The sequence below is a fragment of the Triticum urartu genome, chromosome 1A (genome assembly GCF_056163025.1).
Source record: "Triticum urartu cultivar PI428250 chromosome 1A, HENAU_Tu73, whole genome shotgun sequence".
Lineage (NCBI taxonomy): Eukaryota > Viridiplantae > Streptophyta > Magnoliopsida > Poales > Poaceae > Triticum > Triticum urartu.
This window is the reverse complement of record NC_141873.1, coordinates 112,209,879-112,281,967: the sequence shown is the minus strand read 5'-3', so window position 1 is coordinate 112,281,967 and position 72,089 is coordinate 112,209,879.

The window sequence follows — 72,089 nt, the reverse complement described above, 5'->3', positions numbered from 1 at the left end:
TGACCGCTAGTTTGAGGATGGAAAGCTGTGCTGAAGCGGATGTTGGTGCCCATGGCCTTCTGAAATGAATCCCAAAACTTGGAGGTAAAGATGCTGCCACGGTCTGAAGATATCACTTGTGGAATACCGTGCAGAGAGACAATTATTGAGGTATAGAGTTCCACCAATTGAGCAGCAGTGATTGACTCTTTGATAGGCAGAAAGTGAGCCACTTTGGTGAGTTTGTCGATGATAACGAATATAGCATCATTGCCACGCTTGGACTTTGGAAACCCAGTCACGAAGTCCATCTCAATGTGGTCAAACTTCCATTCTGGAATGGCAAGAGGTTGGAGGAGACCAGCTGGCCTTTGGTGTTCTGCCTTCACTCTTCTGCAGACATCACATACATTCACGAATTGAGCAATCTCGCGCTTCATTCGAGTCCACCAATAAGCCTACTTGAGGTCCTGATACATCTTCGTGCTCCAAGGGTGGATGGAGAGGAGATAATTGTGAGCCTTGTTCATGATTACTTTAAGGAGGTCACCTTTGGGCACAACAATACGATCCTCGAAGAAGATAGTATCCTTGTCATCAAGGCGGTAGCACTTGTACTTGGGTTGACTCTTGGCAATCCCAATCTTCACCTTTTTCACCATAGCATCAAGAAGCTGAGCTTGGCGAATCTGGTCTTCCAAGGTAGGAGAGACTTGAAGGTTGGCGAGGAAACCTTGAGGAACAACTTGCAGATTAAGTTTGCGGAAAGCTTCACAAATCGCGGGTTGATAAGGCTTGAGAATCAGACTGTTGCAATAAGCCTTCCTGCTCAATGCGTCAGCAATCACATTGGCCTTGCCTGGAGTATACTCAATACTCGGATTATACTCTTGAATCATTTCGACCCATCGAGTCTGCCTGAGGTTGAGATTAGGCTGAGTGAAGATGTACTTGAGACTCTTGTGGTCAGTGAAAATCTCCACTTTTCTTCCCAATAAGAGATGTCTCCAAGTCAAAAGAGCATGCACAACTGCCACCAACTCGAGATCATGAGTGGGGTAGTTCTTCTCATTGGGCTTCAATTGGCGAGAGGTATAAGCAACAACTTTCTTCTCTTGCATCAACACTGCGCCAAGACCTTGGAGAGAGGCATCACAAAAGACCTCGTACGGCTTGGATTCATCAGGCGGAGTCAGAACTGGAGCAGTGATCAATTTCTCTTTCAAAGTGTTGAAAGCAATATCACACTCCGGAGACCAATCGTACTTGACGTGCTTCTGAAGAAGATTTGAGAGAGGCTTCGCGATCTTAGAAAAGTTTTCAACGAATCTTCGACAGTAGCTTGCGAGACCGAGGAAGCTGCGGAGTTGCTTCACGTTCTGAGGAGGTTCCCAATTCACAATTGCAGACACCTTCTCAGGATTCACGGCAATGCCCTTGGCAGAGATGATATGACCAAGATAAAGAACCTCATCGAGCCAAAATTCGCACTTGGAGAACTTGGCGTAGAACTTGTGTTCCCCCAACATATCGAGTACCAAACGCAAGTGCTTGGCATGATCTTCCTTGTTCTTCGTGAAAACCAGAATGTCATCGAGATAGACCAAAATGAAGTCATTGGTGTAGGCGTTGAAGATGAAGTTCATCATGCGAGAGAACGTCAGAGGAGCATTGACGAGGCCAAAAGACATGACAGTGTACTCATATGAACCATAGCTTGTCCTGAAAGCCGTCTTGGGAATATCTTGCTCACGGATTCGAATCTGATGATAACCCATACGGAGATCAAGCTTGGAGAATACTTGGGCACCTTTGAGTTGTTCGAACAGCTCATTGATGTTGGGAAGTGGGTATTTGTTCTTGATGGTCTTCTTGTTCAATGGATGGTAATCAACACAAAGTCGGTCCGTTCCATCCTTTTTCTTCACAAAAAGAACACCACAACCCCACGGAGAAGAACTAGGCCGAATGAGACCCATTCTCTCTTGAATATCGAGTTGCTTCTTCAGCTCCTTCAACTCTTCAGGTCCGAGCTTGTAAGGACGCTTGCACACAGGTTCTGTACCAGGCTCAAGATCAATTATGAATTCAACTGGCCGGTGCGGAGGCATTCCTGGAAGCTCTTCTGGAAAGACGTCTTGATATTCGCAAACGACTGGAATTTGCGAGATAGCATCCAGTTCACCCTTCTCATTGAGAGAAAACAGACGGATGGTATCATCCCGAGCGGCAAAGACAATTACATCCTCAGACGAATGAGTCAATTGAATCTTCCTGGCTGCACAATCAAGCTGAGCCTTGTGCTTAGAAAGCCAATCCATTCCTAGAATAAGATCAATATCCGAGTCACCAAGAACATTTGGAGAGGACAAGAACTTATAATCACCCAAAGTGATTGTAACATCCTGAACACATACTCGAGATGTCATTTGGCGGGCCGGAGAGACAATAGCCAACGGTTTCGACAACACTTGAGTAACAAAATCATGCTTAGATGCAAAAGGTCTCGACATGAAACAATGCGATGCACCAGTGTTAAAAAGAACTCTTGTAGGAATATCGTTAACAGGAAGGTAACCCATGATGACATCTGATGAATCCTCTGCCTGAGCTGCATTCACCATATTGACCTTGGCGTACTTGGGGTTATGCTTGACCACAGCTGTACTTGCCGATCTCACAGGAGGAGGAGGAGGAGGAAGACGCCTCTGATTGAGACACTTGTTGGCATAGTGACCCTTCTGTTGGCACTTGTTGCACGTGACCACTGAAAGCGGACGGTGATAGGGAGCACTCGATCTTGGAGCTTGAGACGAAGTCTTGTTCTGAAAGGCAGGGTTGGGTGGGTGGGAAGATCCACTGCCACCTTTGCTCTTCTGCTGATACGGCTGACGGAACGGAGGAGGAGGAAGCCAATACTTCTGCTGCTTGGCCACTTGAGTAGAGGAAGAAGGAGTAGCATCTCTGACTCGCTTCTTGGAAGCATCACACCTCAGTTGAGCGGCCTCTTGCTTCAGTGCCATGTTGTAGAACTCATCGTACCTCACGGGCTCAAGGAGAACAAGAGCTAGCTGAATTTCTTCCCTGAGACCACCCCTGAACTGGTATATCATGCTCTTCTCATCAGGGACGTCCTGCTTGGCAAAGCGGGCGAGCTTCTGAAACAACTTGTTATAGTCATAGACAGACAAAGAGCCTTGCTTCCGGGTTGCGGAATTCCTCACGCTTGCTTTCAACCACGCTCTGAGGAATATGATGAGCTCTGAAATCTTGACGAAATTCATCCCAGGTAATAACACGTCCACCTCTGGAATCCTTGTACTGCTGGAACCATTCTGCAGCTTGATCTTTGAGTTGGAAGGAAGCGAACTTGACGAAGTCCTCAGGCCTGACGTTACTGCACTCGAAATGCTTGCACAGATCCACAAGCCAATCGTCAGCATCGGTTGCCTCAACACAATTGCTGAAAGTCTTTGGCCCATTAGCAAGGAACTGGTTGAGTGTAGCAAAGTGATTCTGATTGTTGCCTTGGTTCCCTTGGTTGCCTTGATTGCGCTCTTGAAGAATTTGCATGATCAACTATGTGTTTGCATTGGTTGCGGCCATCACAGCTTACCATGCCTCCGGAGGAGGTGGAGGTGGTGGCGGATCTTGATTCTGATTCTGATTGGTGCTCTTAGCGGGAGCCATCCTGAAGAGGTTGACCACCGTTAGCACATAGACAGATAAAATGAAGCTGAATCCAACGGAATGAAAATTGCAACATGTAGTCTTCACATCTGAACAAAATGAACGAATGCATTCCTCTTGAAATGGTCACATATCCATAAATTGAGAAGCCACGTAGAATTTAGGTAGAGAAATAAATCAACAAGGTACGGATCAAGAACAAATACTCGGTAAGAAATCCCAATCTCAAACCAAATATCCGTGGAAGAAGAACTAGAGCTACGAGAATTCCCACCTATGAAACTCCCGAACCTTTCCGGTTATGCAATCAGGTGTTGGGGATACAGGGGAAGCATAATATCTCACCCAAATCTAGCAAATCCTACATCCAGCTGTATCCATCCTTCAACACATAACTGAGAAAAACTTCGGAAACCATCTACCTCAACCTTCGAAAAGCATCTGTTATACAAGTTATGGTGATACTCCCAAACTCCCGCCCCAGTACTGGGTGGCGTAGAGGTTATCTCACCAACGAACTGCATAAAAGAGATTTTCGATGTCGGCGTACTAAACCCAGGTATTCTAGAACTGCAACGATAAAATTATGATGACAACATCTCAGAGCTCAACTCCTCGGGACACTTCCACAAAACCCCTGACAGGAGGCACCAAGACAATGTTCTCGTCATAAAACCATCGGAACGATTCCAAGATACCCGCGTGATCCTAAATTTTTTTTAGTGAAATTTGAGAAGAGAAGAGTCAAAACTCAACGTCAGGATGCCTTACCAGAGCGATGAGGATACTGGGAAGTAAAAAGAATTCGTAAACTCTTCGATATATAATTCCTAATTGACTCAAAACATTTTTCTAGACACAACTCGGCTGCAAAAAATGATCAAGCAATGGGGCTCCTAAGGTTGGGGAAGGCTCTGATTACCAACTTGTAACACCCTCGATGCGACTATATCTCCCACATGTCGAGGCACGACTTAGAGGCATAATCGCATTGAAGGCATATGTTGCAAGTAAGGCAATCTTCACAACATCCCATGTAATATAAATAATAAAGGGGAGATAACATAGTTGGCTTACACTCGCCACGTCAATCAAGTACATAAATAACATTACATCATCCAAACACTCATGGCCCGACTACGGCGCCAAAATAAAAGATAACCCAACATGCGACACGGTCCCGATCACCCCAACTGGGCACCACTACTGATCATCAGGAAAGGAAACATAGTAACATTGAGAGTCCTCGTCGAACTCCCACTTGAGCTCGAGCACGTCACCTGGAGCGAAATCATTAGGCCCCGCATCTGGTGTAATAGTAATCTCGCAATCTCGCACCCTCGCGATCAAGACTATTTAAGCTTAATAGGTATGGCAAGGTAAAATATGTGGAGCTGCAGCAAGCGACTAGCATATATGGTGGCTATCCTGTTCGCAAAAGAGAGCGAGAATAGAAGGCAAAGCGCGAACACATAACTAAAGAGGGAAAACTTGCGGCAAGCAATACTCCAACACCGTGTCCACTTCCTGGACTCCGCCGAGAAGAGGCCATCACGGTAACTCACACGGTTGATTCATTTTAATTAAGTTAAGGTTCAAGTTATCTACAACCGGACATTAATAAATTCCCATCTGCCCATAACCGCGGGCACGGCTTTCGAAAGTTCAAATCCCTGCAGGGGACTCCCAACTTAGCCCATGACAAGCTCTCACGGTCAAGGAAAGAATAGACCTCCTCCCGAGACGTTCCGATCAGACTCGGTATCTCGGTTCTTCAAGACACTTCGACAGGTTAAAACTAATCCAGCAACACCGCCTGAATGTGCCGACAAATCCCGATAGGAGCTGCACATATCTCGTTCTCAGGGCACAATCGGATAAGCAATCCGTACAACTAAAACCAGCCCTCGAGTTTCCCTGAGGTGGCGCTGCAAGGGGCTCTAGGTTGGACCAACACTCAGAGGAGCACTGGCCCGGGGGGGTTTAAATAAGATGACCCTCGGGCTCCGAAAACCCAAGGGAAAAAGAGGCTAGGTGGCAAATGGTAAAACCAAGGTTGGGCATTGCTGGAAAAGCTTTAATCAAGGCGAACTATCAAGGGGTTCCCATTATAACCCAACCGCGTAAGGAACGCAAAATCCGGGAACATAACACCGATATGACGGAAACTAGGGCAGCAAGAGTGGAACAAAACACTAGGCGAGAGGCCGAGCCTTCCACCCTTTACCAAGTATATAGATTCATTAAGATAACAAGGCAATACAATGATATCCCAACAAGTAAAATAATGTTCCAACAAGGAACGGTCTCCAATCTTCACCTGCAACTTGCAACGCTATAAGAGGGGCTGAGCAAAGCGGTAACATAGCCAATCAACGGTTTGCTAGTACATGGTGTGTTAGAGGTTTGACATGGCAATTTGGGAGGCTTGAAAGCAAGTGGTAGGCATCGTAGCATAGGCATAGCAAAAGAGCGAGCATCTAGCAAAGCAAAGATAGTAGTGATTTTGAGGGTATGATCATCTTGCCTGGAAAGTTGTCAGAGTTGACTGGATCCTCGAAAGCAAACTCAACGGGCTCCTCGTTAGCGAACTCATCTCTCGGCTCTACCCAAACAAGACAAACAAGCAACAAGGACACAATCGACCACGTGCAAGGATCAAACAATATGATGCAAACATGGTATGCTATGCGGGATGCGATGCGGGATGCATATGCAAGACGTGACTAGGAATGCATGACCCTGGCATCAACATGGAAATCCAAGTGTGCCACTGGAAAGAGATGAAATCGCTTGAAAACGATATAAAGATCACCGGAATCGGAGTTACGGTTTGGAAAATGGCAAGCGATTCAAATATGACACTGGTCTGCGATTTACAGCAAGTAGCTATCTAAATGCAACGAGATGAACATGCTACGGCACTCAAACATGGCATAAAAATACATGGCAGGGATGCATTCAAGATGCCTAACAAAAGTCTAGCAATGAGCTACGGTCAAATCATCCATTAACTGGTTCAAACAAGCATGGCAAAAATTCATATGACAAACAGATTTCAAACTTAGTGAAATTAACACTTGTCTGGAATTTCAGATCAGGTAGCACTCTTCGGAGCATCAAAACTATATGCTACAGGACCTGAACATGGCAAAGTAAAGCATGGCATGGAGCTACTCAAAGAGCTTAACAAAAGTCCCTTAGTGACCTTGAGCCAAAAGGGATCAGAAAATACATTTGCTAGCATGTGAACATGGCAAAAACATAATCAGTTCTCAGACTTAGTGAAAACTGGAACATGCTGAAAATAGATATCAAGTAGGCATGTTTACGAGCTCGATGCACTCACTACAGAGCAAGTCATGATAATCTAATCATACACCCATCAAGAATACACAAAATGCAAGCTAGACATGGCAAGAACAATAGCATAGCATGCACGGATCAACTACAACATCATCGGCAAAATTGCTAACAAGTAGACAATCTGCCCAGATTCATGAAGTAGCAAAAGTAGAGCTCGATTGAATCAAGCTAGGGTGCTCCATAATTGCAAACAAATACATGGATGGATAGAAGACTACAAGATTAACAAAACATCCTTACTGATCATCCTCAAAAGAGGCACGGATCACTAGGAAATAACATGAACATATGGCCATATGAGATAAACAGGTCAGGACTTAGTGGAAATGCTAAGTCCCTGAAATTAGCATTACCAAGTGCCTCACTTTGCAAGCTTGTGCTCGTCACCACACACATCACAAAAATACATGGGTTGCACCTCTGGAAAGATGGAAAAACCCTTAACAAAACATATGTAGAGCTCATGGGCATATCAAGCACACATCAATCATGGCAAAAATGACAAATATCTAAATGGACCAGCAGATCTGACAATTATCTCAAGTAGCCCTCTTCTAACAGCATTTCAGGAATCAATATGAACTCAAATGAAAATGATGCAATGAGATGAAATGATGTACTCTCTGAGACGAACATTTTGATATGCTATATGCCCAAAACGGAGCTACGGATGCAAAGTTACGATGCGATGAACATGGCAAAATAATTAGGGTTTCGGGGCAAAAGTCAACCCTCGAGATTTAGATCTCAGATCTGGCACGAATTTCAATGTCCACCGGAATCACTGTTCACCGCCGGAGATGAAGCTCGCGGAGGTCGTGGCTGCGGTGATCGGCCGGAGGAAGGACGGAGAGGAGGCGGCGGCGTGGAGGAAGCCGCGGGGCGACGCGGGCCGGCGATGGCCGCGGCGACTCGGCGCGGCGGCCAAGGTCGGCGAGGTCGCCGGACCCAGGCGGCGTGCGCTCCGGCGCGGCGGCGCAGCTCGGGAGAGGCGGCGGCTGGGAGGCGAGGCTGCTCGCGGGCGGCGCGGCTCGGCCGATGGGCTTGGAGGGCCCCGCCTGGGGTGCCGCGGGCCGGCGGCGGGCGAAGTGGGCGCGGTGGCGGCAGCGAATTAGGTGGTGCCATGTGGCGGCGGTGGGCAGATTCGGACACGTCCGGCGCCGGCGGACGTTGTCCGGCGCACGGAGGAAGACGAAGACTAGGGTTTGGACGGGGGAGATCCGGATTTTCGAGGAGGGCTCTATTTATAGGCATAGAGGGAGCTAGGAGAGTCCAAATGAGGTGCGGTTTTCGGCCACGCGATCGTGATCGAATGCTCTAGATGATGGAGAGGGTTTTGGTGGGTTTTGGGCCAACTTGGAGGGGTGTTGGGATGCAACACACACGAGGCCTTCTCAGTTCCTCGGATAACCGTTGGAGCATCAAACGAAGTCCAAATGGTACGAAACTTGACAGGCGGTCTACCGGTAGTGAACCAAGGCCGCTTGGCAAGTATCGGTCCAATCCGGAAATGTTTAATCCCCACACACGAAAGAAAGTTAGAAATGACCACCTGAGGAGAACGAAGCACCAGAATGCAAAACGGACAACGGGGAAAATGCTCGAATGCATGAGATGAACACGTATGCAAATGCAATGCACATGATGACATGATATGAGATGCATGACAACAATAACAACACACGGAGACAAAACCCGAACCCGAGAAAATAAAATAACTTAACGCCGGAAACAACAAGAGTTGGAGTACATATTGGGTAAATCATATCCGGGGTGTTACACAAACTTATGCCGAAACTTGAGTTTTTAAATGGTTGTGGGGTACATATTGGGGAAATAATCAGTACTATCTGTCTACTATCTGGTTAATCTCGGGTGTCTACTATGAGTTTCATGTTGGGTGCAAACAAACATTAAAGGAGCGATTATCTGTATTTTTTAACTAAAGCTATTATTTGCCTGCTATCATTTGTTTTGGGTCTATCCACAGTTTGCTACCATCACTCTGGATTTGTGCATGCACTCCTTACATAATGTCACTATGTTTTATTCCTATGCATGTCAGTTATTGTACACAATGGAACTGAACATGTAGATCAAAAGAGACGAGCCTTGCGTGGCAATAAAATTTCATGCAGATGTCGCTCCATGGTGGGTGCAAAGGCAGCCGCCCTCCACCCATTTTTCAGATCGTAATCAAGAGGAAGATAACTGTTCTAAGGGGGATTCAGAAGCAGAAGACCACTCCTATTTACCCCATGAGGTCTTCGCTCTAACTTGGCATGCTGATGTTGGTAATATCATGCATATGGTGCCTTGCATTGCTTACTGTATATATTAAGGATGTCATCTGCTTAGTTTAGACATGCTTTGTGTCAATGCCATATGTTTAGTTTCTTTATCGTATATGTGAATCATGCAATGCGATCTGTTTAGTTTCTTTATCATATATGTGAATCATGCAATGCCATCTTGTTTAGCCAGGCATCATATATGTGAATTTTGCAATGCCACCCTTGTTAGCCAGTCATCTTATATGTGAATTATATCATGAAATCATTTTTTAGTACGTGTTAAATTTGTCAACAATTCTAGTACATTCAATTACTCTTCCTGTGCATCAGCTATTCGGCACGGTCATGAAAAAATCTGGAGTGGAAACAAGGTCTTCAGAGTAGACAATGTTATCTGACGAAGCGCATGTCTTGTTGGTTACAGATAGCTCCTCAGAGGAGGATTCAGAGACAGATGACCAGTCCTATCCCCCCCCCGAGGTGCATGCTCTAACTTGGCAGGGTTATGTTGCTCATATCGTGTGTATGGTATCTTGCATTGCTATGTCATTTGCTTAGTTTAGACATGCTTTGTGTGAATGCCACCTGTTTAGTGTCTAATTACCATATATGTGAATTATGCAATGCCATCTTGTTGCAAGACATTATATATGTGAATTATGCAATGCTATCTTGTTGCAAGGCATTATATATGTGAATTATGCAATGCCATGCTGTTTAGCCAAGCGTCATATATGTGAATTATATCATGCCGTCCTTTTTTGTATTTATCATTGCTTTTGTCAACAATGTTCGTATATTCAACTGATCTTCCTGTGCATCAGCCATTTGAATTGGTGATGGAGAAATCTGGAGTGAAAACAAGGTCTTCAGAGCAGACAATGCTACCTAGTGAAGCAGATATCTTGCTGGTTACAGATAGTTCTTCAGAGGAGGATTTAGAGGCAGATGACCAGTCCTATTATCCCCCTGAGGTGTATGCTCAAACTTGGCAGGGTTATATTACTCATATCATGCATATGTTGTATTGCAATGCTTAGTTTTTACATCATATACATGATATTGAATGCCATCTCCTTAGTTGACACATCATATATGTGATTGCCCTCTGCTCACTTCCTTAGTATATATATATATATATATCATATATTTGAATTATATCATGACATGATGTTTACATAGACAACATGTATCTGAATTATGGCATGCCAACCCATTTTCTAAAGACATAATATAGTTATATCATCTCATCATGTTCACACTTCACATAGTCATCATATTTTGAATTATGCCATTCTATCTGTGAATTATATCATGCCATCATGTTTCCATCGACGGCATGTTTGTGATTTATGGCATGCCAACCACTTTAATAGACACATCGTATAGTTATATCATGTCATCCTGTTTACATAGTCATCATATTTTGAAATATGTCATTCTATCATGTTTAGTTAGCCATCATACATGTGAAATTGTGTCATGCTATCCTGTTTAATTAGCCATCATATATGTGAAATTATGTCCTGCTATTCTGTTTGGTTAGACAACATAAATGTGGATTATTTCATGCCCTATTTTCTTCCCTACTATCCATTGCACATGTCTATCTTACAATGTCTGTACATTCAATTACTTTTCTTATTTATCAGCCATTTCAATTGGAGGGGGTGATGGCAGTATCTGTGGGCATAAAAACACGGTCTTCAGAAAAGATCGTGCTACCTGTCGATGGAGATAGAACCACGATTGTACTTGCCCAAGAACCAGCCCCACCACACATAACCCAGACTCACGCAAATTGTACCCCTACCCAGTTGGACAGAGAACCAGCTACACCCCTTCTAACCCCAACCCCAGCAGATAGTAACCCAATTCCCGTTGACACAGCACCGTCTCCACAACAAAGCACCCAAACACGAGCAGTTAGTAAGGCAAATGTAGTGCCCAAAGCACGAGGACCACCACTCCGAACCCCAAGTCAACGCTTAAAGCAAAAGAAGAATTGTTCTCAGGTCAGGTTCTGTAGCTATGGTTCATACTACTTTGCTCTTGCATCACCGTATTTACTCATACCAACTAATTTCAAATTTGAAGGATGCAACTGAAACTCCAATGGCGCAACAGGTATGTTTTAAACCTGTTTCTTTAACGTGTTTGCTGTTGTAACTTGCTCTATGTTGATTTCAGTTTCAATTGAATAAATAGTTATATTCTCATGCCACGCACCTTACAAGTGTTGTTATTGCTATGTAGTTTCCCACACTTATATTCGGTCTAAGCTGCTTTGTCTTAAATAGATATGATTCGAACGGTATCTATCTTGATTTGCAACATAAACTAGAATGATATAGACCATACAGTGACCATACTACATAGATATATGTTTGTTTCATGTTGTTATCCTGTCCACCTTACTACTAAACTGGTTTACCAAAATGAGTTTCATATACTACATTGTAAACATGTGATGTGTTTGTTTGTTTCTCTTTTAGAATGCGGATAAAATATTGGAGAAGAGTACCCCGTTATGCAATGGTACAGGAAGTAATGCAGATAAGGTTCAAGATAGTGAGACATCCCTGTTGGTCTCCAAGAAAGCTGATAAAAAACTATATTGAAGACACTGAGACAGCCCCAAAGTCCTGTCTTGATGTAGTGTTCGAGTTCCTGGCTACTACTGTCGGCACCAGCTCGTCGAACTCGCTGCCTGAATCAGTTCGGCTTCTTGAGTCTCAACTTCAAGTTGAAAGACATCGATCAGATGTTATGCGACAGGAAGCCGAAGCACTGAGGAAGTCCCTGCAGAATTCAGATGCATACTTTCTGGTGCAACAGCAAGTGCTGGAGGATTTAAGCGCCAAACAAGAGAAAGTTAATAAGCTTGCTAAGCATCTTGCCAGCATTATGGGTACCCAGGATATTGTTTCTTGAGCTCTTCTGAAGTGGTTTCAGTTATGGACTTGTTTTGCTGCGGCATTTATATGCTACTTTGTTCCCTATATTTGCACTGGTGGCGAACTTTGATGCCCAGTGGATGTAATATGTGTAATAGCCGTGATAGCCTAGCGTAAGTTTCTTGCCTATTTATTTCCTTATTGTCTTGTTTATTTGTTTTCTTGTAGTCAGTGCAGTTCTTTTTCCGTGGTTTTCTAGTGGCCGCAATAACCTATTTTTTAAAACTAGGCAACATTAACCCTGGGCTACATATTTACTGTAGTTAACATGGCCCTCCTACGGGCCATAGAAACAATGGGCCTTCTAAGGGCCGTAGAAACAATGGGCCTTATACGGTCCGTTGACACAATGGGCCTTCTACGGGCCGTATCATCAATGGGCCTTCAATGGGCCGTATGATCGGTTGGCCAAACATGGGCCAATAACGGACCACATTATGGCTGTAAATGGGTTAGAGTTGAAATTGTCCGTTCATGGGCCGACCATAACGGGCCGTCGTTAATCGGTCGTATTTGATGACGCTATGAAAACGGCCCAACGTATTAACGAGCCACAAACGTGCCGACTGTAACCACTGGATGAATTTAGCCCATAAGCAGAAAATGACAGTAATAGGGCGAAAGTAAATGAATGCTGGAAATGAGCCCAAGAATAAATGGGCCCTGAGAAGGCCGAAAGATAAAATGGGCTGGAAACGGCCCAACGGAATAATGGGCCATTAATGGGTATAAAGTGATACACTGTTCATTACGGGCTAGTTTTACCATGGGACATTAATGGGCCGAGGGTTACTAAGGGCCTCATATGGGCTAAAAGACGTCATGGGACATACATGGGCCGGAAGTTAAAATGGGCTGGAATTATATTAGACGGCCCAGATGATGCTACTGTGCCTAATTCGGATAGGCCGTAAACGTGCCCTAGGTTAGCGGGCTATAAATGGGCTATATGCGAACAGGCCGTTAACAGACTTGCCGTGGGTCGGCCTGCCACCTTTTGACCAAGTCAAACGGGTCGGCCTTTTCACAGGAATGGGCCTCTGTTGGGCCGTGCCACGTGTTGACGTATCATAGGCGCTTTGGGTCCAATGAGTGGATGGCATCTGTCCCAACGGCGAGCCGACACGTGTTCCCTCCAGCCAATGATGATTTTACACGTGCAAAATCCCCATTGGTCGGGGCTGTTAACGGGTTATCAGATCCAAAACCAGACCCGATAGCTTAATGGTGTTCCATTATGGTGGATGCCACGTGTCGGTCACCCTTGACGAAAGCACATCCCTGACGCGCGATTTATCATCATGGAAGTGGACACTTGCGTGGTGATAATTTTGGTAATGTCATGGAACACTTCTATGACAGCACATGTATGACTATCTTGATTCTGTCATAAAATTGTCATGGATGTACATGCATGACAGAAAACGTGACCTACTATGACAAACATGTATCATCACGGAAGTGTATTTTTTGTAGTGGTTGTACAAACTTGGATGACAAAGAATAAAAGCGACAGACTGCATAATAAAGGTTGTCATCTTAATGGGAATACAACATCACGTTCTCTTGCATTAAGGGATTGAGCATACAAACAAATAAGCGCATGGCAACCTCTGCTTCCCTCTGCGAAGGGCCTATCTTTTACTTTTATGTATTTACTTTTATGCTAAGAGTCAAAGTTCTCCTTCTATTCCTTTTATTTTTCTCTTTTGTCAAGCATCATATGGTGAGGAAAGATCTGGGCACATATGTCCAGATGAATATAGATAGCATGAGTTATTATTGTTGACATCACCCTTGAGGTGAGTATGTTGGGAGGCGAAACTATAAGCCCCTATATTTCTATGTGTCCGGTTGAAACATTTTCCTCATGGGTAAGAGGTGAGTGTTTGCAATCATAGAAGACTATATGATGGTTGAGTATGTGGACTTGCCTAAAGGCTCCAACATGTGACTCTTCTTGAAAAGATGATGAATTGTAGTTGCAAAGTTGACTGAGAACATAGTTTGTTGGGTTCTAATAGAGTTTTGCTTTATACTTTGATTGTGTGATGAACTGTTACTTATTCATAGCAAGTATATGATAAAAGTCCTATGTTTAATTTTGTTGTTGTCATAATAATCAACATGATGCTTCTACGTCCGTATTTTGTTTTTATCGACACCTCTCTCTCAAAGCATGTGGACATGTTTTTTGATTTCGGTTTTCGCTTGAGGACAAGCGAGGTCTAAGCCCTGGTTCATTAATACATCCATTTTGCATCATGTTTTCTTACTGTTAATTATAATGTTTTCATCCATAATAATGCTTTTTGGAGTAATTCTAATGCCTTTACTCTCATAATTTGCAAGGAACACACCAAGACGGAGAATTCCGGCAGCTGGAAATCTGGACCTGAAAAAGCTAATTCAGGCTACCTATTCTGCCCAACTCCAAATAAGCTGAAACTTCACGAGGATTTTTTATGGAATATTTAAGAAATACTGGAACCAGTAACCACTAGAGGGGGGCACCAGGTGGGCACAACCCACCTGGGCACGCCAGGCCCCCCAGGCGCTCCCTGGTGGGTTGTGGACTCTTGGGCCTACCTCTGGTGCCCATCTTCTGGTACATAAGTCATTTCGACCTAGAAAAAATAAGGAGAAGGCTTTCGGGACGGAGCGCCACCGCCTCGAGGCGGAACTTGGGCAGGAGCACTTTTTCCCTCCGGCGGAGCGATTCCGCTGGGGGAACTTCCCTGCTGGAGGGGGAAATCATCGTCATCATCATCACCAACAACTCTCCCATCTTGGGGAGGGAAATCTTCATCAACATCTTCAACAGCACCATCTCCTCTCAAACCCTAGTTCATCTCTTGTGTTCAATTTTGTTACCGAAACTATAGATTGGTACTTGTGGGTGACTAGTAGTGTTGATTACATCTTGTAGTTGATTACCATATGGTTTATTTGGTGGAAGATTATATGTTCAGATCCATTATGCTATTTAATACCCCTATGATTTTGAGCATGATTATTATTTGTGAGTAGTTACCTTTGTTCTTGAGGTCACGGGAGAAATCATGTTGCAAGTAATCATGTGAACTTTATATGTGTTCGATATTTTGATTGTATGTATGTTGTTATTCCCTTAGTGGTGTCATGTGAACGTCGACTACATGACACTTCGCCATATTTGGGCCTAAGGGAATGCATTGTGGTGTAGCAATTAGATGGTGGGTTGCGAGAGTGACAGAAGCTTAAACCCTAGTTTATGCGCTATTTCGTAAGGGACTGATTGGATCCAAAAGTTTAATGCTATGGTTAGAATTTATTCTAAATACTTTTCTCGTAGTTGCAGATGCTTGCGGGAGGGTTAATCATAAGTAGGAGGTTTTTTCAAGTAAGAACAACACCTAAGCATCGGTCCACCCACATATCAAATTATCAAAGTAGCGAACACAAATCGAATCAACGTGATGAAAGTGACTAGATGAAATGCCCGTGTACCCTCAAGAACGCTTTGCTTATCATAAGAGACCGTTTTGGCCTGTCCTTTGCCTCAAAAGGATTGGACTACCTTGCTGCACTTTTGTTACTATTATCGTTACTTGCTCGTTATAAGTTATCTTGCTACTCCGCTACTTACAATTTCAGCACTTGCAGACAATACCTTACCAGAAACTATTTGTCATTTCCTTCTGCTCCTCGTTGGGTTAGACACTCTTACTTATTGAAAAGAGCTATAATTGATCACCTATACTCATGGGTCATCATTCATCATTCTTTATTTGGTGCTTATGTAATTCTTAAACATATGTACCTGTGAATCGAATAATGCATTGGTTGTTTGAACCTGATGGATATGAATAAAGCTATAGCCTACTTTCAAGTTTAAATTAGGTATAATTTTAAATAGCAGCAATTAAATTAGGGTGAAATTATGGTGTGCATGTCATTAAGGCGCACACGGTTAATAAAGCACAACGTGTGCGATATACATCATAATCAGACATGCTTCACGGAGAGGAAACATGTGTAAAAATGCACACAGTTTCCTTTGCAAAGTGTGTGTGATGTCAGAAACTATCACATATGGTGCTGGAAAACTAAATGTGTGTGATTGTCTACCTATCGTACACGGTTTATAATCATGAACTGTTTGTGATGTGCCAGGCATCATAAAACTCCCGTGCCTGGAATCTGCCTGGGAAACTCCCGTGCCTGGAATCTTCCTGGTTTTAGGTAAAACCACAAAACTCTGATTGTGATGGCAATGCGACTACAAACAAGTAGCAAGGATGAAGCGTTTGGCATATTCGAGATATCAGAAACGGTTATATAGGGACAACTGTATGCATCAAGGATCCCTATCCCTGACGGTTTCTGGGTCATGTGGGAAGGACCCCCATATCGTCGTCACTCACTAGACGACGGTTCCAAATGCCGTTGCGCAAAGGGGTTAAAAACCGTTTGTATAGCACCGACGCGTACCAGTGTACATAACATACAACAAGTCATCAACACACAACGACAACGAGGATACATGTTGGATTATAGATTATTTCCAACAAAACATTCTAGTAAAGTAAAGTTGTTCTCACACAACAAATAACAAAGTGATGAAATGAACTTCAGCTCAACCAATCCTCGGCGTTGGAAACACTTTCTTTGAACCATTACTGATTCTCTAGGAAGGCCCAGCTATTGTCAATCTTGAGACCAACGCAGGACTGGTCATCTAGGCTAAAGCGGCCTATATCAGGACGCATATTGTGATAGCCAGTGTAGGGAACCATAGCAATGTCCGAGGTATAGATACAATTGCTTCTCATAAATGGTAGTAACATTGTGTCAACAGCAGCTGGATCGCCTTTCACCATCATTGGATAGTTTTGTCCAAGGAAGAGCGAGTTTTCTCCAAGACTATCAATACTTAACCAGGGAGAAGGTGTTGGCGCTAGTACACCGGTATCCATCCCGAATACCCTGCAACGGATGTTGGAATAGGTCCGAAGAGTGCGACCATGGGAGACAACACCTGCTTCGTTAGTAACATCAGCAGTGCCATGTATACATACAAGAAGAGGTGATCCATCGGAATAAGTTGCCAGGCGCCACTGAGTATATAGGTCATGCTCGTCCTCTTGCTTGTGATCATCAGCATCGTCATCTCCCCCTTGGTTATAAAAATTTTCAAGTATAGGTGGTGGAATGTTCACAGGACCTTGGAAACACAAGAGGGTTAATTAGTAAAGGGAAACTAGCTAACCCGCATGCATGTGGATGAAAAAATTATAATTACGGTGGAAGACAAATGTACCGAAACCATAAGGATTCCATGCAAAAACAGTGCCACGAGTGGTGGCAGCAAACACAAGACCATCCTATTGACTTGCATCACAATACTCATCCGTGTACAAAAATTTATTTTTGAGTGATATCCATCGAGACGTGGAAGTAAGGACGGCAACAAGCTTGTCAAAGATAGCAACAACTTCATAGTTCTTATAATCCCAAGAGTGGTTCAGAACTCGACAAATTGCTATCTTTCATCGACGACAGACACCATGATCGTATTTGAACGTACGTAGATCATCTGTGTGCTCAACCTCAGGGCAGTCTGTGATTTTTGGAAGTGGAACCCGATGACGAGTGTACACATTCACAAGTTCCCACTCGCAGTTATACCCAATATAAACAACCCAATCTCCATTTGCGCCTGCCCAAGCCTTACCCTCAAGCGATGGCATCTTAACATCACACATATCATTATCAAGCGGCATCAACTTGCATAAGGTGACGCTTCTGTCGTCCCCACACCGGCGACCAGTGTCATGGCGAAGAAGATAGGGGAGATCAAACCGCTCCTGAACCCTTGGGTTCTTTGCAATGATGTTATTTGTTGAGTCGAGAATGGACTTGAATGAACCTGCCGTGCTAGACGAGGTGATGACGTCACACCAATCAATGAGTTCCTCCACCACGTCATCTTTCACATCGGGGCAAGAATAACAGGGTCATTTCCGGCCTGTTCCCTCCATGGAGAAGACGATCGAACAATGGCAAAAGGAAGGGTGAAGGCAAATGGAGGGAGGAAGAGCATGAGACAGCAGTTCCAAATCAAGAGGGAAAGGCGAAGAGGCGGTGGACGGTTGCCACGGTACAAGAAGAGGCTAGTGGGGAGCGAACGGTTGCCACAGAGGTCACACACTGACGACAATGCTGAGTGAACCGCATGACATATATAGCACACACCTTGATCTGGCTGACCATTCCTTTTGTGTTGCCTAATCACAAACAGTTCATCCGATGGAACCGTATGTTGTATATCGCACACCTTCATCTGGTTGCCTGTTTCTTTTGTTCCTCCTCATCGCAAACAGCTAATTGAACTGAACCATATGCCCTGCATCAGACACGCAACTAAAATCCGAACCGTGTTTGATGCATCCATCATTACAAATGTTTTGCACCTTTTTTGACAGGTTTTTTACACCACCGTTTGCGATTATTGCATCGCACATAGTTTCGTCGAAGGGTCTTTGATCGTAGTGTCGCGTTAGCAGCATCCTGCAGTAGTGCTTCCATCGTATAATTGCTCTACAAAAGAGTATACAGCCTTCAGCTTCATTAAGTTATCTTGGAGGTTGCGAGTTCTATCACCTGCAAACAGTTGCAATGTGTGAGCCACCAGGAGAAAATTGCCTATATATGACTCGTTAGACGAGTTATCAGCATAAGCTCACGGAATTACTTACCAAATATGGCCTGGGTCATTTGGGAGATATTTCGTTATAACCCGACCAGCTCTTTAGTAACTGGTTTCAATTGGCCTTCGGTGGTTTCTGCACGCTTGATCAGGGCAGCCTTCTCAGTTCAAAGGTGGTTTTTCTACTTTGAAATCCTCCTTGATTTTCTCCAGTTCTTCCAAAGAATATTGCAAGCTTGATTCAGCCTTGGCTTGTAGAGTTTGTTCAGATTCAAGGTCTTTTTTAAAGCCAGTCAAATTTGATTCGGCCATGCTCAAAGCTTCCTGCAAGACAAGGAGATAATTTATTTGTAAGCCATTTTGCTAGTCTTAAGCCAGCAACAATGTATAACCTGGTACTGGTGGGCTATGATAAGAAAATTCATCTTATTATTTAAGTCCCAAGCAGATTGCGAGCAATATGCTTAGAACTTGGGAGCTAATTCCTGCCATTTTTTCTTCCTTAATGACACAAGAAGACCCGACTCAGTTCATGAAAATGTGTCGGCCCTTGGGGGCTATAGGTTATCTTTTCAAAGTTTATTTGGAAGACCCGACTCATCTCAGAAAGATGAGACGGCCCTTGGGGGCTACCAGACATTTCTCTAATAGTTTTTCTACTTGAAGAACCGGCTAATCATTGGCATGATAACCCGGCCCTCGGGGGCTATACTTCAAAAGTTTCGGAATTTTACATATAAGTCTTATAAATATTTAGGATTTCCTATGTTTAAGACTTGGGGGCTACACAAGGATATATGGTAGGGAAGAAGATTGATCATACCTCATACTTTCACTTCGTCATGTTAACCATACTGGCTTCCATGTCCCAGCTTGTAGAAAGGCGGCTCGGATAACCTGCATGCAATTCATCTGCACTGACGTCATCGAAATTGGGTAGCTCAAAGTTTTGACTTTACCTTCTCAGACAAGGGTGTCTCGTCTTTTGCTGTGAGTTTGGTCAGCACATTGGAGACTTCTGGAGTCTTATAAGACTCCCCAGTGATAGCAATTTCATCGTTGTTCCTCTCATGAGAGGGAACATCTTCAGCCGCCTTGGCGGGGCTTGAAAAAGGAGCAGGACTTGGCAGGTTAAGATCATCCGCCGGGTTAGCCTCGGGATCCATTGCCTTAGTAGCTGCTGGTTCATTTTGCTAGGGCGGTTCAACTTTTTCATCGTGATGGTCTTCGGGGGTTTCAGTGTGGGCCTCCGGGGTCACCAAGGTTTGGTCCTCTGACTCAGGAATCTCAGGGGTTGTTGATGAATCCCCAACTTTTCTCTTCTTGGCTTTGGCTTTAGTCCTGCAGATAAGACATCATGTTATAATATATGCGATAATGACCAGGATAAAGTGTAATTCAGTTAAGGGAAGATTACCTCAGATTTATGATCAAAGTCGGCAACTGAGTGGAAGATGAGTCTCCTGAAGATGGCGGTGACTCCTAATAATTGGAATCAGAGGGATTAAGAGGCTAACTACACTACAAAAAAGACACATCCATGATATTTTGGGCCGAACGAATTTTTTCTGTCATGCTTATGACACTTCTATGACGATAATTGTGACAAAAGCACGTATCATCATAGATGTGGTGGGCTCCTACTTCTATGACAAGAAATCATGACAGAAAATGGGTTTTTCGTTCTAGGCGGGCTGGGGACGCACATGCATGACATTCTTTGGACCGTCCATGACGGAAAAAATTGTGGTAGAACAAGGAAAATATCGGGGAGTTCCCGGTTACAGTGGGTGATCGGGGCCGAGCGAAGCACGAAGGGATTGTGTGTTTCTCTCGTACATGTACGCGCGTGTGTGCGAGGCGTTGGGCTCTAACTGAACTAGAGCGAGGTGTTCTGTCGGGGTACAAAAAATAGGGGTGTGTGTTTCCCCCTGACTTGTACACGGACAAGCAAACCACAAGCCCAAGATCAACATCCAAGACAAGACCAAGCATAAGAGATCAGTTCTTTGAAGAATTAGAGTGCAGATCAAGAAGACCAAGTCAAGCCAGAGAAGCAAGATATCACTAAGGGAAAGACCTCCCTTTCCCGGCAGGCGAGCCTGGCAAGGACGAGGTTGCCACGAAGAAGAGCTTCCAGACCGCCCGACAGGCCTGCCGGGCACAGCAGAGGCGAACTACCCCGCCAAGGCTTCACCGCTCCACCTCACAGCGACGCAGGTCGCCAATCGGTGCGGTGTCAAGCCCCCAAGTGACTAAGTGGTTGTTTCCTATCACATGGCAGCCACTTCCTACAAGAATCATCTCCAAATGACATCCGTCCAGAAAACGTGTCAAGCAGGCAGGCGCGAAGCTGGCAAGACAGTCCGGCAAGGCTTGTCGGCCACATGGCAATGTGACACTAAGCGGCGCATTTAATGCGCTTTGTCCCACCTGCAGAGTTAGGTATGATAGCACTGTTTTCTATCTAATCAGCACATAATGACGGATTTGCCACTGTGGTGACCCCTTGGTCTATAAAAGGAGGCCCATAGCAACCATAGAAGGGATTCGGACCTTTGTACACCCATACACGCGTATCCGCTCTCGCCCCGAGGCAACCCTGCCGAACAAGAGTGTCGCATTTCCCTCCATAGTCCACCATCAATCCACCAAAACAGGAGTAGGGTTTCACGCCTCGCGGCAGCCCGAACCTGGGTGAAATTTCCCGTGCGATCGTTGTCGTGTTGTGCTACGCTTCTCTGCTCTTTTTGCAACATGCTCGTCCCCCCGTCGAATCACAAGGGGCTCATGGCCCCATAGGTGGCCGTGGTTTTCCCACGACATCTTTGGCGCGCCAGGTAGGGGGGTCACTTCTGTGAACCCGAGAGCATAAGCAACATCTCATCTTTGTCACATGCTTCATCAGCAATGTCATCACTCAAGATGCTCAAGAGAAAGTAGGGAATGGTGAAGATGGAGGGGGAGAACAACATTGCTCCCTCGCCGATTCTGTCCGATCTCCGTCATTTCCCACCGCCGCGGTCACAGCGGCGGCAGAAACCAGTGATAAGGGCGACAATACCACCACGAACGGGTCAGGCGGCATGGACGCCCTGCGAGCCCTGTTTGGGAAAGGGAGCGATTTGTAAAGGTACAGGTTTTCCCCCTCTATCACTCCCGCCTGTCAACAACCGAGCTACCCTGGGTCTGGCTTCATTGACATTGATGAGCCCGCGCGACACTCGGTCCAGCATTGGTCGTACTTAGGGAAATCCTGAGTGGAGCACCGGTGCGAGTCCATTGATTGAAGCCCCGGGAAGTATGCTCGGGCAAGGCCATCCGCGCCAGTGTGACTTTTGTGCCAGACACCGTCAGTTTGTTCAAAAGGTGTGGAGAGGAGGAGTGGGAAACCAGCAGTGCCTAACATCACGTCCTGCCACCCACAAGATACATACGACTCTTACCGGCCCCTGCCGGGAGCCAGAGAGCAACAAGCGAGACAGCTATCCTTCCCGAAGCTTGCGGGCGTGACAAGCGACTGCAGCTAAAAAAATTGGAAGGGATCGCAGATAAAGAGCTAAGTTCATACTATCCTTACCCTACTAAAGATCTTGGATTTGTATTCGTTTAAAACCTTTGAGTGCTGGAGTGTTCACATGAAGAGATCTTTCATAGGATGGTACCTTTGCTAGATTCTTGTCTCCACCCTCATTCCGTCCAAAGCCTGCTCACGGAATGAGTGGCCGCATCAGAATCTACTAAGGAAAAACCTGCCGTGACGCATCCACACCAAGATGGATGTTAAGGGCCAGACCCTTACGACAATCACTGCAATATGATACCAGCATGCAACCAGAACGTGCATAGAAATTAATCATACGGACACCAATTGGTGAAACTCAAAGGGGATAAACACACAAATTAGATTAAGGAACAGCAGCAGTTCCACATAAGCGTTAGCAGCATAATGTCTTAACACGGGACATGCATCGTTGTTATGTTACAGGACAGCACAGTAGCAGGAATCATTCAAGGTTGGGTCTGATGACCTCGAGAAGCAGCGGGGACACCAAGAACCTTGTCGGCGAGAGGGGTGGCCTTCTCCTCGGCAGCAGAAATGTCTGCACCCGGAGACGGCTTCTTGAAGCCATAGGCGAGGTCGAGATCTGGGTGACGGCAGGCAATGTTGCTCAGGACCATGAAGAGTGTGTTGCGGGCGAGCTTCCTGGATTCCCTCGCGAAGCGACCGGCCCTTCCTTCTTCTTGCACCTCTGATAACCCACAAGTATAGGGGATCGCAACAATTTTCGAGGCTAGAGTATTCAACCCAAATTTATTGATTCGACAGAAGGGGAGCCAAAGAATATTCTCAAGTATTAGCAGCTGAGTTGTCAATCAACCACACCTGGAAACTTAATATCTGCAGCAAAGTGTTTAGTAGCAAAGTAATATGATAGCAGTGGTAACAGTAGCAAAGGTAATGATAGTAAAAGTAATGTTTTTGGTATTTTGTAGTGATTGTAACAGTAGCAACGAAAAAGTAAATAAGCGAAGAACAATATATGGAAAGCTCGTAGGTAATGGATCAGTGATGGAGAATTATGTCAGATGCAGTTCATCATGTAACAGTCATAACCTAGGGTGACACAGAACTAGCTCCAATTCATCAATGTAATGTAGGCATGTATTCTGAATATAGTCATACGTGCTTATGGAAAAGAACTTGCATGACATCTTTTGTCCTACCCTCCCATGGCAGCGGGGTCCTAGCAGAAACTAAGGGATATTAAGGCCTCCTTTTAATAGAGTACCGGACCAAAGCATTAACACATAGTGAATACATGAACTCCTCAAACTACGGTCATCACCGGTAAGTATCCCGATTATTGTCACTTCAGGGTTAACGGATCATAACACATACTAGGTGACTATAGACTTGCAAGATAGGATCAAGAACTCTCATATATTGATGAAAACATAATAGGTTCAGATCTGAAATCATGGCACTCGGGCCCTAGTGACAAGCATTAAGCATAGCAAACTCATAGCAACATCAATCTCAGAACATAGTGGATACTAGGGATCAAACCCTAACAAAACTAACTCGATTACATGATAAATCTCATCCAACCCATCACCATCCAGCAAGCCTACGATGGAATTACTCACGCACGGTGGTGAGCATCATGAAATTGGTGATGGAGGATGGTTGATGATGATGATGGGGACGGATTCCCCTCTCCGGAGCCCCGAACGGACTCCAGATCAGCCCTTCCGAGAGGTTTTAGGGCTTGGCCGCGGCTCCGTATCGTAAAACGCGATGAATCCTTCTCCTTTATTTTTTTTCTCCCCAAAACCAAATATATAGAGTTGGAGTTGAGGTCGGAGGAGCTCTAGGGGGCCCACGAGGTAGGGGGCGCGCCCCCCACCCTTGTGGCTAGGGTGTGGGCCCCCTGGTCTTCATCTTTTGTAGGGATTTTTTATTATTTCTAAAAAGATGTTCTGTGAAGTTTTAGGTCATTCCGAGAACTTTTGTTTCTGCACATAAATAACACCATGGTAATTCTGTTGAAAACAGCGTCAGTCTGGGTTAGTTCCATTCAAATCATGCAAGTTAGAGTCCAAAACAAGGGCAAAAGTGTTTGGAAAAGTAGATATGACGGAGACGTATCAACTCCCCCAAGCTTAAACCTTTGCTTGTCCTCAAGCAATTCAGTTGATAAACTGAAAGTGATAAAGAAAACTTTTACAAACTCTGTTTGCTCTTGTTGTTGTAAATATGTAAAGCCAGCATTCACGTTTTCAGCAAAGATTATGAACTAACCATATTCACAATAACGCATAGGTCTCATGTTTACTCATAGCTATGGCATAATCAGCTAGCGAGCAATAATAATAAATCTCGGATGAGAACACTTTCTCAAAACAATCATAATATGATATAACAAGATGGTATCTCGCTAGCCCTTTCTGAGACCGCAAAACATAAATGCAGAGCACCTTTAAAGATCAAGGACTGACTAGACATTGTAATTCATGGTAAAAGAGTCCAGTCAAGTCATACTCAATGTAAACTAACAGTAATGAATGCAAATGACAGTAGTGCTCTCCAACTGGTGCTTTTTAGTAAGAGGATGATGACTCAACATGAAAGTAAATAGATAGGCCCTTCGCAGATGGAAGCAGGGATTTGTAGAGGTGCCAGAGCTCGGTTTTGAAATAGAGGTGAATAATATTTTGAGCGGTATACTTTCATTGTCGACATAACAACCAAGAGATGGTGATATCTTCCATGCTACACACATTATAGGCGGTTCCCAAACATAATGGTAAAGTTCATACTCCCCCTCCACCAACAAGCATCAATCCATGGCTTGCTCGAAACAATGAGTGACTCCAACTAACAAGAGTCCCAGGGGGAGTTTTGTTTGCAATTATTTTGATTTAGTTTGCATAAAGCATGGGAGTGGGCATCCCGGTGACCAGCCATTTTCTCATGAGTGAGGAGCGGAGTCCACTCCTCTTGAGAATAACCCGCCTAACATGGAAGATACGGACAACCCTAGTTGATACATGAGCTATTCGAGTATACAAAACAAGATAATTATTTGAAGGTTTAGAGTTTGGCACATACAAATTTACTTGGAACGACAGGTAGATACCGTATATAGGTAGGTATGGTGGACTCATATGGAATAACTTTGGGGTTTATAGAGTTGGATGCACAAGCAGTATTCCCGCTTAGTACAGGTGAGGGCTAGCAAAAGACTGGGAAGCGACCAGCTGGAGAGCGACAACAGTCATGAACATGCATTAAAATTAATCAACACCGAATGCAAGCATGAGTAGGATATAATCCACCATGAACATAAATATCGTGAAGGCTATGTTGATTTTGTTTCAACTACATGCATGAACATGTGCCAAGTCAAGTCACTTAAATCATTCAGAGGAGGATACCACCCTATCATACCACATCACAACCATTTTAATAGCATGTTGGCACACAAGGTAAACCATTATAAGCTCCTAGCTAATCAAGAATGGCACAAGAAACTATGATCTCTAGTTGTCATTGCAAGCATGTTTATTCATAATAGGCCGAATCAGGAACGATGGACTAATCATATTTACAAAAACAAGAGAGGTCAAGTTCATACCAGCTTTTCTCATCTCAGTCAGTCCATCATATATCGTCATAATTGCATTTCACTTGCACGACCAAACGATGTGAATAATAATAATAATAATAGTGTGCATGCATTGGCCTAAGCTGGAATCTGCAAGCATTCAATAAACAGGAGAAGACAAGGCAATATGGGCTCTTTTGTCAGATCAACAATTATGCATATAAGAGCCACTTCAACAATTTAATCATGGTCTTCTCCTATCAACCCCCAAAGAAAAGAAAAGAAATAAAACTATTTACACGGGAAAGCTCCCAACAAGCAAAAGAAGAACAGGAAATCTTTTTGGGTTTTCTTTTTAATTACTACTACAAGCATGGAAATTAAAACTAGCTAAAAGCTACAACTAATTTTTTTGGTTTTTCTTAAGGTTTATTAAACACACAAGTAGAAAGCATAAAAAGGAAATAAACTAGCATGGGTGATACAATGAAAAAGTATGAGCACCGACATCTAGCAATGAGTATGTGAACATAAATGTAATGTCGGTGAGAAATACGTACTCCCCCAAGCTTAGGCTTTTGGCCTGAGTTGGTCTATGGCCACGGCTGGCCTGGCGGATATCCATAATAATAGTTGGGGTTGTACTGCGAAGAAGAAGACTCTGATTGCCACTGGTTGGCAATCATCTCTGGATCCCACTGGTAATTAGAATGTCGTGGAGGATCAACTTGTGGTTCCGACTTTGGCTCTGCAGTCGATGCAGGGTTCCGGTAGGCGTGAATATCCTCCGGCGAGACAAGGTACTGGCCTGCAGATAAATCAAATAAGAAAGGAGCAAACAAGGTAATAGTCTCCGGATGATGTTTATCAAAAAACAATTTGTATTTAAGCTCCCCTTACCTATTCTTTATAATGAAATAATGTGCTACCATACTCTTATAATCTAAATAAACAGTAGGTAGCAATTTTTCTTCTTTTTCATAGTGCCTAATAGGTATTTTATAATATGCAGCAAGGCATGAAGCATAGATACCACCGAAGATGGGGCCCTTAGTACGGTTCAGACTCAACCGTTTAGCAATAATACCGCCCATACTCACAGAGTTATCACAGAATAAACCGTGGAATAAAATAATAATATCAGGAACACTAAGGTTTCCACAGTTTCCGGACCAATTAAGAAACGACTAGCAAATATTGCAAAGTAGCGTAAAACAGGAAAATGTATGCTAGTGATTCGTGCATCAGAAACCTTCCTCGTTTCCCCTATAGTGATGGTATCAATAAACCCATCCACATCATCCCGATATGGTTCCTCTATTCTGCCCTCGAAAGCAATCAAACAAACCCGAAAAAAATCATAAAGTGACATCTTCTTAACCACATCATATAAATGAAACTCTACTGAAGGAGGTGATTCCCTAGGATAATAGTAGAAGTTTTGCACAAAAGTATTGGTGAGTAAGAGATACTGTTTCCGTTGGTCGCGGAGGAAGTCGGTGAGGCCTGCATTCTTAGCCAATTCATAAAAATCCTCATAAATCCCGGTTGCTCTCAAGAATTCATAGGAGGGCCATTCACACGGCCTAACCTCCGCGGTGCGAGGCAAATTATATTTGGACTTCATTGCTTCTTCATTTTGCTTTTCCTTCGAGCTTCGGCTCGATGAGCCCCTCAAAAATCTCTTCATTATTCTCTGAAAAATTCTGAAAAAAAATTAGTAACTTCAAAATAAAAGTAAGCCAAACTCAGTAATATTGATAGCAACTACTCCTACTAGTACCTAGAGCTTATATCATGCATCAAAACTACTTGGAACCATATAAATTTGACATGCAAGCTCAAGAACATGGTCACCTAGGCAGCACAAATTTGCAATGAATAAAGCACTAGAACAAAAACTAATTGGACCAATGGAGGAGTCACATACCAAGGAACAATCTCCCCAAGTAGTTTTGTGAGAGGTGCTTTGAGCAAGGAGATCGAAAATGGCGGCAAAATGAGCTTGGACTCGGGTTTGAGCTGGATATTCGTGTTTGTGGGAGGAAGGAGTGTGTGGGTGCTAGGATAAGTGGAGGAGGGCCACCATGGGCCCACGAGGCAGGGTGCGCGCCCAGGGGGTAGGGCGCACCCCTGACCCTCGTGGCGAGGTGCCAGCTCCTCCTGCTGTGTTCTTAGTGCCAAATATTCTCAAATATTCCAGAAAAATCATATTTAAATTTCAGGGCATTTGGAGAACTTTTATTTTCGGGGTATTTTTATATTGCATGGATAATTCAGATAACAGACAGAAAATACTATTTTTATTTTATTTAATATAAATAACAGAAAGTAAAAGTGGGATACAGAAGGTTGTGCCTTCTAGTTTCATCCATCTCATGCTCATCAAAAGGAATCCACTAACAAGGTTGATCAAGTCTTGTTAACGAACTCATTCCGAATAACATGGAACTGGAGAAATGTCGAATAACACTATGTTACCTCAACGGGGATATGCACATCCCCAACAATAAGAATATCATATGTCTTCTTAACAGTAGGAAGAGGAAATTCAAAACCTCCAAAAATAATCGATGGAATTTTTCCAATAGAATTGATAATGTGGACTTGAGGTTGTTTCCTCGGAAAGTGTACCGTATGCTCATTACCATTAACATCAAAAGTTACATTGCCTTTAGTGCAATCAATAACAGCCCCTACAGTATTCAAAAAGGGTCTTCCAAGAATAATAGACATACTATCGTCCTCGGGAATATCAAGGATAACAAAGTCCGTTAAAATAGTAACGTTTGCAACTACAACAGGCACACCCTCACAAATACCGACAGGTATAGTACTTGATTTATCAGCCATTTGCAAAGATATTTTAGTAGGTGTCAACTTATTCAAATCAAGTCTACAATATAAAGAGAGAGGCATAACACTAACACCGGCTCCAAGATCACATAAAGTAGTTTTAACATAGTTTCTTTTAACGGAGCATGGTATAGTGGGTACTCCTGGATCTCCAAGTTTCTTTGGTATTTCACCTTTAAAAGTATAATTAGCAAGCATGGTGGAAATTTCAGCATCCGGTATCTTTCTCTTATTTGTAAAAATTTCTTTCATATACTTAGCATAAGCATTCATTTTAAGCATATCAGTTAACCGCATACGCAAAAAGATAGGTCTAATCATTTCAGCAAAGCGCTAAAAATCCTCATCATCTTTTTTCTTGGATGGTTTGGGAGGAAAAGGCATGGGTTTCTGAACCCATGGTTCTCTTTCTTTACCATGTTTCCTAGCAACAACGTCTTTCTTATCATAATGTTGATTCTTTGATTGTGCGTTATCAAGATCAACAGCAGGTTCAATTTCTACATCATTATCATTACTAGGTTGAGCATCATCATGAACATTATCATTAGCATTATCACTAGTTTCAGGTTCATTACCAGATTGTGTTTCTATTGGAAATATTCCCTAGAGGCAATAATAAAAGGATTATTATTATATTTCCTTGTTCATGATAATTGTCTTTTATTCATGCTATAATTGTGTTATCCGGAAATCATAATACATGTGTGAATACATAGACACCAACATGTCCCTAGTAAGCCTCTAGTTGACTAGCTCGTTGATCAACAGATAGTCATCGTTTCCTGACTATGGACATTGGATGTCATTGATAACGAAATCACATGTGATGGACAAGACTCAATCCTAAACATAGCACAAGATCGTATAGTTCGTTTGCTAGAGTTTTTCCAATGTCAAATATCTTTTCATTAGACCATGAGATCGTGTAACTCCCGGATACCGTAGGAATGCTTTGGGTGTACCAAACGTCACAACGTAACTGGGTGACTATAAAGGTATACTACGGGTATCTCCGAAAGTATCTGTTGGGTTGACACGGATCAAGACTGGGATTTGTCACTCCGTATGACGGAGAGGTATCTCTGGGCCCACTTGGTAATGCATCATCATAATGAGCTCAAAGTGACCAAGTGTCTGGTCACGGGATCATGCATTACGTTACGAGTAAAGTGACTTGCCGGTAATGAGATTGAACGAGGTATTGGGATACCGACGATCTAATCTCGGGCAAGTAAAATACCGATTGACAAAGGGAATTGTATACGGGGTTGCTTGAATCCTCGACATCGTGGTTCATCCGATGAGATCATCGAGGAGCATGTGGGAGCCAACATGGGTATCCAAATCCCACTGTTGGTTATTGACCAGAGAGCCATCTCGGTCATGTCTACATGTCTCCCGAACCCGTAGGGTCTACACACTTAAGGTTCGGTGACGCTAGGGTTGTAGAGATATGAATATGCAGTAACCCGAAAGTTGTTTGGAGTCCCGGATGAGATCCTGGACGTCACGAGGAGTTCCTGAATGGTCCGAAGGTGAAGAATTATATATAGGAAGTGCAGTTTCGGCCATCGGGAGATTTTCAGGGGTCACCGGTATTGTACCGGGACCACCGGATGGGTCCCGGGGGTCCACCGGGTGGGACCACCCATCCCGGAGGGCCCCATGGGCTGAAGTGGGGAGGGGAACCAGCCCATAGTGGGCTGGTGCGCCCCCCTTGGCCCACCCCCTGTGCATAGGGTTGGAAACCCTAGGGTGGGGGGCGCCCCACTTGCCTTGGGGGCCACTCCACCCTTGGCCGCCGCCCCCCTAGGAGATCCCATCTCCTAGGGCCGGCGCCCCCCTTGGGGAGCCTATATAAATGGGGGAGGGAGGGGCAGCCGCACCCTTGACTCTTGGCGCCTCCCTCTCCCCTGCTACACCTCTCCCTCTCACAGAAGAACGGCGAAGCCCTGCTGCGGTGACTGCTGCATCCACCACCACGCCGTTGTGCTGCTGGATCTTCATCAACCTCTCCTTCCCCCTTGCTGGATCAAGAAGGAGGAGATTTCACACTGACCGTATGTGTGTTGAACACGGAGGTGCCGTCCGTTCGGCGCTTGGATCTCCGGTGATTTGGATCACGTCGAGTACGACTTCCTCATCCCTGTTCTTTGAACGCTTCCGCGCATGATCTACAAAGGTATGTAGATGCAATCCGATCACTCGTTGCTAGATGAACTCATAGATGGATCTTGGTGAAACCGTAGGAAATTTTTTTGTTTTCTGCAACGTTCCCCAACAGTGGCATCATGAGCTAGGTCTATGTGTAGTTCCTTTTCAAGAGTAGAACACAATTTGTTATGGGCGTATATGTTGTCAACTTTCTTGCCGCTACTAGTATTATTTTGCTTCAGTGGTATTGTGGGATGAAGCGGCCCGGACCAACCTTACACGTACGCTTACGTGAGACCGGTTCCACCGACTGACATGCACTAGTTGCATAAGGTGGCTGGCGGGTGTCTGTCTCTCCCACTTTAGTTGGAGCGGATTCGATGAAAAGGGTCCTTATGAAGGGTAAATAGAAGTTGACAAATCACGTTGTGGCTTTCACGTAGGTAAGAAAACGTTCTTGCTAGAACCCTATTGTAGCCACGTAAAACTTGCAACAACAATTAGAGGACGTCTAACTTGTTTTTGCAGCAAGTGTTTTGTGATGTGATATGGCCAAAGTTGTGATAAATGATGAATGATATATATGTGATGTATGAGATGTTCATGCTATTGTAATTGGAATCATGACTTGCATGTCGATGAGTATGACAACCGGCAGGAGCCATAGGAGTTGTCTTTATTTTTTGTATGACCTGCGTGTCATTGAGAAACGCCATGTAAATTACTTTACTTTATTGCTAAACGTGTTAGCCATAGTAGTAGAAGTAATAGTTGGCGAGCAACTTCATGGAGACACGATGATGGAGATCATGGTGTCATGCCGGTGACAAGATGATCATGGAGCCCCAAGATGGAGATCAAAGGAGCTATGTGATATTGGCCATATCATGTCACTATTATTATTTGATTGCATGTGATGTTTATCATGTTTTTGCATCTTGTTTACTTAGAACGACGGTAGTAAATAAGATGATCCCTCATAATAATTTCAAGAAAGTGTTCCCCCTAATTGTGCGCCGTTGCGACAGTTCGTTGTTTCGAAGCACCACGTGATGATCGGGTGTGATAGATTCCAACTTTCACATACAACGGGTGTAAGACAGATTTACACATGCAAACACTTAGGTTGACTTGACGAGCCTAGCATGTACAGACATGGCCTCGGAACACAGAAGACCGAAAGGTCGAGCATGAGTCGTATAGAAGATACGATCAACATGAAGATGTTCACCGATGTTGACTAGTCCGTCTCACATGATGATCGGACACGGCCTAGTTATCTCGGATCATGTTATACTTAGATGACTGGAGGGATGTCTATCTGAGTGGGAGTTCATTAAATAGATGAACTTAATTATTATGAACTTAGTCTAAAATATTTACAATATGTCTTGTAGATCAAATGGCCAACGTTGTCCTCAACTTCAACGCGTTCCTAGAGAAAACCAAGCTGAAAGATGATGGCAGCAATTATACGGACTGGGTCCGGAACTTGAGGATCATCCTGATAGCTGCAAAGAAAGATTATGTCCTAGAAGCACCGCTAGGTGACGCACCTGTTCTCCCTGTGGAACAAGACGTTATGAACGCTTGGCAGACACGTGCTGATGATTACTCCCTCGTTCAGTGCGGCATGCTTTATAGCTTAGAACCGGGGCTCCAAAAGTGTTTTGAGAGACACGGAGCATATGAGATGTTCGAAGAGCTGAAAATGGTTTTTCAAGCTCATGCCCGGGTCGAGAGATATGAAGTCTCCGACAAGTTATTCAGCTGTAAGATGGAGGAAAATAGTTCTGTCAGTGAGCACATACTCACTATGTCAGGGTTACATAACCGCTTGACTCAGCTGGGAGTTAATCTCCTGGATGATGCGGTCGTTGACAGAATCCTTCAGTCGCTTCCACCGAGCTACAAGAGCTTTGTGATGAACTTCAATATGCAGGGGATGGAAAAGACCATTCCTGAAGTATTTGCAATGCTGAAATCAGCAGAGGTAGAAGTCAAAAAGGAACATCAAGTGTTGATGGTGAATAAAACCACTAAGTTCAAGAAAGGCAAAGGTAAGAAGAACTTCAAGAAGGACGGCAAGGGAGTTGCCGCGCCCGGCAAGCAAGCTGCCGGGAAGAAGCCAAAGAATGGACCCAAGCCCGAGACTGAGTGCTCTTATTGCAAGGAAAGTGGTCACTGGAAGCGGAACTGCCCCAAATACTTAGCGGACAAGAAGGCCGGCAAAACGAAAGGTATATGTGATATACATGTAATTGATGTGTACCTTACCAGTACTCGTAGTAGCTCCTGGGTATTTGATACCGGTGCAGTTGCTCACATTTGTAACTCAAAGCAGGAGCTGCGGAATAAGCGGAGACTGGCAAAGGACGAGGTGACGATGCGCGTCGGGAATGGTTCCAAGGTCGATGTGATCGCCGTCGGCACGCTACCTCTACATTTACCTACGGGATTAGTTTTGAACCTCAATAATTGTTATTTAGTGCCAAGTTTGAGCATGAACATTGTATCAGGATCTCGTTTAATACGAGATGGCTACTCATTTAAATCCGAGAATAATGGTTGTTCTATTTATATGAGAGATATGTTTTACGGTCATGCTCCGATGGTGAATGGTTTATTCTTAATGAATCTCGAGCGTAATGCTACACATATTCATAGTGTGAGTACCAAAAGATGTAAGGTTGATAATGATAGTCCCACATACTTGTGGCACTGCCGCCTTGGTCACATAGGTGTCAAACGCATGAAGAAGCTCCATGCAGATGGACTTTTAGATTCTCTTGATTACGAATCATTTGACACGTGCGAACCATGCCTCATGGGTAAAATGACCAAGACTCCGTTCTCAGGAACAATGGAGCGAGCAACCAACTTATTGGAAATCATACATACTGATGTGTGCGGTCCAATGAGTGTTGAGGCTCGCGGTGGTTATCGTTATGTTCTCACCCTCACTGATGACTTGAGCAGATATGGGTATGTCTACTTAATGAAACACAAGTCTGAGACCTTCGAAAGGTTCAAGGAATTTCAGAGTGAGGTTGAGAATCAACGTGACAGGAAAATCAAGTTCTTGCGATCAGATCGTGGAGGAGAATACTTGAGTCACGAATTTGGCACACACTTAAGAGAAAGTGGAATAGTTTCACAACTCACGCCGCCTGGAACACCTCAGCGTAATGGTGTGTTCGAACATCGTAATCGCACTCTATTAGATATGGTGCGATCTATGATGTCTCTTGCCGATTTACTACTATCTTTTTGGGGCTATGCTTTAGAGACTGCCGCATTCACTTTAAATAGGGCTCCGTCGAAATCCATTGAGACGACACCGTATGAATTATGGTTTGGGAAGAAACCTAAGCTGTCGTTTCTAAAAGTTTGGGGAAGCTTATGTCAAGAAACTTCAACCTGAAAAGCTCGAACCCAAGTTGGAAAAATTCATCTTCATAGGATACCCTAAAGAAACTATTGGGTATACCTTCTACCTCAGATCCGAAGGCAAGATCTTTGTTGCCAAGAATGGATCCTTTCTAGAGAAAGAGTTTCTCTCGAAAGAAGTAAGTGGGAGGAAAGTAGAACATGATGAAGTATTACCTCTTGAACCGGAAAGTGGCGCGACTCAAGAAAATGTTCCTGAGGTGCCTGCACCGACTAGAGAGGAAGTTAATGATGATGATGATGATGATGAAACTTCATATCAAGTTGCTACTGAACTTCGTAGGTCCATAAGGACACGTTCCGCACCAGAGTGGTACGGCAACCCTGTCTTGGAAATCATGTTGTTAGACAACAGTGAACCTTCGAACTATGAAGAAGCGATGGCAGGCCCGGATTCCGACAAATGGCTGGAAGCCATGAAATCCGAGATAGGATCCATGTATGAAAACGAATTATGGACTTTGACTGACTTGCCCGATGATCGGCGAGCCATAGAAAATAAATGGATCTTTAAGAAGAAGACAGACACGGATGGTAATGTGACCATCTATAAAGCTCGGCTTGTCACTAAGGGTTATCGACAAGTTCAAGGGGTTGACTACGATGAGACTTTCTCACCGGTAGCGAAGCTGAAGTCCGTCCGAATCATGTTAGCAATTGCCGCATTCTATGATTATGAGATATGGAAAATGGACGTCAAAACGCCATTCCTTAATGGTTTCCTTAAGGAAGAATTGTATATGATGCAGCCGGAAGGTTTTGTCGATCCTAAGAATGCTGACAAGGTGTGCAAGCTCCAACGCTCGATTTATGGGCTGGTGCAAGCATCTCGGAGTTGGAACATTCGCTTTGATGAGATGATCAAAGCGTTTGGGTTTATGCAGACTTATGGAGAAGCCTATGTTTACAAGAAAGTGAGTGGGAGCTCTGTAGCATTTCTCATATTATATGTAGATGACATACTTTTGATGGGAAATGATATAGAGCTTTTGGACAGCATTACGGCCTACTTGAATAAGAGTTTTTCAATGAAGGACCTTGGAGAAGCTGCTTATATATTAGGCATCAAGATCTATAGAGATAGATCAAGACACCTCATAGGTCTTTCACAAAGCACATACCTTGATAAGATATTGAAGAAGTTCAATATGGATCAGTCTAAGAAGGGGTTCTTGCCTGTGTTGCAAGGTGTGAAATTGAGCTCAGCTCAATGTCCGACCATGGAAGAAGATATAGAAGAGATGAGTGTCATCCCCTATGCCTCAGCCATAGGTTCTATTATGTATGCCATGCTGTGTACCAGAACTGATGTAAACCTTGCCGTAAGTTTGGTAGGTAGGTACCAAAGTAATCCCGGCAAGGAACACTGGACAGCGGTCAAGAATATCCTGAAGTACCTGAAAAGGACTAAGGAAATGTTTCTCGTTTATGGAGGTGACGAAGAGCTCGTCGTAAAGGGTTACGTCGACGCTAGCTTCGACACAGATCTGGATGACTCTAAGTCACAAACCGGATACGTGTATATTTTAAATGGTGGGGCAGTAAGCTGGTGCAGTTGCAAGCAGAGCGTCGTGGCGGGATCTACATGTGAAGCGGAGTACATGACAGCCTCGTAGGTAGCGCATGAAGCAATTTGGGTGAAGGAGTTCATCACCGACCTAGGAGTCATACCCAATGCGTCGGGGCCGATCAAACTCTTCTGTGACAACACTGGAGCTATTGCACTTGACAAGGAGCCCAGGTTTCACAAGAAGACCAGGCACATCAAGCGTCGCTTCAACTCCATTCGTGAAAATGTTCAAGATGGAGACATAGATATTTGCAAAGTACATACGGACCTGAATGTAGCAGATCTGTTGACTAAACCTCTCCCTAGAGCAAAACATGATCAACACCAGAATTCCATGGGTGTTCGATTCATCACAATGTAACTAGATTATTGACTCTAGTGCAAGTGGGAGACTGTGGGAAATATGCCCTAGAGGCAATAATAAAAGGATTATTATTATATTTCCTTGTTCATGATAATTGTATTTTATTCATGCTATAATTGTGTTGTCCGGAAATCGTAATACATGTGTGAATACATAGACACCAACATGTCCCTAGTAAGCCTCTAGTTGACTAGCTCGTTGATCAACAGATAGTCATGGTTTCCTGACTATGGACATTGGATTTCATTGATAACAAGATCACATCATTAGGAGAATGATGTGATGGACAAGACCCAATCCTAAACATAGCACAAGATCGTATAGTTCGTTTGCTAGAGTTTTTCCAATGTCAAGTATCTTTTCCTTAGACCATGAGATTGTGTAACTCCCGGATACTGTAGGAATGCTTTGGGTGTACCAAACGTCACAACGTAACTGGGTGACTATAAAGGTATACTACGGGTATCTCCGAAAGTATCTGTTGGGTTGACACGGATCAATACTAGGATTTGTCACTCCGTATGATAGAGAGGTATCTCTGGGGCCCACTCGGTAATGCATCATCATAATGAGCTCAACGTGACCAAGTGTCTGGTCACGGGATCATGCATTACGGTACGAGTAAAGTGACTTGCCGGTAACGAGATTGAACGAGGTATTGGGATACCGACGATCGAATCTCGGGCAAGTAAAATACCGATTGACAAAGGGAATTGTATACGGGGTTGCTTGAATCCTCGACATCGTGGTTCATCCGATGAGATCATCGAGGAGCATGTGGGAGCCAACATGGGTATCCAGATCCCGCTGTTGGTTATTGACCGGAGAGCCATCTCGGTCATGTCTACATGTCTCCCGAACCCGTAGGGTCTACACACTTAAGGTTCGGTGACGCTAGGGTTGTAGAGATATGAATATGCAGTAACCCGAAAGTTGTTCGGAGTCCCGGATGAGATCCCGGACGTCACGAGGAGTTCCTGAATGGTCCAGAGGTGAAGAATTATATATAGGAAGTGCAGTTTCGGCCATCGGGAGATTTTCAGGGGTCACCGGTATTGTATCGGGACCACCGGATGGGTCCCGGGGGTCCACCGGGTGGGACCACCAATCCCGGAGGGCCCCATGAGCTGAAGTGGGGAGGGGAACCAGCCCATAGTGGGCTGGTGCGCCCCCCTTGGCCCACCCCCTGTGCATAGGGTTGGAAACCCTAGGGTGGGGGGCGCCCCACTTGCCTTGGGGGCCACTCCACCCTTGGCCGCCGCCCCCCTAGGAGATCCCATCTCCTAGGGCCGGCGCCCCCCTTGGGGAGCCTATATAAATGGGGGAGGGAGGGGCAGCCGCACCCTTGACTCTTGGCGCCTCCCTCTCCCCTGCTACACCTCTCCCTCTCGCAGAAGAATGGCGAAGCCCTGCTGCGGTGACTGCTGCATCCACCACCACGCCGTCGTGCTGCTGGATCTTCATCAACCTCTCCTTCCCCCTTGCTGGATCAAGAAGGAGGAGACGTCACGCTGACCGTACGTGTGTTGAACACGGAGGTGCCATCCGTTCGGCGCTAGGATCTCCGGTGATTTGGATCACATCGAGTACGACTTCCTCATCCCCGTTCTTTGAACGCTTCCGCGCATGATCTACAAAGGTATGTAGATGCAATCCGACCACTCGTTGCTAGATGAACTCATAGATGGATCTTGGTGAAACCGTAGGATTTTTTTTGTTTTCTGCAACGTTCCCCAACAGTTTCAGCATCAGAAATAGAAATATCATTTGGATTCTCAGGTGTTTCAGCAATAGGTTCACTAGAAGCATGCAAAGTCCTATCATTTTTCTTTTTCTTCCTTTTAGAAGGACTAGGTGCATCTATATTATTTCTCTGAGAATCTTGCTCAATTCTCTTAGGGTGGCCTTCAGGATACAGAGGTTCCTGAGTCATTCTACCAGTCCTAGTAGCCACTCTAACAGCATAATCATTATTCTTACTATTCAATTCATTGAGAAAATCATTTTGAGCTTTAACTACTTGTTCTACTTGAGTGGTAACCATAGAAGCATGCTTACTAATGAGTTTAAGTTCACCTTTAACTCTAGACATAAAATCACCCAAGTATTCAAGCGTATCGGAATTATATTTCAATTGTCTACCAAAATAAGCATTAAAGTTTTCTTGTTTAACAATGAAATTGTCAAACTCATCTAAGCATTGTCTAGCAGACTTATAACGAGGGATATCACCTTCATCAAATCTATAGAGATAATTTACCTTTACTACCTATGTCGGGTTATCAAGACCACGAGTTTCTTCAATAGGTAATGGATTAAGCTCATATGTTTCTTCAACAGGCGGTAAATTAAGACCATGTATTTCTTCAATAGGAGGTAAATTCTTAACATATTTAGCTTTAATACCTCTTTCTTTCATAGATTTCTTTGCCTCTTGCATATCTTCAGGACTGAGAAATAAAACACCTCTCTTCTTCGGAGTTGGTTTAGGAATAGGCTCAGGAGGTGTCCAATTATTTTCATTTTTCAACATATTATTCAATAGAATTTCAGCTTCATCCGGTGTTGTTTCCCTGAAAACAGAACCAGAACAACTATCCAGGTAATCTCTGGAAGCATCGATTAGTCCATTATAAGAGATATCAAGTATTTCATTTTTCTTAAGAGGGTGATCAGGCAAAGCATTAAGTAATTGGAGAAGCCTCCCCCAAGCTTGTGGGAGACTCTCTTCTTCAATTTGCACAAAATTATATATATCCCTCAAAGTAGCTTGTTTCTTATGAGTAGGGAAATATTTAGCAGAGAAGTACTAACTCATATCATGGGGACTACGCACAAAACCAGGATCAAGAGAATTAAACCATATCTTAGCATCACCCTTTAATGAGAACGGAAATATTTTAAGGATATAAAAGTAGCGAGTTCTCTCATCATTAGTGAACAGGGTGGCTATATCATTTAATTTAGTAAGATGTGCCACAACAGTTTTAGATTCATAGCCATGAAAAGGATCAGATTCAACCAAAGAAATTATATCAGGATCAACAGAGAACTCATAATCCTTATCAGTAACACAGATAGCTGAAGTAGCAAAAGCGGGGTCAGGTTTCATTCTAGCATTAAGGGATTGCTGCTTCCATTTAGCTAATAGTTTCTTAAGATCACTTGTATCATTACAAGCAAGAATAGCTCTACCAGATTCTTCATCCAGAACATAACCCTCACGAACAACAGGCAATTCGTAAGTATTAGGGGGAGAGTCTTCATCATCACTATCTTCAATATAATCAGTTTCAATAATTTCATTTTCTCTGACCCTAGCGAGTTGTTCATCAAGAAATTCACCAAGTGGCACAGTAGTATCAAGTGTAGAAGTAGTTTCATCATAAGTATCATGCATAGCAGAAGTGGCATCATCAATAACATGCGACATATCAGAATGAATAGCAGAAGCAGGTTTAGGTGTCGCAAGCTTACCCAAAACAGAAGGTGAATCAAGTGCAGAGCTGGATGGCAGTTCCTTACCTCCCCTCGTAGTTGAGGGATAAATCTTAGTTTTTGGATCTCTCAAGTTCTTCATAATGATAAGAAGATATAAATCCCAAGTGACTCAAAGAATAGAGCTATGCTCCCCGGCAACGGCGCCAGAAAATAGTCTTGATAACCCACAAGTATAGGGGATCGCAACAGTTTTTGAGGGTAGAGTATTCAACCCAAATTTATTGATTCGACACAAGGGGAGCCAAAGAATATTCTCAACTATTACCAGCTGAGTTGTCAATTCAACCACACCTGGAAACTTAATATCTGCAGCAAAGTGTTTAGTAGCAAAGTAATATGATAGCAGTGGTAATGGTAGCAAAGGTAATGATAGTAAAAGTAATGTTTTTGGTATTTTGTAGTGATTGTAACAGTAGCAACGGAAAAGTAAATAAGCGAAGAACAATATATGGAAAGCTCATAGGCAATGGATCAGTGATGGAGAATTATGCCGGATGCGGTTCATCATGTAACAGTCATAACCTAGGGTGACACAGAACTAGCTCCAATTCATCAATGTAATGTAGGCATGTATTCTGAATATAGTCTTACGTGCTTATGGAAAAGAACTTGCATGACATCTTTTGTCCTACCCTCCCGTGGCAGCGAGGTCCTAGCGGAAACTAAGGGATATTAAGGCCTCCTTTTAATAGAGTACCAGACCAAAGCATTAACACATAGTGAATACATGAACTCCTCAAACTACGGTCATCACCGGTAAGTATCCCAATTATTGTCACTTCGGGGTTAACGGATCATAACACATAATAGGTGACTATAGACTTGCAAGATAGGATCAAGAACTCTCATATGTTGATGAAAACATAATAGGTTCAGATCTGAAATCATGGCACTCGGGCCCTTGTGACAAGCATTAAAGTCATAGCAACATCAATCTCATAACATAGTGGATACTAGGGATCAAACCCTAACAAAACTAACTCGATTACATGATAAATCTCATCCAACCCATCACCGTCCAGCAAGCCTATGATGGAATTACTCACGCACGGCGGTGAGCATCATGAAATTGGTGATGGAGGATGGTTGATGATGACGATGGCGACGGATTCCCTCTCTGGAGCCCCGAACGGACTCCAGATCAGCCCTCCCGAGAGGTTTTAGGGCTTGCCAGCGGCTCCGTATCGTAAAACGCGATGAATCCTTCTCCTTTATTTTTTTCTCCCCGAAACCAAATATAAAGAGTTGGAGTTGAGGTCGGAGGACCTCCAGGGGGCCCACGAGGTAGGGGGCGCGCCCTAGGGGGCAGGCGTGCCCCCCACCCTCGTGGCTAGGGTGTGGGCCCCCTGGTCTTCATTTTTTGTAGGGATTTTTTATTATTTCCAAAAAGATGTTCCGTGAAGTTTTAGGTCATTCCGAGAACTTTTGTTTCTGCACATAAATAACACCATGGTAATTCTGCTGAAAACAGCGTCAGTCCGGGTTAGTTCCATTCAAATCATGCAAGTTAGAGTCCAAAACATGGGAAAAAGTGTTTGGAAAAGTAGATACGACGGAGACATATCAACCTCCAGCTTCTCGATCAGCTCGTTGAATAAGACCCCTAGCTTAGCGTTGGGGGCCTCCTGCTTGCTGGCCGAATAGACTGGCCCTTCCATGCCCATTGGTGCGGTTAGGGCAGTAAGGCGTTGGGCAACGTCGATCAAGCTCTTGGTCCAAGTATCGACCTGCCCGGAGTTGTTCGCCAGCTTTTCCTCTGCATCCTTTTGGAGGCACCTTGCAATGTCCAGATCCTTTGACAACTGCTTCTCACGGGCCTCGATGGATTCTATCGAGCTCTCCAGAGTGCCAACCCTGGCCTTCATGTCTTCAATGGTGTCGTTGGCGTCTGCAAGGTCTTGGCTCTTGGAGGAGAGCTGCGACTGCACATATTTCAGGAGAACCTCTGCCTTCCATGCCTCTTCGTTCAGGGTCTCGACTTCTTTGACGCTCCCGGCAAGCTCTCCCATCGGTTTAGCCACTTGCTGGTCAAGATCCACCCTGACAGTGGAAGCAAAAGCAAGGTCATCGGCAAGTTTCTTCAGCTGAGTGGCGGAGTCGGCTGCTAGGGTATCCAGGGCGGCCTTGTGCTTGTCCTCTAGCTCTTTGGTGCGTTGCTGAACAAGGACCTCTAGGACATCGTCCTTGGCGTGGAGACTGGCTTCGAGTTTCTCCTCTCGGAGAAGCGATGTTTTGCTCCCTGGCATCCAAGAGTGTCTTGCGGTCCGCCAGGCGTGCCACACGAGCAATGACATCTTCCCTTGTCATCAAGATTGTCTTCTGCTGCCTCAAGAGGACCTGAAACTACTAGCCATGCTAGTCATGCAGCTCAATCCCCTTGTCCTTCAATCTCTGGTCCACCATATTGGCGGACTTGCGCTCTTCCTTGAGCTCTTGCCATTTCTGGTGGTGCCGACCCACATCTCTTTGATGCCTGCCGCCGTGCTTAAAGGATTTTCAAAAAAAGTTCACAAACTTCAAAAAAGATCATCGATTTTTTTAGAAGTTCACCAATTTTGAAAAAAAGTTCACCGATTTTCAAAAAAGTTCATAGAATTTGAAAAAAAGATCATTGCTTTTGAAAAAACGTTCATTTATTTTGAAAAAACTTCATGAATTTGAAAAAATGGTACATTGATTTTGAAAAAAGTTCACAAATTTGAAATAAAAGTTCATCGATTTAGACAAAAATTTCAAAAAATCTGAGAAAAAAGTTCATGGAATTCGGAACAAGTTTGTCGATTTGAAGGAAAAGTCCATGAATTAGTTCGTCAATTTTGAAAACAAATCACGAATGTGAAAAGGTTAAAGAAAAAGGAAAAAAAAGAAAATCCGTGATCTAAAAAGGAATAATACGAAGAAAAGAAGTGAGGAGTCACAAGTCGTTAGTTGTCGTACTGGTTACTGGTGTCCTCTCTTAACCGAGAGGTCATGTGTTCGAACCTGCCCTAGGGCACCATTTCCCCTTGTTTTAAGGGGGAACCAAAGTAAATGGGCCAGCCCAGCGAGGAGCGGCTGCGTGCGCCCGATTGCAAAAACAGTAAAGCGGGTGCTTAAGGCGTTGTTTACTCATTTAGTATACGCCTGCGAAGAGCGCAATAGGATTTGCCCCGTGCACTGCTGCCTAGCAAGGGGCCTTTTTAAATTTTATTTTCTGTTGTTTCTTCTTTTTCTATGTTTTCTTTTACTTTTTGTTGCTCTTTTGGGAACATATATTATGACATGCATGACTTCCCCCCCCCCCAACATATGAACCTTTTTCAAATGCATTAGCAATTCTTTTCATTTGTAGGAACATTTAAAAAAATAAAACAATTCTTTTCAAATATACTAACTGTCATGGAATTGTCACGGCAGATGTCCTAGTGAAAGGACTTAGTCGTGGAGCCATCACAACTAGGAAGCTTAAAGGGGTTAATTGGGAAAAGGACACGAGAGGTTTATATTGGTTCGGCCCCTTGCGGTGAAGGTAAATCCTAGTCCAGTTGATGTGGTATTGCTAGGTTTCGATGAACAAGGAGCAAAATACGCTAGCTTGGCTCTCGATCTGTTGTTTCTTGCCCTAAGCCGCCGCCGGGTCGTCCCCTTATATACACGGGTTGACGCCCTGCGGCCTACAGAGTCCCGGCCGGCTTATAAACAGTGTCCGGCTCGGTGACTAGTTATTCTTGCCTTATTACACAAGTTACATACATATGGCGATTTATCTCTACAGGCCATAAATCATCCTTTGGGCCTTGGGCCTTTAGCTAACCCGCCATCCCCAGGAGTCGTTGCAGGCTTCATGAATCATCATAAGTATAACCCGGCCCCTCCTGGGCGGGTCATACTAATAACTATATCCCCAACATTAGGCCCCAGATTGATTTGAACCGGTTCATGTCAATCTTCAACACCTTAGGGAAAACTTCTGCTCTCCGTCGAACGGAAATTTGTAACCCGCCGCGACGTCATCTCTTGGACTTGTAATGATCCGCCATGACGTCATTTGTCATTAATTCATATTTTATCCAATATATCTCAACGGATCCTTATCTTTAATAACCACCCCAAGAATCGAGGCGTCCTGACAAGCTGGATACCCATAATTTTCGGTCTCCTCGTCTTTTGCGCCCTCTTATCAGTCTTCTCCTTATAAATAGGCACAATTGTCCTTTCATCATTCTCTCCCTTTCCATAGTCTTCTTCCTCTTGCGACCCTACTGCTGCTCGAGCTCCACTGCCGCCGCAGCGCACTTCGTCTTCCTTGACCCCGGCCGCTGCATCAACCTGAGCTTGTTCAGAGAAATGGCGGCGACCCTCCGCAATAGATCTGCATCCGTAAGTCTCCGTTTATCTGCCCCTTAGATCCACATTAGGGTTCACGAGTTCTTCGCTGTTCATCATGGGTTCTTCGTGGTTTCTCCACCGCACCCTTTTTTGATCTAAAAGTAGTATAAAACTTATGCGGTAGTTGTTTTGCATTCATTTCAGATGCTAGCAGATCCTTCTTTCTTGTACAAAAGCCTCCTTAGAACTAATGAACTCCTCTGTGCTGGTTTTTTAGGTCTAGATTTATTTTCCTTTTTTGAACAATCTTGATCCAAAATAATAGCAGCACCCAGTGAAACTTGTTTATCTCAGTACTTAGCCAATTTTCGTCATTGGCCTCCTTTGAGTATCTTAGGTCATGGCGGCTTATCATGCCGGCTCACTTTTCCTTCATATACCATTAGCCCTTATTTAAGCTTCCATTACGCATCCGTATTGTAAACATTAACCTTTGATTCCACCATTTAATTTAAACCGGTAATTGCTTCCTTTTTAGCTCGTCTTCTCACCATGCCGCCAAAGACGACAACAATTTGCAATTGGGTCCCTTCCACAGTCACCGATGCTACTCTAAAGGATTTCGTTACCATCGTATTTTTACCAGAGAAGAACATTATGTCTTACCGCCCTCCTGACCCGGTCGAAGAAAGACCTCAGCCCAAGGACGGCGAAGTCATTGTTTTTACTGATCATATGAACCGGGGTTTTTCACCACCTGGCTCAAAATTCTTTAGAGATGTTCTGCAATTCTTCAAGGTTCATCCACAAGACCTTGGACCCAATTCCATATCAAACATCTGCAATTTTCAAGTTCTCTGTGAGGTTTATCTTCAAGAAGAACCCACTGTTGAACTCTTCAGAGAGTATTTCTATCTGAACCGCCAGAACGAATGCACCAATGGCCCTAGCCTGGAACTTGGCCGAATTTCGATTCAGCGCTAACAGGGTGATGTTTCTTCCATAGTAGTCTTACCAAGCCATCCCAAGGATTGGAACCAAACTTGGTTTTATTGCAAAGACACGTCTCCAGCTAGTGAAAAACCAATGTCGGGTTATCGCGTGGAGCGTCTTGACTCTAAGTTTGTGCTTCCTGACAAGCTGACTGTCGCTGAACGTAGGAAGCTCATCCCAACCATCAAAAGGATTCAAGCCTTGCTGGGAAACGGCTTAACTGGAGTTGATTTGATCCGTTGTTGGATCGCATGGTGGGTTATCCCTCTGAGCCGCCACTCTGCCTTGATGTATAACTATGCCGGAGGACCAGATGACCCTCTGCGGCATAGTTTGGTACAACTGACTGAAGAAGACATCGTTGCAATGTCAACCACCCTAGTGAACGGAAAATACGAGGACTGCAACAAAGTTGGATTAAACCCTTTCTGCGAACTTAACCTGGCACCAGAGGTAAATCCCCTTGACACCCTTTTTCCTTCAATATTTAAGTATTTGTATGACTTTAATCTGTTATCTTCCTACAGGCCAAGTCTGACCTTTGGAAAGCCAAATATGATCATGAAGCTGCCAAGAAGACCAGAGCTGCCGCCATAGCCGCCAAGAAGACAAACCGAAAATCCAAGAAGAAAAGAACTGCTTCTGATATGTTCAAGCTGGACGATGTTTCTGAGTCGGAGGTAGCCCTTGACTCTCTTGGCTTGTTTTTTAACAATCTTATTGACACTGACTATTGCCAGGATGACACGAGGGCCAGCTAGGTAGTAGAAGAAGAGGTAACTATCTCCTCCGACTCAGCCCCTTTGCTAAGACAGAAACTTCGACTGGTAACCCGGAAAGTAAGGTTTTCACACCCTTTGGCTTATTTGGATCCTCATTTTCTTTTGAAAAAGCAGCAACACGAGAGCCGCCGTCAGGCCCGGACCAGTGACGACAATGAACTGCTCTCCGGCTTACCGAAGACTCCTCGAAAACGCCAGAATGAGGTTTCTTTCACCTTTGCCTCTTGCTTTCATCAATGAATCTTTTTCCTTGCTCTCTTAGCTGTGATTTTACTATTGCAGGAGGTTTCTCGTTTGTCCGGCGATTCTTCTCAAACTCAATTTCCGGCTTTCTAGACCGCCCCTGGGTAAAGAAAATTATCTTTCTTATGCATCTTTAAATCTGCCTCATTATACTAACTCATGAAATCCTTTTAGTGGTCAAGCAAAGTCCAAGAAAGCCAAGGTGACTAAGCCGACGGAACACTCGAAAGATCCTACACCTGAGCCGGTAATACCAACTTCTGCTCCTGAACAATCTGAAGCACCAGAAGACCCTGTTTTCAACATTCAACCCGACTTTCCTGAGTCGTCAGCTGATGAAACCATTCTCAATCCATCCACCATCGGGCCGTCCAGATCAGCTAACCCGCCGGCGCCTTCTGACAACGATGTCCTAATCACTCGTAGCAGATTCGTTGAGCCGGGAAATCCAACTGTACTGGCTAGGCACTCTACCAAACAAGAGGCTCTGGAGAGGTAGAAAGTGCGGCTTGACATCTCTCACTATGCTCACATGAACGTTAGTGATGTGCTATCTGGATACCTCAGTCATGTGCATTCCAGCCGTGACTCTGAAATTGAGATGGTCAAGCAGCTGCAACTGAAATATGAGGTATGTTCACCGGCTTTCACTAGTTTACATATGCTTTGCCAGCCCCCAAGTCTCCGGATTATGATGAACCTGAATGATCTGTAGACTTGTGATATAGGTTGATGGTCTGCCTTAGATTTTTCCTAAGTCCAATAGATTAGCATAAATTTCATCTATAGTCCCCAAGGGCCAGCTTAATTTATCATGAATGAGCCGGTACTTGATTTCATAACTGTCTTGAATCAGTCCAAACAAATAGTGTCATCCGGCTCAAGATGAAAAAATTTCCTTAATACTATGCATTAGCCCCAAGTGCCAAGTGTTGTTACTTGTAAAACACTTGGGACTTTGATCATAGAAGAACCATTTTGCATTGAAAAAATTGCTTTGGCAGACATTAGCCCCCAAGTGCCAAGCGTTGTTACTTGTAAAACACTTGGGACTTTAATCATTATGACCTTTATAGAAATAAATTTTTGACACACCTGTGCATGTCTGTAGACCGCCATAACTGAATTGGGTTCTCAATTGACTGATGCCAAGACCCGGCTGGTGGATCAAGAGACTGAGGTAAAGAATACTAAGCCCAAACTCCAGTTGAGCCTCTCTGAAGCTAAAAAACTGAAGACCAACTTTAATGTGGAGAAGAAATCCTGGGCCGATGAGAAAACCTTGCTGATACAGCGTGCCGAGACAGCCGAGGCGGCTCTCAAGGAGGTTACCACGGAGCTCACCGGTTTAAAAAACCGTGTGTCTCAGATGGTCTCCGTAATCTTTGGTGAGTCATTTGTATTATTTACTTAAAATCTATTTTTGCCAGAAATATAAGTCGCCTGCTTAACCTTTTCAAAATACTCATAGGTCCATGGAGCAGCAATCTGAGTCAAAACAGCGTGACAAAACTCAAGGTAGTTTACACCCTGGTGGAATAGCTGTATACTGGGGCTCAATGGGCGCTTGCTACTATCTCCCCAGCTAACCAAGGACCAAACCTCTTGAGTGATGTTTTGAAGAAATTATCTATCTTACCCGCCAGATTCCAAGAGGTCAAGCAGTCTTGTGCAAGAGTCGGAGCCCTAACTGCTCTAAGCTGTTCCAAAGCCTGGGTGCCGGAACTGGACCCGACTGACATAGCCAAGGGGTATCCCCCTTTGAAGGAAGACGGGACTTTGTTTGATCAAGATGACTTTGTTGCTTGTGTGAGGGGAGTTCGTACTCATGCTACCATCCTTGGCGAGGAGACCAACATTGATAAGTAGCAGCCAGGTTTTGATGTTGATAATAAGAAGATGGCGACTCCCTCATATAAAGTGACAGATCTTATCCCGCCGGTTCGCCAACATACCTTTGCCCCAGAAATTGACCCGGCTAGTCTAATTGACGATGAAGCTGAGTTCGTTGCTCTGTATGGCTTTGATTGGTCCAAGCCCAGCTTCCAACCAGTGGAGGGAGGTGAACCGGCGAGGGAGGAGTCATAACCATCTGAATAATCCGGCCAAGACTTAATGAACCGGCCTTAGCTTGACATCTGCTTAGGAGAGAAAACAATTTTAACCTTTTGGGCTCTCAATGCCTTGTAATAGGCTAGCTTGAAACTGCATGTTTTGCCTATGCCGTCATGCATGTTATGTTGTGTATGACTGTTTTACCCATCATGCCAATATATGCATTATATCCTTTATCACATCTGCAGTGTTTAAACCTGTTCCTGTATGTAAAAGATGAAAAATCGTCCTCGCGGTTTATCGCTGGACGGGTCAAAACACCCAATACATAACTATGAAACTACCATAGTGGAATAGTCAGTACCAGATGTAAAGATAAATGAGGGAGTCCTGGATTAGGGGGTGTTCGGATAGCCGAACTATACCTTCAGCCGGACTCCTGGACTATGAAGATACAAGATTGAAGACTCCGCCCCGTGTCCGGAAGGGACTTTCCTTGGCGTGGAAGGCAAGCTTGGCGATACGGATGTTCAGATCTCCTACCATTGTAACCGACTCTATGTAACCCTAACCCTCTCCGATGTCTATATAAACCGGGGGGTTTAGTCCGTAGGACAACATACACATCAACAATCATACCATAGGCTAGCTTCTAAGGTTTAGCCTCTCTGATCTCGTGGTAGATCTACTCTTGTACTACCCATATCATCAATATTAATCAAGCAGGACGTAGGGTTTTACCTCCATCGAGAGGGCCCGAACCTGGGTAAAACTTCGTGTCCCTTGCCTGTTGTTACCATCCGGCCTAGACGCACAGTTTGGGACCCCCTACCCGAGATCCGCCGGTTTTGACACCGACATTGGTGCTTTCATTGAGAGTTCCTCTGTGCCTTCGCTGTCAGTCCCGATGGCTCCTATGATCATCAATAGCGATGCAGTCCAGTGTGAGGCCTTCCTCCCCGGGTAGATCTTCGTCTTCGGCGGCTTCGCACTGCGGGCCAATTCACTTGGCCATCTAGAGCAGATCGAAAGCTACGCCCCTGGCCGTCAGGTCGGATTTGGAAGTTTAAACTACACGGCTGACATCCGCGGGGACTTGATCTTCGACGGATTCGAACCACTGCCGAACGCGCCGCACTGTCTCGACAAGCATGATCTAGCTCTGCCGCCGAACAGTGCCCTGGAGGCCGCACCCACATCAGCTCTGACCCTTAGTTCGGAGCCAACCGCACCGATCGAGAATGGGCGGTTGGACGCTACCTCGGGGGATGTGATCCCAACGGCGGTTGAGCCGAACACTAGCCCCGTACTCTGCGAGACTCGTGACTCCACGGAGCCGGATTCTTCACCGGACTCCGAACCCTCCGCGCCTCTGCCTATCGAATCTGATTGGGCGCCGATCATGGAGTTCACGGCCGCGGACGTCTTTCAGCACTCGCCTTTCGGCGATATCCTAAAGTCACTGAAGTCTCTCTCTTTATCAGGAGAGCCCTGGCCGGACCACGGTCAGCAAGGTTGGGGTACGGATGATGAAGAAATTCAAAACCCACCCACCACCCACTTTGTAGCCACTGTCGACGACTTAACCGACATGCTCGACTTCGACTCCGAAGACATCGACGGTATGATCGCCGATGAAGGAGATGATGAAGAACCAGCGCCTACTAGGCCCTGGAAAGCCACCTCGTCATATGACATATACATGGTGGACACCCCAAAAGAGGGAGAGGGCGATGGAACAGCGGAGGATGACCCCTCCAAGAAACAGCCCAAGCGCCGGCGTCAGCGGCACCGCTCAAAATCCCGCCAACACAAAAACGGTGATTCCAGCACGGGAGATAATAATACTCCGGAGAGTGCCGAAGAAAACCCCCTCCAGCAAGGTTTAGCACAGGAGGATTGAGGGAGTCCTGGATTAGGGGGTGTCCGGATGGCCGGACTATACCTTCAGCCGGACTCCAGGACTATGAAGATACAAGATTGAAGACTTCGTCCCGTGTCCGGAAGGGACTTTCCTTGGCGTGGAAGGCAAGCTTGGCGATACAGATATTCGGACCTCCTACCATTGTAACCGACTCTATGTAACCCTAACCCTATCCGGTGTCTATATAAACCGGAAGGTTTTAGTCTGTAGGACAACATACACATCAACAATCATACCATAGGCTAGCTTCTAGGGTTTAGCCTCTCTGATCTCGTGGTAGATCAACTCTTGTAATACCCATACCATCAATATTAATCAAGCAGGACATAGGGTTTTACCTGCATCGAGAGGGCCCGAACCTGGGTAAAACTTCGTGTCCCCTGCCTCCTATTACCATCCGGCCTAGATGCACAGTTCGGGACCCCCTACCCGAGATCCGCCGGTTTTGACACCGACATTGGTGCTTTCATTGAGAGTTCCTCTGTGCCGTCGCCGTCAAGCCCGATGGCTCCTACGATCTTCAATAGCGATGCTGTCCAGGGTGAGACCTTCCTCCCCAGACAGATCTTCATCTTCGGCGACTTCGCACTGCGGGCCAATTCACTTGGCCATCTGGAGCAGATCGGAAGCTACGCCCCTGGCTGTCAGGTCAGATTCGGAAGTTTTAACTACATGGCTGACATCCGCGGGGACTTGATCTTCGACGGATTTGAGCCACTGCCGAGCGCGCCGCACTGTCTCGACGAGCATGATCTAGCTCTGCCGCCGAACAGTGCCCTGGAGGCCGCACCCGCATCGGCTCCGGTCCCTAATTCGGAGCCAACTGCGCCGATTGAGGATGGGCGGTTGGACGCCACCTCGGGGGCTGCGATCCCAACGGAGATTGAGCCGAACACCATCCCCGCACTCCGCGAGACTCATGACTCCAAGGAGCCGGACTCCTTTCCGGACTCCGAACCCTCCGTGCCCCGGCCTATCGAATCCGACTGGGCGCCGATCATGGAGTTCACTGTCGTGGACATCTTTCAGCACTCGCCTTTCGGCGATATTCTGAAGTCACTAAAGTCTCTCTCTTTATCAGGAGAGCCCTGGCCAGACTGCGGCCAGCGAGGTTGGGATTCGGACGATGAAGAAATTCAAAGCCCACCCAACACCCACTTTGTAGCCACTGTCGACGACTTAACCGACATGCTCGACTTCGACTACGAAGACATCGACGGTATGGACACCGATGAAGGAGATAATGAAGAACCAACGCCTACTAGGCCCTGGAAAGCCACCTCGTCGTATGACATATACATGGTGGACACCCCAAATGAGGGAGATGGCGATGGAACAGCGGAGGACGACCCCTCCAAGAAACAGCCTAAGCGCCGACGTCAGCGGTGCCGCTCAAAATCCCGCCAAAACAAACACGGTGATTCCAGCACGGGAGAAAATAACACTCCGGAAAACGCCGAAGAAAACCCCCTCCAGCAAGATTTAACACAGGAGGATGGAGAAACCAGCCCTCATGAGAGAGCGGCAGACAAAGAGGTCGAGGACGATAATTATATGCCTCCCTCCGAAGACGAGGCAAGCCTCGACGACGACGAATTTGTCGTACCAGAGGATCCCGTCGAGCAAGAGCATTTTCAACGCAGGCTTATGGCCACGACAAGAAGCCTCAAGAAAAAACAGCAACAGCTCAGAGCTGATCAAGATTTGCTAGTTGACAGATGGACTGAAGTCCTTGCGGCCGAAGAGCATAAACTCGAACGCCCCTCCAAGAGCTACCCAAAGCGCAGGTTGCTACCCCAATTAGAGGAGGAAGCACTCGATGCGGCCGACCGACCACCTCGTGGCCGCGACAGAGAGGCCTCTCGGCCCTCCACTCAAGCCGCACCCCGTACCAAGGCACGGGACTATGCGCCGGACTTACGAGATATGTTGGAGGACAAGGCTAAACAAACAAGATCGATCTACGGATCACGTGGGCGCCCAACGGCTCGAGACGGCATCCGTCACGCCGGCCACAAATTCGGCAGGGCTGAACACAGTAGACAAGGCTCACTGGAGCTACGTCATGATATAGCCCAGTACAGAGGCGCCGCACACCCACTCTGCTTCACAGACGAAATAATGGATCATCAAATCCCCGAGGGTTTCAAACCCATGAACATCAAATCATATGATGGCACAACAGATCCTGCGGTATGGATTGAGGATTATCTCCTTCATATCCATATGGCCCGCGGCGACGATTTCCACGCCATCAAATACCTCCCACTCAAGCTTAAAGGACCAGCTCGGCATTGGCTTAATAGCTTGCCAACAGGATCAATCAGTTGTTGGGAGGACCTAGAAGCCGCATTCCTCGACAATTTCCAGGGCACTTATGTGCGACCCCCAGACGCCGATGACCTAAGCCACGTAATTAAGCAGCCAGATGAATCGGCCAGGCAATTCTGGACATGGTTCTTAACAAAGAAAAATCAAATAGTCAACTGTCCGAACGCTGAGGCCCTAGCAGCCTTCAAGCACAATATCCGCGATGAGTGGCTAGCCCGGCACCTTGGACAGGAAAAGCCGAAATCTATGGCAGCACTCATGACACTCATGACCCGCTTTTGCGTGGGAGAAGACAGCTGGCTTGCTCGTAGCAACAATATAACCAAAAACCCTGGTAATTCGGACACTAGGGACAGTGGTGGCAGGTCGCGTCGAACCAAGCAGAAGCGCCGCATTAACGGCGACAATGCTGAGGATACGGCAGTTAATGCCGGATTCAGAGGCTCTAAATCCGGTCAGCGGAAGAAGCCATTCAAAAGGAATCCTAGGGGCCCGTCCAGTTTGGACCGAATACTCGACCGCTTATGCCAGATACATGGCACCGCCGAAAAGCCGGCCAATCACACCAACAGGGATTGTTGGGTGTTCAAGCAGGCAGGCAAGCTAAACGCCGAAAACGAAGACAAGGGGCTGCATAGCGATGATGACGAGGAGCCTCAGCCGCCGAACAACAGGGGACAGAAGGGTTTTCCCCCACAAGTGCGGACGGTGAACATGATATACGCAACCCACATCCCCAAGAGGGAGCGGAAGCGTGCGTTAAGGGACGTATACGCGATAGAGCCAGTCGCCCCAAAGTTCAACCCATGGTCCTCCTGCCCGATCACCTTTGATCGAAGGGACCACCCCACTAGCACCCGTCACGGCGGCTTCGCCGCATTGGTCCTAGACCCAATTATTGACGGATTTCATCTCACTAGAGTCCTTATGGACGGCGGCAGTAGCCTGAACCTGCTTTACCAGGATACAGTGCGGAAAATGGGCATAGATCCCTCGAGGATTAAGCCCACCAAAACGACCTTTAAAGGCGTAATACCAGGTGTAGAGGCCAACTGTACAGGCTCAGTCACACTTGAAGCGGTCTTCAGATCTCCGGCTAATTTCCGAAGCGAGGAGTTAATCTTCGACATAGTCCCGTTTCGCAGTGGTTATCACGCACTGCTCGGGCGAACCGCATTCGCTAAGTTCAATGCGGTACCGCATTATGCATACCTTAAGCTCAAGATGCCAGGCCCTGGAGGAGTAATTATGGTCAATGGAAACACCAAACGCTCCCTCCGAACAGAGGAGCACACGGCGGCCCTTGCGGTGGAAGTTGAAAGCAGCCTCTTTAGGCAGTTCTCCAGTCCGGCCACTAAACGACCGAGCACCGTCAAACGCGCCTGGAGTAACCTACAACAAGACCGCCTTGCACGATCTGAGCAGGCGTAGCAATGCGGCCCCAACCCCAACCCTCTCAAAAAGGCGACGCTAGTACTTCGCGTACATAACTACGCTCTAGAGATACCATGGGCACAGGGGGAGGGGCACCACCACGGCACGCCCGAAACACAGCTTAAACCGCACCAGGGGCTGCCGATTTTTTAAATTTTCTCTTACTTTCAGGACTCCACTCTTTGGAAGGCCTGTTCGGCAGTTCAGTTGCCGCACAAATGATGCAAGAACCAGGGAAGCAGCCAAGCCACGCCGCATTACGGAACTCCCAGGTGGTCTCTATCACGAGCAGTATACCTGTTTCGCACATTATTCCGCAGCTTGCCCCTAGAGCAGACATGTTACATAGTCCAACCTTTTGCTTATCGCATTATTTGTATCGTTCTGCTTTGATCGCATCCCTTTTTTAATAAAAAATGCATAGCTTTCGTCTATTTTTGCATTACCTTTTTTTATATGTTCCTTAATGACAAGTTGCACCCGTACACTTTGGTACGGCCAAAATACGCCAGGGGCTTCCGTACCCCTCAACATGGTGTGAGAAGTCCGAACACTTTAACAAGTACGGCACCCCGAACTTATAGCATTATATGCATCGGCTCTGAATCATGTCTTGGGTCAATAGTTGGGTTTGCCCGGCTCCTATGTTTTGGTGCCTTACGTTCCGCTATATCGGCTAAGGTAGCACTAGGAGAACCACTACGATTGTGCCCCGGTTGAGCTAGGTCGAGCACCTCAGTGGAGAAAGCTAAAACTGACCGTCATGATGAGGCGAGAGCTGGTCGCTGTTCGAGAGGTTTTTTCGAGTCCCTAAAGACTTATGCCGCTTAGGGCGAGGAGCCGGCTCTGTCCGGCCAAGGCGTGGATAGCGCCCCGAATTCGGTCTTCCGAATACTAGGGGCTTCGCCGAAATTTAAAATTATAGAATTCTATGGCTAAGTGAGAGTGTTCACGCATTATAGTCCGATTGCCTTGTTCGACGGGCTGAGCGCCTCCCTCGAAGGACCCAAATATGGGAAAAAGAGCGCTCAGGTTTATCCCCGAACACCCTAGCACTAGCGGCAAGGGGGCAGAAGCCGACGACTCGCCATCTCTCAGTATTGATAAACAGCCGCACAGAAGGTAATATTTTAAATTCAAACAACATTGCCTAAGCGCATATGAACAAGTTTTCAGCGCACAGGACAAAACGAGCGAGTTTTACTCAAAAATTACATCCATAGAACATTCCACCACCACAAGGCGGGCACCCTTCCGAACATCCTTATAATAATTTTCAGGCTTACGATGCTCTTTCCCCGGCGGTGGCCCGTCCTTCACAAGCTTCTCAGCATCCAGCTTGCCCCAGTGCACCTTCGCACGGGCAAGGGCCCTACAGGCACCTTCAATGCAGACGGAGCGCTTGATGACTTCGAGCCTGGGACAGGCCTCCACCAGCCGCCGCACCAGCCCGAATTAGCTCCCAGGCTGAGCCTCTCCAGGCCACAGCCGAACTATGAGGCCCTTCATGGCCTGTTTGGCCGCCTTATGGACCTCGACCAGTTGCTTCAACTGGTCGCTCAGGGGCACGGGGTGTCCGGCCTCAGCGTACTGAGACCAGAACACCTTCTCCGTCGAGCTGCCCTTCTCGGCTCGATAGAATGCGGCGGCACCAGATACACTCCGGGGAAGGTCTGCGACACGCCTGGAGAACTCCGGATTCGGGTAAGTAACAAGTAACTCATGCTTATGTGTTTACTTTGCATAAAGAATGCCTTACCCGCCGCTATCTTCTTCACCTCATCCAACTCCTGGAGGGTCTTCTGGGATTCGGCCTTGGTAGACTTGGCACTTTCAGTAGCCGCCGCGAGCTCGGACGCTCGCGTCCTTGAGTCACGCTCCAAACTCTCATGTTTTTCCATGAGAGCCTGGAGCTCTTGCCGCACCTTGCCAACCTCGGCCTCATACTTTTCTCGCTCAACGCGCTCCGCGGCCGACCTATTCTCGGCCTCGAGCAACGCTTGCTTCAGGGTCACCACCTCAGACATGGCCCCTACAATAGCCACGATAATCCTGTAATATTTTGCAATCGCACCTTTTTATATATACATATATTTTATTTACATAAGTTATTTCTTACCTTCATTGTCCTCAAGCTGCTTCTTGGCACGTCCGAGCTCTTGCTCGGACCGCTCGAGGTTCTGCTTTAGCACGTCCACTTCCGCAGTCAGTGCGGCGGACGCCAGCAGGGAAGCCTGCACACGCATATTGACTCTTTTTAGACTCCTGCGATTTTTTATTTGATCCTCTATTCGGCTTTTCTTTCCGAACGCCAAACAGAGCATCAGGGGCTACTGTCTATGCGGTAATGTTATTTACACATTCTTTACTTACCTCAAAGCCTGTTAAAAGGCTTGTACAAGCTTCAGTCAGTCCGCTCTTGGCGGACTGAACCTTCTGGATCACCACACTCATAATAGTGTGGTGCCCCTCGTCGATGGAGGCGCCTTGGAGCGCCTCCAACATATTGTCCGGCGCCTCCGGTTGGACGGAGGTCGCCGCCGCGGTGGGTTTGCTCCTCTTGGAAGGAGGTTCCCCGCCGAACTCTGGAACCTTTAAAGGTTCCGGAGCGGTGTCCGGCCTAGGGCCGGACTTGGAGCCTTGGGGGGTTTTGTCCCCTTTACTCCTGGAGTCCGGGAGGTCGCCTTGCGGCGCCTCCAGGACCACCTCCTCCCGGATTGGACCCTGTTGGGACAACACTTCGGTGTCATCCGTAGGGCGGGGGGAGGAAGCCGTCGGCAGCGAGTTCACGTCCAACGAGTCCAGTGAGCCGCTCGACGACGCGTCGAGCCGGTCTTTGGGTGGGCTGCATAAAAATATTCAACATAAGGGAAAGCTGTGCAATAAACGAATACTATGAAATCACTCTGGTATCCGGATACTTACGATTTCGCCAGGGGCTTGGTCCTGGGCGGCCACTCCTCTTCACTGTCGTCGGCTTTGGTGGAGTAGTCCGGAGGAGGGATTCTCCCCTTCTTGGACCCTTCGGCCTCCCCAGTTGGGGCGGTCTTCCTTTTCTTCCCTTCCCCCGCTGGAGGGGAGGGGTCTCTTCTTCCTCCTCCTCATCTTCGTGGGAGGAGTGCGTCTTGGATTCGTCGGATGATGAATCCGACACCTCCGGGCGCCGGGCACTCTTTCGAGTCCCCGTGGCCTTCTTCTTGGCCTTCTTCTCCGGCACCACATAGGGTGCCGGAACCTGCAGCTTCGCCAATTGAGCGTCCACTGGGCCTTCGGGCAAAGGATTCAAATAGTTGATCTGTCCGGACGTCACCTGCCAGTCCTGTCAAAGGAAAGGGAGCTTAGATCCCGCATGGAGTCAGACTATGAAACACTGGTACCCTATAAAAAGGAAAAAGACAGCTTACCGCAAGAGCGTGACGCTATGCACTGAACCCGCGATCCTCAGTAGCGGATGCGGGAACCACGGTGCCCTTGAAAAGCACCTTCCAGGCATCTTCCTACGTCGTGTCGAAGAGCCTGCTCAGAGTTTGGTGCCGCGCCGGGTCGAACTCCCACAGGTTGAAAGCCCGTTGTTGACACGGGAGGATCAAGCGGATGAGCATAACCTGGACTACGTTGACAAGTTTAAGCTTCCTGTCCACCAGGGTTTTGATGCATGTTTGGAGTCTGGTCAGCTCTCCTTTTTTACCCCACGACAGGCCCATCTCTTTCTAGGACGTGAGCCGCGTTGGGGGTCCGGACCGGAACTCAGGGGGTGCGACCCATTCGGCGTCGTGCGGTTCGGTGATGTAAAACCACCCTGATTGCCACCCCTTCAGGGTCTCCACAAAGGAGCCCTCGAGCCATAGGACATTGGCCATCTTGCCCACCATGGCTCCTCCACACTCCACATGGTTGCCACGCACCACCTTTGGCTTGACGTTGAAGGTCTTGAGCCATAGGCCAAAATGGGGGCGGATGCGGAGGAAAGCCTCGCACACGACGATAAACGCCGAGATGTTGAGGACAAAATTCGGGGCCAGATCGTGGAAATCCAGGCCGTAGTAGAACATGAGCCCCCAGACAAATGGATGCAGAGGGAAGCCCAGTCCGCGAAAGAAATGGGGGAGGAATACTACCCTCTCATGGGGCCTGGGAGAGGGGATGAGCCACCCCGTTTCGGGAACTCGGTGCGCGATGTCGCAGGCCAGATATCCGGCCTTCCTCAGCTTTTTGATGTGTCCCTCCGTGACGAAGGAGACCATCCACTTGCCTCCCGCTCCGGACATGGCTGGAGAAGGTTGAGGTGAGGAGTGCGGACTTGGGCGCTGGAGCTCGAGTGCGCAAGAATTGATAGGCAAAGGAGGAAGAGGGCGTAGGTGAAAAGGTGGATCCTTATCCCCTTATATGGCTGGACGCAACTACATGTCCCCACCAGCCTGGTAAAACTCGCTTATCTCCCAAGCGCCATAATCAAAGGCGCGGTTGGGTTACCCACGCCCGTATTGATGAGAATCCCGGAATAAGGGGACACGATCTTTGCTTTAACAAGACGTGCCAAGGAAACCGCCTCGCATAACGCGCTGAGATGGGACAGTAAAACGGCTTGAATAAAAGCTTGGCCGTGGTGTGATGTCACACTACGGAATGCGTCAGCAGATTAGATTTGCTTAAATATTATTCTCTCTATGGCAATATGTGGAAACTTATTTTGCAGAGCCGGACACTACTTTTGTGTTCAAAATCTTCTATGAAGTACTTGGAAGAGGAACCCGCCTTGCAATGCAGAAGACAATTTGCGCGCTGGACTCGTCGTCATTGAAGCCTGGTTCAGGGGCTACTGAGGGAGTCCTGGATTAGGGGGTGTCCGGATGGCCGGACTATACCTTCAGCCGGACTCCAGGACTATGAAGATACAAGATTGAAGACTTCGTCCCGTGTCCGGAAGGGACTTTCCTTGGCGTGGAAGGCAAGCTTGGCGATACGGATATTCGGATCTCCTACCATTGTAACCGACTCTATGTAACCCTAACCCTATCCGGTGTCTATATAAACCGGAGGGTTTTAGTCCGTAGGACAACATAGACATCAACAATCATACCATAGGCTAGCTTCTAGGGTTTAGCCTCTCTGATCTCGTGGTAGATCAACTCTTGTAATACCCATACCATCAATATTAATCAAGCAGGACGTAGGGTTTTACCTCCATCGAGAGGGCCCGAACCTGGGTAAAACTTCGTGTCCCCTGCCTCCTGTTACCATCCAGCCTAGACGCACAGTTCGGGACCCCCTACCCGAGATCCGCCGGTTTTGACACCGAGAAGGATGGAGAAACCAGCCCTCATGAGAGAGCGGCAGACAGAGAGGTCGAGAACGATAATTATATGCCTCCCTCCGAAGACGAGGCAAGCCTCGATGACGACGAATTCGTCGTGCCAGAGGATCCCGTTGAGCAAAAGCGTTTCCAACGCAGGCTTATGGCCACGATAAGAAGCCTCAAGAAAAAACAGCAACAGCTCCGAGCTGATCAAGATTTGCTGGTTGACAGATGGACCGAAGTCCTTGCGGCCGAAGAGCATAAACTCGAACGCCCCTCCAAGAGTTACCCAAACCGCAGGTTGCTACCCCAATTAGAGGAGGAAGCACTTGATGCGGCCGAACGGCCACCTCGTCGCCGCGACAGAGAGGCCTCCCGGCCCTCCACTCAAGCCGCACCCCGTACCAAGGCACGGGAATATGCGCCGGACTTACGAGATATGTTGGAGGACAAGGCAAGGCAAACACGGTCGATCTACGGATCGCGTGGGCACCCCACGGCTCGAGACGGTAACCATCACGTCGGCCACAAATTCGGCAGGGCCGAACACAGTAGACAAAACTCATTGGAGCTACGTCATGATATCGCCCAGTACAGAGGCACCGCACACCCACTATGCTTTACAGATCAAATAATGGATCATCAAATCCCCGAGGGTTTCAAACCCGTAAACATCGAATCATATGATGGCACAACATACCCTGTGGTATGGATCGAGGATTATCTCCTTCATATCCACATGGCCCGCGGTGACGATTTTCACGCCATCAAATACCTCCCACTCAAGCTTAAAGGACTAGCTCGGCATTGGCTCAACAGCTTGCCAACAGGATCAATCAGTTGTTGGGAGGACCTGGAAGCCGCATTCCTCGACAATTTCCAGGGCACTTATGTGCGACCCCCAGATGCCGATGACCTAAGTCACATAATTCAGCAGCCAGAGGAATCGGCCAGGCAATTCTGGACACGGTTCCTAACAAAGAAAAATCAAATAGTCGACTGTCCGGACGCTGAGGCCCTAGCAGCCTTCAAGCAAAATATCCGTGACGAGTGGCTGGCCCGGCACCTTGGACAGGAAAATCCAAAATCTATGGTAGCACTCACGACACTCATGACCCGCTTTTGCGCGGGAGAAGACAGCTGGCTTTCTCGTAGCAACAATATGACCAAGAACCCTGGTAGTTCGGACACCAAGGACATTAGTGGCAGGTCGCGTCGCAACAAGCAGAAGCGCCGCATTAACGGCGACAATGCTGAGGGTACGACAGTTAATGCCAGATTCAGGGGCTCTAAATCCGGTCAGCGGAAAAAGGCATTCAAAAGGAATCCTAGGGGCCCGTCCAGCTTGGACCGAATACTCGACCGCTTGTGCCAAATACATGGCACCCCCGAAAAGCTGGCCAATCACACCAACAGGGATTGTTGGGTGTTCAAGCAGGCAGGCAAGTTAAGCACCGACAATGAAGACAAGGGGCTGCATAGCGATGACGACGAGGAGCCCCGGCCGCCGAACAACAGTGGACAGAAGGGTTTTCCCCCACAAGTGCGGACGGTGAACATGATATACGCAACCCATGTCCCCAAAAGGGAGCGGAAGCGTGCGTTAAGGGACGTATACGCGGTAGAGCCAGTCGCCCCAAAGTTCAACCCATGGTCCACCTGCCCGATCACCTTTGATCGAAAGGGACCATCCCACTAGCATCCGTCATGGCGGATTCGCCTCATTGGTTCTAGACCCAATTATTGATGGATCTCATCTCACTAGAGTCCTTATGGATGGCGGCAGCAGCCTGAACCTGCTTTACCAGGATACAGTGCGGAAAATGGGCATAGATCCCTCGAGGATTAAGCCCACCAAAATGACCTTTAAAGGCGTAATACCAGGTGTAGAGGCCAACTGCACAGGCTCAGTCACACTTGAAGTGGTCTTCGGATCTCCGGATAATTTCCGAAGCGAGGAGTTAATCTTCGACATAGTCCCATTTCGCAGTGGCTATCACGCACTGCTCGGGCGAACTGCATTCGCTAAGTTCAATGCGGTACCGCATTAGGCATACCATAAGCTCAAGATGCCAGGCCCTCGAGGAGTAATTACGGTCAATGGAAACACCGAACGCTCCCTCCGAATGCAGGAGCACACGGCGGCCCTTGCAGCAGAAGTTCAAAGCAGCCTCTCCAGGCAGTTCTCCAGTCTGGCCACTAAACGACCAGACACCGTCAAGCGCGCCCGGAGTAACCTACAACAAGACCGCCTGGCATGATCCGAGCAGGCGTAGCAATGCGGCCCCAACCCCAACCCTCGCAAAAAGGCGACGCCAGTACTTCGCGTACATAAGTACGCTCTAGAGATACCATGGGCACAGGGGGAGGGGCACCATCACGGCACGCCCAATACACGGCTTAAACCATACCAGGGGCTGCCGATTTTTTAATTTTCTCTTACTTTCAGGACTTCATCCTTCGGAAGGCCTGTTCGGCAGTTCAATTGCCGCACAAACGATGCAAGAACCAGGGAAGTAGACAAGCCACGCCGCACTAGGAACTCCCAGGTGGTCTCTATCACGAGCAGTATACCCGTTCCGCATACTATTCTACAGCTTGCCCCTGGAACAGACATGTTAAATAGTCCAACATTTTGCTTATCGCATTATTTGTATCGTTCTGCTTTGATCGCAGCCCTCTTTAATAAACAATGCATAGCTTTCGTCTATTTTTGCATTACCTTTTTTTATATGTTCCTTAACGACATGTTGCACCCGTACACGTTGGTACGGCCAAAATACGCCAGGGTCTTTCGTACCCCTCAATATGGTGTGAGAAGTCCGAACACTTTAACAAGTGCGGCACCCCGAACTTATAGCATTATATGCATCGGCTCCGAATCATGTCTTGGGTCAATAGTTGGGTTTGCCCGGCTCCTATGTTTCGGTGCCTTACGTTCCGCTATATCGGCTAAGGTAGCACTAGGAGAACCACTGCGATTGTGCCCCGGTTGAGCTGGGTCGAGCACCTCAGTGGAGAAAGCTAAAACTGACTGTCATGATGAAGCGAGAGCTGGTCGCTATTCGAGAGGTTTTTTCAAGTCCCTAAAGACTTATGCCGCTTAGGGCGAGGAGCCGGCTCTGTCCGGCCAAGGCATGGATAGCGCCCCGAACTCGGTCTTGCGAATACTAGGGGCTTCGCCGAAATTTAAAATTATAGAATTCTATGGCTAAGTGAGAGTGTTCACGCATTATAGTCCGATTGCCTTGTTCGTTGGGCTGAGCGCCTCCCTCGAAGGACCCAAACATGGGAAAAAGAGCGCTCAGGTTTATCCCCGAACACCCCAGCACTAGCGGCACAGGGGGCAGAAGCCGATGACTCGCCATCTCTCAGAATTGATAAACAGCCACACAGAAGGTAATATTTTAAATTCCAAACAGCATTTCTTAGCGCATATGAACAAGTTTTCAGCGCACAGGATAACACGAGCGGGTTTTACTCAAAAAATACATCCTTGGTACATTCATCCGCAACAAGGCAGGCACCCTTCAGAACATCCTTATAATAATTCTCGGGCTTGCGATGCTCTTTCCCCGGCGGTGGCCCGTCCTTCACAAGCTTCTCTACATCCAGCTTGCCCCAGTGCACCTTAGCACGGGCAAGGGCCCTACGGGCACCTTCAATGCAGACGGAGCGCTTGATGTCTTTAAGCCTCGGACAGGCCTCCACCAGCCGTCGCACCAGCCCGAAATAGCTCCCAGGCAGAGCCTCTCCTGGCCACAGCCGAACTATGAGGCCCTTCATGGCCTGTTCGGCTACCTTGTGGAGCTCGACCAGTTGCTTCAGCTGGTCGCTCAGGGGCACGGGGTGTCCGGCCTCAGCATACTGAGACCAGAACGCCTTCTCTGTTGAGCTGCCCTCCTCGGCTCGATAGAATGCGGTAGCATCGGACACACTCCGGGGAAGATCTGCGAACGCTCCTAGAGAGCTCTGGATTTGGGTAAGTAATAAGTAACTCACGTTTATGTGTTTGCTTTGCATAAACAATGCCTTACCCGCCGCTATCTTCTTCACCTCATCCAACTCCTGGAGGGTCTTCTGGGATTCGGCCTTGGCAGACCTGGCAGTTTCAATAGCCACCGCGAGCTCGGACGCTCGCGTCTTTGAGTCAAGCTCCAAACTCTCATGTTTTTCCATGAGAGCCTGGATCTCTTGCCGCACCTTACCAACCTCGGCCTCACACTTCTCCCGCTCGGTGTGCTCTGAGGCCGCCCTCTTCTCGGCCTCAACCAGCGCTTGCTTAAGGGTCGCCACCTCAGACGTGGCCCCTACATTAGCCACGATAATCCTGTCATTTTTTTTGCAATTGCACCTTTTTATATATATTCAAAAACAAGGTATTTCTTACCTTCATTGTCCTCGAGCTGCTTCTTGGCACGACCGAGCTCTTGCTCGGACCGCTCGAGGTTCTGCTTTAGCGTGTCCACCTCTGCAGTCAGTGCGGCGGACGCAAGCAGGCACGCCTACATATGACTCATTTTTGTTAGACTCCTGCGAATTATATTTGATCCTCTATTCGGATTTTCTTCCCGAACGCCAAACAGAGCATCAGGGGCTACTGTCTATGCGGTACTATTATTTACACATTCTTTACTTACCTCAAAGCCTGTCAAAAGGCCAGTACAAGCCTCAGTCAGTCAGCTCTTGGCGGACTGAACCTTCTGGATCACCGCACTCATAATAGTGCGGTGTCCTTCGTCGATGGAGGCGCCTTGGAGCGCCTCCAACATATTGTCCGGCGCCTCCGGTTGGACGGGGGCCGCCGGCACGGTGGACTTGCTCCTCTTGGAAGGAGGTCCCCCGCCAGACTCTGGAACCTTTGAAGGTTCCGGAGCGGTGTCCGGCCTAGAGCCGGACTTGGAGCCCTGGGGGGTTTCATCCCCTTTACTCCTGGAGTCCAGGAGGCCGCCTTGCGATGCCTCCAGGACCACCTCCTCCCGGCTTGGAACCTGTTGGGACAACACTTCGGTGTCATCCGTAGGGCGGGGGGAGGAAGCCGTCGGAAGCGAGTTCACATCTGACGAGTCCAATGAGCCACTCGACGACGCGTCGAGCCGGTCTTTGGGTGGGCTGCATAAACATATTCGACGTAAGGGAAAGCTGTAAACGAATACTATGAATTACTCTGGTATCCGGATACCTACGATTTTGCCAGGGGCTTGGCCCTAGGCGCCCACTCCTCTCCGCCGCCGTCGGCGTAGGTGAAGCAGTCCAGAGGAAGGGTTTTCCCCTTCTTGGACCCTTCGGCCTCCCCAGTTGGGGCGGCCTTCCTTTTCTTCCCTTTCCCCGCTAGAGGGGGAGGGGTCTCTTCTTCCTCCTCCTCGTCTTCACGGGAGGAGTGCGTCTTGGATTCGTCGGATGATGAATCCGACACCTCCGGGCGTCGGGCACGCTTTCGAGTCCCCGTGGCCTTCTTCTTGACCTTCTTCTCCGGCACCACATAGGGTGCCGGAACCAGCAGCTTCGCCAAGTGAGCGTCCGCTGGGCCTTCGGGCAAAGAAGCCAGACAGTTGATCTGTCCGGACGTCACCTGCCAATCCGGTCAAAGGTAAGGGAGTTTAGATCCTGCATAGAGTCAAACTATGAAAAACTGACACCCTGTAAAAGGAAAAAACAGCTTACCGCGAGAGCGTGACGCTGCGCACTGAATCCGCGATCCTCAGTAGCGGATGTAGGAGCCTCGGCGCCCTTGAAAAGCATCTTCTAGGCGTCTTCGTACGTCATGTCGAAGAGCCTGTTCAGAGTCTGGTGCCGCGCCGGGTCGAACTCCCACGGGTTGAAAGCCCGTTGTTGGCATGGGAGGATCAAGCGGATGAGCATAACCTGGACTACGTTGACAAGCTTGAGCTTCTGGTCCACCAGGGTTTGGATGCATGTTTGGAGTCCGGTTAGCTCTCCTTTTTTACCCCAAGACAGGCCTGTCTCCTTCCAGGAGGTGAGCCGCGTAGGGGGGCTGGATCGAAATTCAGGGGGTGCGACCCATTCGGCGTCACGCGGCTCGGTGACGTAAAACCACCATCATTGCCACCCCTTCAGGGTCTCCACAAAGGAGCCCTCGAGCCACAGGACGTTGGCCATCTTGCCAACCATGGCACCGCCGCACTCCGCCTGGCTACCGCGCACCACCTTTGGCTTGACGTTGAAAGTCTTAAGCCATAGGGCGAAATGGGGGCAGATGCAGAGGAATGCCTCGCACTCGACGATAAACGCCGAGATATTGAGGACGAAGTTCGGGGCCCGGTCGTGGAAATCCAGGCCGTAGTAGAACATGAGCCCCCGGACAAATGGATGCAGAGGGAAGCCCAGTCCATGGAGGAAATGGGGGAGGAATACCACCCTCTCATGGGGCCTAGGAGTGGGGATGAGCTGCCCTTTTTCGGGAAGCCGGTGCACGATGTCGCTGGCTAGATATCCGGCCTTCCTCAGCTTTTTGATGTGTCCCTCCGTGACGGAGGAGACCATCCACTTGCCTCCCGCTCCGGACATGACTGGGGAAGGTTGAGGTGGTAGTGCGGACTTGGGCGTTGGAGCTCGAGTGCGCAAGAATGGATAGGCAAAGGAGGAAGAAGGCGTGGGTGAAAAGGTGGATCCTTATCCCCTTATATGGGTGGACGCAACTACATGTCCCCACCAGCCTGGTAAAACTCGCTTATCTCCAAGCGCCATAATCAAAGGCGCGGTTGGGTTACCCACGCCCGTATTGATGAGAATCCTGGAATAAGGGGACACGATCTTTGCTTTGACAAGACGTGCCAAGGAAACCGCCTCGCATGACGCGCTGAGGTGGGATAATGAAACGACTCGGATAAAAGCTTGGTCGTGGTGTGTCGCACTACGGAATACGTCAGCAGATTAGATTTGTGTAAATATTATTCTCTCTATGGCAATATGTGGAAAACTTATTTTGCAGATTCGGACACTATCTTTGTGTTTAATATCTTCTATAAAGTACTTGGAGGAGGAACCCGCCTTGCAATGCCGAAGACAATCTGCGCGTCAGACTCGTCGTCATTGAAGCCTGGTTCAGGGGCTACTAAGGGAGTCCTGGATTAGGGGGTGTTCGGATAGCCGAACTATACCTTCAGCCGGACTCCTGGACTATGAAGATACAAGATTGAAGACTCCGTCCCGTGTCCGTAAGGGACTTTCCTTGGCGTGGAAGGCAAGCTTGGCGATACGGATGTTCAGATCTCCTACCATTGTAACCGACTCTATGTAACCCTAACCCTCTCCGGTGTCTATATAAACTGGGGGGGGGGGGTAGTCCGTAGGACAACATACACATCAACAATCATACCATAGGCTAGCTTCTAGGGTTTAGCCTCTCTGATATCGTGGTAGATCTACTCTTGTACTACCCATATCATCAATATTAATCAAGCAGGACGTAGGGTTTTACCTCCATCAAGAGGGCCCGAACCTGGGTAAAACTTCGTGTCCCTTGCCTCCTGTTACCATCCGGCCTAGACGCACAGTTCGGGACCCCCTACCCGAGATCCGCCGGTTTTGACACCGACAATAAACAAGGCTAAAAAGGCCTTTAATTAAAGAAAAAACACAGATAAGTCTGTTTATGAACAACAATGTCATACCTGTGTTCTTTGATTCTGAACTGCCGGCTTATATGACCCGGTCAGTAAGGGTGACATCCCAATCGTTTAGAAGTCAATACTCCATATGCCTGATTACTATTAAACATTGGCAATTTATTGTCAAAGAACCAAGCTGGTTTAAATTGAAACCAACCTTATAGTTAGATTCGAGACAACAAAAAACCAATAAAACAAAGGAGTATCTTTCAAACAATGTAAATCAAGCATTAAGAAAAATTTGGAGGCTTCCGATTCGAATACGATCAGTAAACCGGACCAAAGGGGTTCAGCTAGGATTCGGATACGATCATGTAGCCCCAGTGGCTTTGGCGTTGCGCCGATCAAGAGGGTACCGACAGTTATGGTCTCTTTGGTTCAAATACGACCTATGTTTGAACAGGAAGCCCCCAAATGACCTTGAGAGGTTTCTAACAACCCTGATTCGAATACGATCCAAGTCGGACTCAAAAGGGGTTAAGCTATGATTTGGATACGATCAAGAAGCCCCTAGTGAGTTTGGCTTTGCGCCGATCAAGAGGGTTACGACAGCTATGTTCTCTTTGGTTCGAATACGACCTATGTTTGAACAGGAAGCCCCCTGGTGACCATGAGATTTTAACGGCTAGATTCGAATACGATCATGAGTCAGACCAAAAGGGTTAAGCTAGATTCGAATGCGATTAGCCCCCAATTGGTCGTTTAATAAAAAATAAAGATATGTGATCATTGAAGATGAACAGGACAGAGGTCCTGCTTTATTACTTACCATAATATATACAACGTCAAAGTATCTACATTATGAGAGTCGGTGGCTCAAGTGTAGTAAGGCCGAAGATGAGCAATATTCCACGGCCGGCGAGTCTCTTCCTCCGACTTACGTGAGTCTTTGTGCTCTCGAACGTCGATAAGGTAATATGACCCGTTGTTCAAGATATTGCTGACCACAAAGGGTCCTTCCCAAGGTGGGGATAGCTTGTGCGCATCAGACTGATCCTGGATGAGCCGGAGCACCAGGTCACCTTCTTGAAAGGTTCTGGACTTAACCCGGCGGCTGTGATAACGGCGCAGGTCCTGCTGGTAAATGGATGATTGGGCCGCTGCCAAGTCTCGCTCCTCATCTAAAAAGTCAAGCGCATCCTGTCGGGCTTGCTCGTTATCAGCTTCAACGTAAGCCGCCACGTGGGGCGTGGAACGCCCCGAGACCGTTGTGCCAGGTATCTTCCAGTTATTCGCTGACTTTGCCACGTCATTTGCTTGTGTGTTGCATCTTGTCATGTCATCATGTGTATTGCATCATCATGTTCTTGCATTTGTCCATATCTCCCTGTTCTCTCTGTTGTTCGTTCTGAGCCCAATCACACTCGCACGCGCCTGCGGTACTTCCGAAATATTATTTTATAAGTGGCCAGAAAATGCTCTTAGAATGGGGTGAAAGTTGGCTTGCGGTCTTGTTATAGTGTAGGTAGGCTGCCTGCCAAGTTTCATCGCATTCGGAGTCCGTTTGACGCCCCAACGGATAACTATAGCGGCAGTATAGCCGGTCTAACGTCGGACGTTTTCGGTCTCCGGAAACAGTCGTCGGGCCTCTCTCTCTTCTCTCCTCTCAGCCTCGCCATAGCCCACCTAGGCCATCCTCCTTCCCCTCTTCGCTTCCGGAGTTGTCCGATGCGACCGCACGGTCTGAAACCCTCTCTGCACAGTGCATCGAACCCCTCACGTGCGCGTCCGAAATTGTCCCGGACCCGACCCGGGCAGTCGTCACCGTTGGATCCGCATCATCCCCAAACGTCTACAAGACGTCTCCGTTTTCTCATTTGGACTCCCTAGCCTATTTTTCCTGACCGTCCGATTACGATCGGAGGGACGAGTTACCCCCCTAAACCTATCCGGCTTGCTATATATAGTGGCAACCCTAGACTAATCCCTAGATTTTAGCCCGTTTGTCCCATCAGTCCATCCGCGCCGCCACCTGATGCCCTCCTCCTCCTTGCATTCCGTGCCAAGCCTATCAGATCCATCGATCCCCTCCTCTGCTCGCTCGTCCCCGAGCACCTCGATCCACCAGCGCCGCCTTGCCCGAGTACCAGACGCCAACGGCGACTACCACCACCGAACCAGGCCGTGCCCTGCGCCCTTCCTCCCCCTGCTCTTTTCCCTTCCTTCTTTCTCTTTCTCTCTTACGCGCAGCTCTCCCCTTGCTCTCTTCTTCTTCACAGGGAACCCGCCTGCCATGGCTGCCGATTGTCCTCGTCGCCACCCTTTGGATCCGCGCCGGATCAGCCTCGCTGCCGCACCACCTCGCGCCATCGTCCTTCGTTTTCTGCAGCCTCCCCGTTCTTCGTCGACGCAGGGAGACAAGATCCTTTCGAAGACCAGCAGGAGGCCCCTGTCGCCTTGGACCTCATCATCGCCGCCCGGATCTCCAAGCCCGCGCTGCGCCAGGTCATCTTGTCACCGGGAATGGATTCCCCAACCCCGGATCTGACGCCTCCCGTCGTCCCCGTCGCCGGAGCCTTCAACCAATGCCGCCGGCGCCCCCAAGTTCCCTGCCATCGGCGCCGCCTCTTCAGTTCGCTGCGCCCCGCTCGCCAAGTCCCATGACACGCACGCGAGGACGGTGACCGTGGCAAAGAGTTTGCCCGTGCCTCGACGCCATGGATCCGCGCCGAGCCCCGCCATCCCCACCGCTCCTCTGCTTCACGCTGCCGTTCCCTGAACCCCCTCTGCCGCTATTGCTCTGCATCCATACGAGGAGACGACCAGCAGTCCAGCCCAGCGCCTGCATTGACCACGCCCCCTCCATCCCCTCATTCGATCCACCAAGGCTGGCCCAGCACAAGCGCCAAGGCCCAGCTCCCTGGAGCGAAGTGAGCAGCGCCCCTCCTTTTTTTTATCCTCCTGTTGGGTCCAACAAGTTTCGTCCCATATCCTTTTTTTCTGCCTCTGCGTTTTTAGTATTTTTCCATAGAAGAGCTTTTTTTGCAGGAAAGCCCTTGTGGATCATGCATATAATAACTCACAATTGGTGCATCGAATTAAAATGAATTATATATGAAAGTTGCTTAGAATTTTGTCTAGTTTAATAATATGCAACTTTCATCCATGTTTAAAATGTTTCAAATGTTGTTTGTTTAAATTTGTTTAAATAACTTGCTAAAATGCTTTATTTCATAACTAATTAACCGTAACTCGGTTTGTAATAAACTTTATATGTAAATGGGGTAGAATTTTGCCTAGTTTAACATGGTGGTATCATCTTGCATGTTTAATAACTATAAAATATGGCTTAGGGCAGAACAGTACCAAATCTATAATATGCTCATGGGGTTTTACCGGAATTGTTGTTCGTTGCTTCCGGCCTCATTTAAACTTGACTAGATAGGTAGTTTTACTTTGCTTCACCCTCTTGCCATGCTAACAACATTTAATCTTGTTGGGTACATAAACGAGATCGAACTAAATAACTTGAATGTGGTGTTTCGCCAATATGCAACTCGTTGCATATTGAGCTCCACTTAATTTGTAGGATTGCTTATGCACTTTGCGATGCCATGCTTCATTAAACCGGACATGCATCATACTTGGTTGTGCATCATGCCATGGTCATGTGTTGGTTGTTTACTATGTTGTTTGCTCCTTTCCGGTGTTGTTTCTTCGGTTTGGTTCCGATAATGTCGCGTTGTGAGGAACCGTTCGACTACGACCGTTTGACTTCTTCATGGACTCGTTCTTCTTCCTTGCGGGATCTCAGGCAAGATGATCATACCCCCGAAATCACTTCTATCTTTGCTTTGCTAGATGCTTGCTCTTTTGCTATGCCTATGCTGCGATACCTACCACTTGCTTACCATGCCTCCCATATTGTTGAACCAAGCCTCTAACCCACCTTGTCCTAGCAAACCGTTGTTTGGCTATGTTACTGCTTTGCTCAGCCCCTCTTACAGCGTTGTTAGTTGCAGGTGAAGATTGAAGTTTGTTCCTTGTTGGAACATGGAGTTGTTGTTCCTTGTTGGACCATGTTTACTTGTTGGGATATCACTATATATCTTTTTAACTTAATGCATCTATATACTTGGTAAAGGGTGGAAGGCTCGGCCTTATGCCTGGTGTTCTGTTCCACTCTTGCCGCCCTAGTTTCCGTCATATCGGTGTTATGTTCCCAGATTTTGCGTTCCTTACGCGGTTGGGTAATAATGGGAACCCCTTGATAGTTCGCCTTAAGTAAAGCTCCTCCAGCAATGCCCAACATTCGTTTTACCATTTGCCACCTAGCCTTTTCCTTTCCCTTGCGAGTCACGCTCCTGAGGGTCATCATTATTTTACCCCCCGGGCCAGTGCTCCTTTGAGTGTTGGTCCAACTTGTCAGCCGTCGGTGGCCACCAGGGGTAACTCTGGGCTGGCCTACCGGAAGTTTGGACGATCCGGTGTGCCCTGAGAAAGATATATGTGTAGCTCCTATCGGGATTTGTCGGCACATTCGGGCGGTGTTGCTGGTTTAGTTTTACCCTGTCGAAATTTCTTGTAGAACCGGGATACCGAGTCTGATCGGAATGTCTCGGGAGGAGGTCTATTCCTTCGTTGACCGTGAGAGCTTGTGATGGGCTAAGTTGGGACACCCCTGCAGGGATTTGAACTTTCGAAAGCCGTGCCCGCGGTTATGGGCAGATGGGAATTTGTTAATGTCCGGTTGTAGATAACTTGAACCTTAACTTAATTAAAATGAATCAACAGTGTGAGTTACCGTGATGGTCTCTTTTCGGCGGAGTCCGGGAAGTGGACACGGTGTTGGAGTAATGTTTGCGCAGGTTGCTCTCTAGTTTCTCGCTCACGCTTTGCCTCCTCTTCTCGCTCTCTTTTGCGAACAGGATAGCCACCATATTTGCTAGTCGCTTGCTGCAGCTCCACATATATTTTTTACCTTGCCTTACCTATAAGCTTAAATAGTCTTGATCGCGAGGGTGCGAGATTGCTGAGTCCCTGTGGCTCACAGATTACTATTACACCAGATGCAGGGCCTGATGATTCCGCTCCAGGTGACGCGCTCGAGCTCAAGTGGGAGTTTGACGAGGACTCTCAATGATACTATGTTTCCTTTCCTGATG